Raw genomic sequence first — 72089 nt, 5'->3', positions numbered from 1 at the left:
CCCTGAATTTTTGTTAGATAGAAATAACAAGCAGTAACATGGTCCTTAGGCTCCCTCCACACCATGGGAATAGCAAACAACGTCACATTCTCTTTACCTTGCCACCACTGAATTAGTTTGCAATAACATGTAGCACAACAGAGATGTGGTGCCCATTCTTTATCTTGGTCTCCTACCTCTACTCCAAAGTAATGTTTGTATGCTTTCTTTATGACTGAAGAAATTTTCTTCCTATTTCTGGCAAAAGTGAACTTCCCAGAGATGTAACAGAAGTTGTCCGGCTTATATCGACATCCACGACGACGTGGCATTTCTGCAAATTTAAAAATACCACTTTGGTAATACCCCTGTATTAAATTAATAGTAGGGAACTAGAGGAACGTTGATGTGTAAAAAGAAGCAGTCGTTTTACCTTCAGCACCAGGCTCAATCAGTTTACACAAAGGAAATAAAAATTCAACTGTGCTCGGAAATATGACAAACAGTTACTTGTCAGCCAAAATCTTCACTGCCGAGGCAGCGACCGGCTGTCGCCGTCCGAGTTAATGAGATGTTTCAGGTGGTCTTAATGACATAGGTGTGGCGGGTGATAACCTAATGATGTCTGATTCATCCCACATGCTGTTGCACAAGAAATTATCACGTTCTATTACTACTGGATGCGGCAACATGCCCGTATTTCTCTATAACGTCTCTGTGTTTGCCATGAATTGTGAATATACATATACACATATTACATAAAAAGTATCCCTGACAACGATATTTTGTTTACATATTTGAATTTCCCACGGTAAAATGGTCTGGAAGCACATACTTTAATATCAGAAATAGAACCCATGTCGAATAGTGTTACCGGCCTTAATTTGAGGAAGAAATTTCTGAGGATGTACGTCTGGAGTACAGCATTGTATGGTAGTGAAACATGGACTGTGGGAAAACCGGAACAGAAGAGAATCGAAGCATTTGAAATGTGGTGCTATAGACGAATGTTGAAAATTAGGTGGACTGATAAGGTAAGGAATGAGGAGGTTCTACGCAGAATCGGAGAGGAAAGGAATGTGTGGAAAACACTGATAAGGAGAAGGGACAGGATGATAAGACATCTGCTAAGACATGAGGGAATGACTTCCATGGTACTAGAGGGAGCTGTAGAAGGCAAAAACTGTAGAGGAAGACAGAGATTAGAATACGTCAAGCAAATAATTGAGGACGTAGGTTGCAAGTACTACTCTGAGATGAAGAGGTTAGCGCAGGAAAGGAATTCGTGGCGGGCCGCATCAAACCAGTCAGTAGACTGATGACCAAAAGAAAAAAAAAATCGCAGGGTACCAGGGACCGAAAGTCTTCAGACGCCTGGAGCAGCCACGAGAAGTGAATTTCACGAAGCGACAAAGAAAAAAAAAAAAGTGGCCAGATGCGAGTAGGGCCCGCTCACAAAGGGTTCCGCACAAACTTATTTACATGAATAGACCGGACATTTACCATGAGAACCGAGAGAACTGCGATTTTTGCCCATTACCAACATTGATACTTGCAAGATATGGTGCCAGAGATTTCAAGATTTTCAAGAATGTTCTAATTTCAATAATAAATGTGATTTAAAGTCATGCAAGAGGCAAGCTAACTTTGTTTTAGTTTATTGGCTTTTCGACATTGCCAATTCAGTCATCTTAGTAATAATGTCAGTATGGCGATACGAATGTAAGGACAATACAGCACCCATCCTCCGAGCGGTTAAAATCTACGTACTGTCCGGGAATCGAGCCCAGTCGTCTCCGCTTTAACAACCCGCAGCGCTGACTGCGCAGCTACCGAGACAGACGACAGGCGACCGTTAATATAATAATCTGCGGCTGTACATCCACGTCTACATTGACAATCTGCACTTCACCGTAGGGTGCGTGGCGGAGTGCACCCAGTGCAATTACTATTCATTCCCTTCCCTATTCCGCTCGCAAGTGAAGTGAGGGAGAAACGACGGTCTATATGCCTCCGTATGATCCCTAATTTCTCGTATCGTATCTTTATGGTCCTTACGCGCAATATACAGGGTGCGTCAAAAAAACGTATACACACTTTGAACTGTCATAGACAATTTATTCCCCGTTCTACAAGGTTAAATATCTGTGAGAAAGTAATGTTATGTTTCTTCAGCAGGTGGCAGCAGTGTCAAGGAAGTAACTGCAATACGGCGGACGTGCGTTTGAGCTTTGAAGCGCGGAAGCAGATAATTAACTGGAACTGGAAGTTTGAGAATGCAGCTGCGGTTCGAAGACAGTGGAGAAGTGAGTTTCGTACAGAAACACCTTCAAGGTTAACAATTACACATCTACGAGACAAATTCGAAATTCATGCAACAGTGTGTGATGCGCATAAAGGTAGATCATGGCGACCTCGTACAGCTATAAGTGATGATTCCACAACTGCGGTCTTGGAACTGTTTTTTGCGTTCGCCTCAACAATCTTGAAGGCAAGCCGCACCTGAGAGTAATGTAAGTGCTAGTAATGTGCTACGCATTCTGAAGAAAGGCAAGTTTCGTGTGTACGTTCCAAGGCTGGTGCAACAGCTAAGTGACGACGATCCAGATCAAAGGTTAGAATTTTGTGAACGGGTTCAGGAGAAGGTGAGACGTGAACCGGGATTTATGGATAGCATAATTTGGTCGGATGAAGCACAATTCAAACTCAATGGAACTGTCAATGGACACAATTGTGTGTACTGGGGTGAAGATAATCCTCACATTACAGTTGAAAACGCTGTGAATTTGCCTGGTGTAAATGTGTGGTGTCGTTTGTCTGCAAGGGGACTCATTGGGCCTTTCGGCTTTGAAGGTACTGTTACTGGAGAAACGTACCTAACAGTGATTGATGACTCCATATTCCCTGCCATTCGCGCATTATACGGAAATGATGAGTTTTATTTCCAACAAGATGGCGCCCCGTTGCATTATCATAGGGACGTACGAGCATACCTGGATCACAATGTGCCAGGCCAGTGGATAGGACGCAGGGGACCAATCGAGTTTCCTGCACGCTCTCCAGACCTCACGCCGCTGGATTTCTTCTTATGGGGCACAGTAAAAGATGAGGTGTACAAACGTAAACCACGTAACCTGGACACACTTTGGAATGAGATTCAGGCAGTGTGCACAGAAATCTCATTGGACACTTTGGTAAGATGTACAGAATCATTGGTGACTCATACTCAGAAATGTATTGATGCTGAAGGCCAACATTTGCAAAGTACATTAATTTTTCCAATTGGACTTTAAGTTTTCCATTTCCAGAAATTTAACATTTTAGAACAGGAAATAAATTTTCTATGACGCTTCAAAGTGTGTATACATTTTTTTGACGCACCATATGTGTTGGAGGCAGGAGAATTGTTTTGCAATCAGCTTCAAATGTCGGTTCTCTAAATTTTCTCAATAGTATTCCTCGAAACGAATGTCATCTTCCCTCCAGGGATTCCATTTAAGTTCCATAAGGATCTCCATAAATTGCGTGTTGTTCGAACATACCACCTCCAAACTGCTTCGATGTCTTCCTTTAATCCGATCTGGTGCAGATAGCAAACACTTGAGCAGTACTCAAGAATAGGTTGTACTAGCGTCCTATGAGCGGTCTCATTTACACTTTCCTCGACATCTCCCAATAAACTGAAGTCGACCATTCGCCTTTCCTACTACACTCCTCGTCCATTTCATATTGCTTTGCAATGTTACGTCGATATTTAAACGACGTGACTGTGTCAAGCAGGACACTACTAACGCTGTATCCCAACATTACGGGGATGTTTTACCAACACATCCGCATATATATATATATATATATATATATATATATATATATATACCGTACACCACAGCGTCGTCAGCAAACAACGACACACTGCTGCACACTCTGTCCATTTGGGTATATAAGAACAACAGAGGTCCTATTTCACTTCCCTGTAGCACTACTGTCGCCCTGTAGCCCTCGTCTCTTATGAAGTGGTGCTGACTGGGTCGCAATGGTAAGCAGTGGTTGAGAAGTGAGTGAGACAGGATTGTAGCCTCTTCCCAGTCTTATCCAATCTCTACATTGTGCAAACGGTAAAGGGAACCAAAGAAAAAATAGGAGTGGGAATTAAAGTCAAAGGAGAAGAAATAAAAACTTTTGAACTTTGTCGATGACACTGCAATTCTGTTAGACAGAGCAAAGGACTTAGAGAAGTATCCAAACGGAATGGGCAATGTCTCGAAAGGTGGATATAAGATAAAGCCAGTAAAAGCAAAACAACGATAATGGAATGTAGTCGAATTAAATCGGGTGATGTAGAGGGAATTAGATTAGGAGACGAGGTACTTAAAGTAGAAGATGAGTTTTTGTTATTTGGAAAGCAAAATAACTGATGATGGTCGAAGTAGAGAGGATTTGTATGGAGTGTAGCCACGTATGTAAGTGAGGCGTGGACGATAAGCAACTTAGACAAGAGGAGACTAGAACTTTTGAAATGTGGAGCTACAGAAGAGTGATGATAATTAGATGGGTAGATCACGTGACAAACGAGGTCGTACTGAACAGAACTGGGGAGAATACAAATTTTTGGCACAAACTAGATAGAAGGAGGGATCGGGTGATAGAACACATTCTGCGTCATCAAGGGACCACCAGTTTAGTATTGGAGGGAAGTGTAGGTGGTAGAAATCGTAGAGGGAGACCAAGAGATGAATACAGTAAGCAGATTCAGAGGGATGTACGTTACAATAGTAATACGGAGATTAAGAGGCTTACACACGACAGAGTAGCATGGACAGCCGCATCCAACCAGTCTTCGGACTGAAGACCGCAACAACAGTACCTGAATCAAAATTTGAAAGGGCTTTGGAGATATTGCGACCAGATAAGGGGTTCGAATGGTTCAAATGGCTCTGAACACTATGGGACTTAACATCTGAAGTCATCAGCCCCTTAGAATTTAGAACTACTTAAACCTAACTAACCTAAGGACATCACACACATGCATGCCCAAGGCAGGATTCGAACCTGCGACCGTAGCGGTCACGCGGTTCCAGATAAGGGGGAAATTATAAATAAGATCACAACTAATGAAATCCTAGGGACAAGTGGCAAGCAAACTACTGTTCAAGTTGGTGTGCAGACCTCGAGAAATACCATCAAACGTGCGGAAAAATGCCATTCACACAAGGGTGAAAATAGAAAATGCGAGTTTTGGAGCAGAACTGGGTTCATAGCTCATACATCCAAGTTGCTGAGAAGAATGATATACAGAAGAGCAGAAAACAAAATTCAGGATCTGCTAGACGAGGATTACTTTGAATTTAGGAACGGTAAAACACGAGAGAGGAAGTTCTGTTGCTTCGCTTAATGGAAGCTACGTTTTAAAAAATTGAAGGCAAGTTCATAATACTTGGGTGCAAGACGATCGAAATTTTCAGGAAAATAGATGGATACAATACGGAAAGACGAGAGAAAATAACATGTACGAAACCGTTGAGAGAACAATAAGAACAGAAAATTAAAAGCGAAGGTATCGGATTAGGTAGGATGTAAGTCAAGTGTGACTACTACCGAACCAAGTTCAATAAGTGATGGCTAGAAAATACAGACAAGAATCATTTATAGAAGAATGGGAGGGGTGGTAGAAGTCGACATCGGGGAAGGTCGGTTTGGATGCTGATGAAACATAGTACGACGGGAAGCAATACGAACTATCGCAGAAGATTGGTTAAACTAGTATTTGTAGAATTGGATAAAGCATCTGACATTATGGACAAGAATGTTGTTGTTGTGGTCTTCAGTCCTGAGACTGGTTTGATGCAGCTCTCCATCCTACTCTATCCTGTGCAAGCTTCTTCATCTCCCAGTACCTACTGCAACCTACATCCTTCTGAATCTGCTTAGTGTATTCATCTCTTGGTCTCCCCCTACGATTTTTACCCTCCACGCTGCCCTCCAAAACTAAATTGGTGATCCCTTGATGCCTCAGAACATGTCCTACCAACCGATCCCTACTTCTGGTCAAGTTGTGCCACAAACTTCTCTTCTCACCAATCCTATTCAATACTTCCTCATTAGTTATGTGATCTACCCATCTAATCTTCAGCATTCTTCTGTAGCACCACATTTCGAAAGCTTCTATTCTCTTCCTGTCCAAACTATTTACCGTCCATGTTTCACTTCCATACATGGCTACACTCCATACAAATACTTTCAGAAATGACTTCCTGACACTTAAATCTATACTCGATGTTAACAAATTTCTCTTCTTCAGAAACGCTTTACTTGCCATTGCCAGTCTACATTTTATATCCTCTCTACTTCGACCATCATCAGTTATTTTGCTCCCCAAATAGCAAAACTCCTTTACTACTTTAAGTGCCTCATTTCCTAATCTAATTCCCTCAGCATCACCCGACTTAATTCGACTACATTCCATTATCCTCGTTTTGCTTTTGTTGATGTTCATCTTATATCCTCCTTTTAAGACACTTCCATTCCGTTCAACTGCTCTTCCAGGTCCTTTGCTGTCTCTGACAGAATTACAATGTCATCGGCAAACCTCAAGGTTTTTATTTCTTCTCCATGGATTTTAATACCTACTCCGAATTTTTCTTTTGTTTCCTTTACTGCTTGCTCAATATACAGATTGAATAACATCGGGGAGAGGCTACAACCCTGCCTTACTCTCTTCCCAACCACTGCTTCCCTTTCATGTCCCTCGACTCTTATAACTGCCATCTGGTTTCTGTACAAGTTGTAAATAGCCTTTCGCTCCCTGTATTTTACCCCTGCCACCTTTAGAATTTGAAAGAGAGTATTCCAGTCAACATTATCAAAAGCTTTCTCTAAGTCTACAAATGCTAGAAACGTAGGTTTGCCTTTCCTTAATCTTTCTTCTAAGATAAGTCGTAAGGTCAGTATTGCCTCACGTGTTCCAGTATTTCTACGGAATCCAAACTGATCTTCCCCGAGGTCGGCTTCTACTAGTTTTTCCATTCGACTGTAAAGAATTCGTGTTAGTACTTTGCAGCTGTGGCTTATTAAACTGATTGTTCGGTAATTTTCACATCTGTCAACACCTGCTTTCTTTGGGATTGGAATTATTATATTCTTCTTGAAGTCTGAGGGTATTTCGCCTGTTTCATACATCTTGCTCACCAGGTGGTAGAGTTTTGTCAGGACTGGCTCTCCCAAGGCCGTCAGTAGTTCCAATGGAATGTTGTCTACTCCGGGGGCCTTGTTTCGACTCAGGTCTTTCAGTGCTCTGTCAAACTCTTCACGCAGTATCTTATCTCCCATTTCATCTTCATCTACATCCTCTTCCATTTCCATAATATTGTCCTCAAGTGCGTCGCTCTTGTATAGACCCTCTATATACTCCTTCCACCTTTCTGCTTTCCCTTCTTTGCTTAGAACTGGGTTTCCATCTGAGCTCTTGATGTTCATACATGTGGTTCTCTTATCTCCAAAGGTCTCTTTAATTTTCCTGTAGGCAGTATCTATCTTACCCCTAGTGAGATAAGCCTCTACATCCTTACATTTGTCCTCTAGCCATCCCTGCTTAGCCATTTTGCACTTCCTGTCGATCTCATTTTTGAGACGTTTGTATTCCTTTTTGCCTGCTTCATTTACTGCATTTTTATATTTTCTCCTTTCATCAATTAAATTTAATATTTCTTCTGTTACCCAAGGATTTCTACTAACCCTCTTCTTTTTACCTACTTGATCCTCTGCTGCCTTCACTACTTCATCCCTCAGAGCTACCCATTCTTCTTCTACTGTATTTCTTTCCCCCATTCCTTTCAATTGTTCCCTTATGCTCTCCCTGAAACTCAGTACAACCTCTGGTTCTTTCAGTTTATCCAGGTCCCATCTCCTTAAATTCCCACCTTTTTGCAGTTTCTTCAGTTTTACTCTACAGGTCATAACCAATAGATTGTGGTCAGAGTCCACATCTGCCCCTGGAAATGTCTTACAATTTAAAACCTGGTTCCTAAATCTCTGTCTTACCATTATATAATCTATCTGATACCTTTTAGTATCTCCAGGGTTCTTCCATGTATACAACCTTCTATCATGATTCTTAAACCAAGTGTTAGCTATGATGAAGTTATGCTCTGTGCAAAATTCTATCAGGCGGCTTCCTCTTTCATTTCTTAGCCCCAATCCATATTCACCTACTACGTTTCCTTCTCTCCCTTTTCCTACACTCGAATTCCAGTCACCCATGACTATTAAATTTTCGTCTCCCTTCACTATCTGAATAATTTCTTTTATTTCATCATACATTTCTTCAATTTCTTCGTCATCTGCAGAGCTAGTTGGCATATAAACTTGTACTACTGTAGTAGGTGTGGGCTTCGTATCTATCTTGGCCACAATAATGCGTTCACTATGCTGTTTGTAGTAGCTTACCCGCATTCCTATTTTCCTATTCATTATTAAACCTACTCCTGCATTCCCCCTATTTGACTTTGTGTTTATAACCCTGTAGTCACCTGACCAGAAGTCTTGTTCCTCCTGCCACCGAACTTCACTAATTCCCACTATATCTAACTTTAACCTATCCATTTCCCTTTTTAAATTTTCTAACCTACCTGCCCGATTAAGGGATCTGACATTCCACGCTCCGATCCGTAGAACACCAGTTTTCTTTCTCCTGATAACGACATCCTCTTGAGTAGTCCCCGCCCGGAGATCCGAATGGGGGACTATTTTACCTCCGGAATATTTTACCCAAGAGGACGCCATCATCATTTAATCATACAGTAAAGCTGCATGCCCTCGGGAAAAATTACGGCCGTAGTTTCCCCTTGCTTTCAGCCGTTCGCAGTACCAGCACAGCAAGGCCGTTTTGGTTATTGTTACAAGGCCAGATCAGTCAATCATCCAGACTGTTGCCCTTGCAACTACTGAAAAGGCTGCTGCCCCTCTTCAGGAACCACACGTTTGTCTGGCCTCTCAACAGATACCCCTCCGTTGTGGTTGTACCTACGGTACGGCTATCTGTATCGCTGAGGCACGCAAGCCTCCCCACCAACGGCAAGGTCCATGGTTCATGGGGGGGATGGACAAGAATACACTCTGTGAAACTCTGAACCTAGAACCGGTAACATAAGTAACAGAAAAGTGATCTACAAATTGTATAGAAACCAGACTGCCATAATGGGAGAAAATAATGAGACAGGGTTGGAGCCTCTTCCCGATATTGTTGAAATTGTAAATTGAGCAAACAGAAGAAAATTAAGGACAGTAGACACCAAGCACCAAGTGTTCGGATTAGGAAAAAAAGAATGAATATTGGGTTGCACGTCCCGTGGAGGGATCGAGGTCATTGGAGCTGAAACTCGGAAAGTTTGAAGGATGGGGAAGGAAATCGTCTGGCTCTTCCACATAAACCATCGAGGGATTTGTCTGGGAAATCACGGGAAACCTGACTTTGGATGACCAGGCTCGAATTAAAACTATCTCGGTTTCGAAATGGTAAATGAGAGGGATGTAGTCTTTTATTTTGTTTTTTTTTTCCTTTATTGTATTTCGATTCCCCCCGAAGGAGGCGGGATGGCAGCAACTTATTACGCTGCTCTGAAGCCTACAGACTTTTTAAAAAGTAAGAAAGAAGATAAGAACAATAAAAGCAGGCGATAAAACGGTGACTGAAATTGTAAAACGTCGGAAAATTGTGGGAAGTTAAAACAAAAAGCAAAGGGTTGGCAAAGCTAATAAAATACACAGGTAGCAGACAGGGAACATCGTAGACAGACAATTAAAAAACATGGCGACAGTCTGGTTTCTGTTCGCAACAGATATAAAAATCACACCCAGCGACAGTATGATGGCCGTTCGCAACACTTCGGAGAAGAAACACAACACTGAACACTCAATGTAAAGACTGTACTAGAATGTCGGCAGAAAGATAACACAGCATAGCCGAGGGCAGATGGGGGTGGGGGGACCTGGGCAGATGGGGGGGGGGGGAGGGGAAACAAGGAGGGAGGAGAGGAAAAACGAAAGGGGGGAACCAAAGGAGGGAGAGGACTCAAAAGGGGGGAGGGGCAGTGCAGACGCGAGAGGGGATGAGAAAAAGCAGAGGAGGGAAATGCAAAAGGGGGAGAGGAGGGGGCAGAGAGAGGGTAGGTGGGGAATAAGAGGATGGAAGGGGGGGGAGAGGGAGCCCAGGAAAAGGACGGTGGAAAGGAGGGGGGGGTGAGGATCAGAGTTGATAGGAGGGATAAATGGAGGGAGACAGGGCATCATCTGGGAGGGGTAGTTGATGGTAGCCACCTTGGGAAAGGAGATGAAGGGTGTAGAGATGGAGGGTAGGGGGACACAACAGTGAAGGCGTAGCAGGGGGCGGGGATGGGAGAGGAGCAACCAGGGGCTGAGTGGGACCAAGGCGGCGGGAGGTGTGGAGTACGCGGATATGTTCGAGGAACAGGAGCAGATGGGGGGGAAGGAATCAGGTCATAGAGGATCCGCGTGGGGGACGGGAGGCGTATACGGAAGGCGAGGCGGAGTGCATGACGCTCAAGGATCTGGAGGGACTTACAGAATTTGGGGGAGTGGGGGGGGGGGCAGATATCCAGGCGGGACTGGCATAACAGAGGATCAGAGGATGAGAAGGATTAAGGATTTGTAGTCTTTTACCTCTAGTGTTCAATTTATACATCGAAGAATCAATGTCGCAAATAGCAGGAGGATCAGGAGCAGGATAAACTTTTAATGTGAAAAGTTATCAGTGATAATTTTTAATGTGAAAAGTTGCCAGTGACGATATTCTTTGATGACTTTAGTGAGAGTTGTGCGGCAGTGGTAGGGTGCGCCCTGCTCAGCAGGTGGCACCAGGCCTGCCGGCAGCTCCCTCGCCGCGAGAGGGCGCTGGGACCTTCAGATGCCGCCGCAGCTGCAGCTGCCGCCACCTGCGTGAGAGATCCGGCAGCCCGTGAGCGCGCCCAAGTGTCGCCAGCCTGGCCACTTTGTGGCTAGGTCTAGCCTTCCTGATGTGGCAGCTGTGTACTGTTTTTGAAAAATGTCTGGTTCTGGAATAACTAGTCATCATTGTGATGTGATCTAGCCACTTTTATCATTCGATAATTTTCGCAATAACAACTAAAAAAAGATACAACCTTCCATTTTATTATGAATTTAAAGGTATTTTTTGACATTGTTTTTCCTCCGTGATACAACAGCTATTAAAAGCATGGGTGGCGTGTTAGTACTTGACACTGAATGCGCATTCTAGTGGAATGACATCATAATATGCACTAATATGGAACTAAGAAAGATAAAATAAACCTAAATTGCTTGGGATTTGCTGATGACCTAGCATTACTAGCTAATAATATTCAGGAAGCCACGAAACAAATAACATGCTTACAAAATATAGCACAAAAATTAGGACTCCAGATATCATTTGAAAAGACTGAAATAATGGTAACGGATCCACTTGTAAAGGATCACATCACAGTGAACAATAGGGAAATTAAAATAGTGAAACAATTTAAATACCTGGGTGAAATTATAACACATAAATTGGACGAGAAACCTGCATGGCGAGCAAGAACTAATAAAATGATAAAAGCTCAAAAACTAACATGGTCTACGTACAATAAAAAATGTCTATCAATTAAAACAAAATTAAAACACTACAAGACGGTGGTTCAACCAGAGGTTACATACGGAAGTGAAACTCTTTTTAAAGTCACCCAGAAAAACAGAATTGACAAAATTTTAAAAGTAGAGAGAAGACTTGCTAGAACATGCATAAATAAGAAATATCAAAAAGCTGGGCAATGGCGGATAGTTCCAAATGAAGTGGTATACAGAGAACTGGAGCCCATCACCGATACTATACGAAAGAGAAGGATCTCTTTTTGTGGTCACATTCTGAGGACACCAGAAACCAGATTATCAAGGAAAATTATTGAGAAACTCTGGAATTTGAAACAACAAGGAGGATGGCTTAAGGAAATAAGAGAGGACATGGAAGAACTGGAAATAACTCTGGATGATTTGCAGAACAAAACGCCAAATTTAAAGAAGTTGAGGGACACAGAAATAAGATTTAAACCAAAAACTGACAAACGACATACAATGAAAAGGGTATTTACAGATGAGGAACGACGAAAAGCATCGGAACGAATGAAGAGATACTGGGCCACTCGGAAGGGGAAAATACCAAAGAAGAGGACCAGAAATGATTGACTGAAGTGGTCCAATGAGGCCGTAAAAGCAGAAGAAGAAGAAGAAGAAGATGCACCGTTTTTATGTACTCGGTTGTTTCCCTGCCTGCAAAATCCCAGACACCAGAACTAAGTGCCTTGATTCCAGTAAGGCAGTTGCACTTGCTTGGAAACGCAATACAAGTTACAACAACACTGTTGTGTCAAGTTTCTCGTTTACACTGCGTGTCAGCAATGAGTGTTGCAGGTATATAGTGTACTTCATAATTGTGATTGTCAGTTATCTCATCATGCCGAAACCACACTACGTACAGACTTACAGAAAGGAGTGGGAGAGTTTGTTGGACTTTAAGAAATGGATTCAGCCAGTCGTAACAGATGCAGTAGCATATACATTTAAGGCATTTTATGGGTTTGCGAAGCAGAAATAAGGACAAAATGATACGATTTAGAACATAATTTATGTTGTGTTGGCAGAAGAGCCAACACCGTGTTACTAGTGGAGGCCGAAATGCACGCGTTTTAGCTCACGCAGGCTGGTGTGAGGAGGGAAGAACAATACTGACGTGAGGTCTGGAACATGACAAGGAATTAGAATTCAGAAAGCTAACGTATTTAGCTTGATACTTAACTTTAATCCATTAATGATGAACGTCGCTCTTGACGGTACATGATTCACAATATTATCTGTTCAGCATACATTATAGAAACTGAATATGGCGCCTTGCTAGGTCGTAGCAAATGACGTAGCTGAAGGCTATGCTAACCTGTCCTCTCTGCAAATGAGAGCGTATGTACTCAGTGAACCATCGCTGTACAACTGGGGCGAGTGCTAGGGAGTCTCTCTAGACTAGACCTGCCGTGTGGCGGCGCTCGATCTGCAATCACTGATAGTGGCGACACGCGAGTCCGACGTATACTAACGGACCGCGGCCGACTTAAAGGCTACCACCCAGCAAGTGTGGTGTCTGGCGGTGACACCACAATTTAAGCTGTAAAATCACATTCCATTTTAGCAGTAAATGTCAAATTAAAATAACCCTTAAAAAGTTGATGCAATTAAGGGTAGCAAAACGGCTGAAGCTAGATTAGGATTGTAAATTGCAACACATTCCGCATGACGATAACTGATCATTTGTCACAGCTACGCAGTATCACACTCTCTTTTACTGTTCCTCCTCGTCTGCACACCTGGTTCAGGAGGTTGAAAATAAGCTTACAGATAATTTGTGAGCAGTCCACCAAAAGTGTCAAAGGAAGATTGAAAACAGTGAAACGGCCTATTACTGGTTTGGTGTTAGCTATGGATTTTGAACAACATAAAACTCACAGTGAATTAGCCAAATCAGGCACTGAATTACAAGCTGAAGTCAGCCAATCGAGAAATGAGATAACTAAAACACGTTTTGACTTGCAAACAAAGATGGATAGAATTCAAGGTCAAATGAAAAGTTACCATGAAGAAATGAAAACTGAGGGTGCGAAAGCGCAAAAACGACAGCAAGAAGCACAAATAGTAGCGCAAAGTGCAAAGCAAATTGCACAAGAAACTAGGATGCAGACACGCACGACTGCCAAACCAGGCAAAAGGGTATTCAACAGAATACATACACGTATCAGGAAGTTAGATGAGGAAAAGACACAATTCTCGCAATTGTTTGCCGAAAATCAACAAGCAAAGTATAAAGAAATAGAAAGAAGTTGTACCTTGTACGGGAAGCAGGGAAACAACCGAAATAAATAGCCAATGATGCAGTCAGTTTCCAACTGCATACCACGGCGACGTTATGACAGAGGAAGGAAATGCGCTCCATCCTCGAAGTTTCCTGGAGCAGTTCGCGGAAGCAGTACCACCGTATTGGCCGAAACGAAAAACAATGGATTTCGTGTGCAGAGACGATGAGAAAGGCGACACAGTCATGCAAAACGTACGATTAATTCCGTAATGCTTTCTTGAAGAGGTACTGGTTGAGAGTATCAAATTACAAGATCAAACAAGAAGTAATGATGCATAGAGACATGGAAGGGTCAGTCTTTAAGAGCGCAATAAAATTCTTTGACCAAATGGTTAAGAAAAATAACTATTTGCAATGACAGTGAAATAGTCCGACTGTGTTTTATGAAACTGCCGCCAGGGTACCAACATGTCCTTGTAGGAAAATGTGGGGATGACATTGAGGATTTTCGAGCGATACTACGAGAAGTAGCATTTCTGATAACGCAAAAAAAAAAAAAACAAAGACCGAGCTTAAACACAAAGAGAACAGAGGGCGAGCAGGCGCAAAGTAACAATCAGTCGAATAGTAGAAACGATAATCTGGTAAATAATCGGAACCGGGGGCGAAATAATTGGCGAGGTAATTATAATCGACAACAGTATAATGGGCAAATGTTCAATAGACAAAATGGCAAATGGAACGGTAACCGTAGGGATAATAACCAGTACCGGAATAATATATTTAACAGCCAAAATGAACAGGTCAGAAATTGGAGCGGTAACCATGCACACGGGAACCAATTCCAGAACAATTACGTACCGCACCAACCACAAGAGGATGAATAGGTTATTGAGATACGCCCGCCACACCCAGGGCGAGTGCAACAACCGCACAGCACGCATAATTGACAAAGACCGAAAGCAGATGTGACTACCCCTCCTTCCGGATACCAAACCGGTAACAGTCACACTCGCCGGCCAGTGTGGCCGAGCGGTTCTAGGCGCTTCAATCTGGAACTGCGTGACCGCTACGGTCGCAGGTTCGAATCCTGTCTCGGGCATGGATGTGTGTAATGTCCTTAGGTTAGTTAGGTATAAGTAGTCGTAAGTTCTAGGGGACTGAAGATCTCAGATGCTAAGTCCTATAGTGCTCAGAGCCATTGAACGCGTTAGAATGCTAAATTATGATGATGTAGGGGACCTACTGATGGAAGAAGCGGAAATCAAACAAAAACATGATTTATATCCCGTAGTAGATATAATAATTATGGACGATACAGTCAAAGTGATTCTGTATAGTAGGAGTCAGCTAACCGCTATCTCAGAGGAGCTATATAAGTCATGTGGCACACATGCAAATGCACCAATAACAAAAATTCAGAGGACGAGAATTCGGGGGGCGATCTTGGGCAGAAGCACGGAAATAACGTGTCTGATAAGATTAGAGTTCATGTGCCAGGGTATCCCTCTCGTGGCAAATCTTTTTGTCATGCCCAACTTGACTACAGGCGTCCTTCTAGGAATGGATTTTCTTACAGAATAGAAGGCAGTAATGGACATGGGTCGAGGAACCATTGTATTAGGAAAACGTGGGGATATCTATATCCGGTTTGACGGCGAAGTCGCAGAAGGTCAAATTCCGTACCACTGTTTAAGACTGGAGAATCAGGATAATGAACAAATTGACAAACGTTCACGCTACAATCGAGGGCTAAGTAACAATACCCAGGTTGATACATCAATGTGTGAAGTCCACCATGAAAAATTAAATAAATTAAATGAAATGGGCGAGAGAGATAGGGCAAAATTAGAGGAAATACTCAGGCGCAACGCCGAGATATTTCTACCGAAACCTAGGTCCTTCAAAGGATTTCAGTACTGGTGCCAGGTAAAAGAACACCAACCATTTCGGGTACCGCCTACGCTATTCCTCTGGCGTATCGAGAAAAAGTACAGCTGGAATTGTAGAAAATGATAGACGATGGTATAGTAGAATATACAACAACAACATATAATAGCCCGGTGCGGTTCGTGGATAAGCGAGATGGGAGTATCCGCTAGCCCGGTGCGGTTCGTGGATAAGCGAGATGGGAGTATCCCCCTTGCCCTCGACTCACGCCAGATAAACACATTCGTTGTAGAGGAAACTGACCGGACAGAGAAATTGGAGGAGCTACAACAGCGTTTCCATGGCGTTTCAGTATTCACATTCATTTATCTTCGGTCCAGTTTTTGACTGACTGAGTTGACGCTGGAGTGTCGGAAGTACACAGCCTTCATTGCGTTCGGCCTAAATGTGTCCTCTGCAGCGTTTATTCGCTTTCTGGGAACGATTTTGGACCATAATCTTCGTGAACGGATAACATGCTATGTGGATGACATTTTCATAGGAGAACGCAATTGTAGTAGGGACAACGAAGTACTTGGTGCACTGCTAGACAAGATGAGAGCACGTGGGGTGAGTGTTAATGTTACAAAGTCCAGTATAGGGGCCAATCAGGTACTTTTCTTGGGGCATATAATTTCAGGTGATGGAATATCACCAGACCCAGAAAAGTAGGTGGCGATAGCCTAATTCAGCATACCCCAGACTAGAAACAGTTCCGTGGATTTTTGGGAGTGGTCAATTTTTATAAAAAGTTAATTTATGTAGAACAATTTGCCACCCCAAAACTGTGTTCCATGACTGGCAAGAAAATGCCATTTGTGTGGGATGAGATCACGGACAGCGAATTTCACAGTTTAAAGGCAGGTTTGGTCGCAACCCCGATCTTGTCACACCCGAACCTGTCGGAAAACTTCTGCAGGGTCACAGACAGATCATAAACAGGTTTCGGTGTTGTCATCTCTCAGAAATACATGGAGGATGGGAGGATGACACACAAAAACATCGCCTTCGGAAGCAGAGAGCTCTCGAAGTACGAAGTAAAGTATTCTGTAAAAGAACTGGAAGATCTGGCGGCGGTCCGGGAATTCCAGAAATATAGATATTTATTATTTGGGCAAAAGACACAGACCACAAGCCAAAGCTGACGACAGGCAGACTGAGATGGTGGATTTCCATATTCCAGGAGTATGACTTCACATCGAACTACGTCTCGGGCCCCACAAACATCATCGCCGACGCACTGTTCGGTCTCCCGTCGGAGCCAAGAATCGGAAGGGCAGAGATGCTGAGGACGAACCCTTCTCGATTTAGTGTATCAAAAAGGTGGCATTCGAAAACTTTGTAATAGAGAATCAATGAGGAATATACAGGCGGAACAAGATAAGCACCCACACCTCCCCACTGTGAAAGGACACAGACGCAGCTCAGGCATCATTACCTTCTCAGGAAGGGAGTGCTTTTCTACAGGCACAAGGTTAATAGGACCGTCTGGGTAGTGTGTGTGCCCGATGACATTGTAAACAAAGTGATCTGGTATAGGCACCTCAGCAGTGCTCACTTTGTTCCGAAAAAGTGCTTCTTAAAGATGAAGAAACTGTGTCATTTTCGAAAGATGGATAGGAGAATACGCAAAGTACTGGGCGTTTGCAAGCACTGTCAAAGTGTCAAAACACTTACGGTACGCAGGCAGTCACCAATGTAACCGATTGTTCACTCTAAATTGCGGGAAACAGCAGCGACAGATTTCATGGGTTCCCTGCCTAGAGCATCACGAGGGTATACATACATTATGGTTGTAATTGAGTTGACGTCTAAGTCTGTGACGCTGACATCTCTAAAAAAGGCAACAGGTACGTCCATCAGCAACGCATTGCAGTGGGGCCCGTCGAACGAATGCTATCAGATAACGTTCCACAATACCGTTCACACAAGTGGCAGGACATATTGCAACAGTATAACATCAGACTGACATACATCAGCAATTACATCCTCGTTCCAATCCAAGAGAGCGCGTTGTGAAGGACCTGGGGGCCCTGTGCAGAGTGTATTGCGCTAAGGAACACGCGACCTGAAACGTACAGTTGTGAAACTTCCAAGACGCAATCAATGAGTTGCCACACGGCACGACAGTGCTAAACAACAAGCACCCTCCGGAATTAATACGCGACATTGTAGACTTTCCACCAAGACCCAGACTTAGGCACAAGGAAATCGTTCGTCAGGTGCTCCAACATAGAAAGATAGCAGGACAGAGACGCAAACAACAAACAGACAAAAAGGTAACAGTAAGGGAATTTCTGATAGGCCGGAAAGTCCTCGTGAAATCCCACCGTCTCCTCACTGGCAGAAATGGCTGTGTCATAAATTCTTTCCGGCCTACTATGGACCTGTACGTGTACGCAGGATGGCCAATGCGAATTCTGTTGAGCTCGAAAGTCTGAAGTCAGGAAAATATCTTGGTGTATAACATGTCACCCACTTAAAGACATACGTAGAATAACAAGAATAAATGTGTAGTAATTAATAAGTTAGTTATTTTGGCTTTCAGTTGTAAGGTACATGTAATTTTAAGTGTAAATCTGTAATGTAAAATGTACAACTGTGCAAGTCAGGAATATGTTTGAGTAAACACGTCAGGGAAGAAATTTTGTTAAATATCATCGTTGTTAAGGTAAACTGTGTACTAAATAATTTTGTTTTGAAGAATAAATTCATAATTTGGTTGTGTTTGGGGACACTGGGCTACTTAGGTGTGTTTTTTGAGCAGAGGAAGCAGTGGGGATAGCTATTCTGACCAATGGCGTAGCTGCACATTAGACAGCAAGAGTGTTATGAAAGGAAGTTTTAATTTTCCATAGAACAGGACTAACTAGTAGTTTGTGTGCATGACTTGCATGGTATATAACACTAACACATTGACATGTATGTATGAATGCGGCAGAATGGAGTATCCACACCTTGTGTTTTTTTATACTTTTACTAAGTATACTTTCTTAATCAGTAAGATCATATGTAATACTTGGACGATGTAAGATTTGTTTGTAGCAAAATCTATTTTCAAGACTTTTTTATAAATTAAATCAGTTTAGTTTTTAACTTAGAGATTCTCAAGTCATTTTTGTAGTTTTGTCATTTTCACGTAATTCAACCCCTTCACATACGTGAATGTATTGGAGCTGAACACTTAGACGGCTGTGGTAGCGTAGCTGAAAGAACAGTGGAGGCCTCGAGGATTCCCCTCGACCTGGTATAGGCGGCCGCGTTGAAAGCGAGAGCTCTCACTTGGCGCACAGCTGAGCTGGGCGGCCCAGGTCTTCGGCGGAGCCGAACAATTGGCACAGGGTGGCGGCTCACCTCACGGTGTTTTACATGGATAATAGAGGCTGTGGCACGGTCACCACGCACACCCACTACAGGCGATACTAGCCCCGCCCCCTGAATGGCTAAAAGACCTCAACAGTGAGCACCTTTCATAACGAAACAATTCTCTTCCGACTTCGTAGGACCAAATGTCAGTCCAGTAAACGATTACCTGCAAACTTATCAGTCAAGCTTCCATAAAGTTTGGGCGCAAGCTGTCAGTGCAGAATTTCATTATTAATTTTGATGTTTTGGGGTCATTTTTGTATTTAAGTTTACAATTTAATTATATATTTGTACAAGTTTGTTTTGTTTTGGGCACTAATTGCCATTACCCCATTATAAAGTTTGGGTACATGTTGCCATTGCAGAATTTCACTATTACTTTTGATGTTTTGGGGTAGTTTTTGTATTTAAGTTTACCACTCTAACTATATGTTCCACAAGTTTGTTTTGGGTCGGGCAATAGTTACCTTTACCCTGTTATAAAGTTTGGGCACATGCTGCCATCGCTGAATTTCACTATTAATTTTGACGTTTTGTCTGGTTATTTCCAGATATGTTACCATAATGTTTTTATGCACGTTTTTGGACAAGATTCATTTACGTTCGGAAAGACCAATTCTAGAAAAGATTCTTTTTTAGGTACAAGTTGCCATTTAATTTTTTTTTTTTCAGAATTGATTTAAGCCTTAATTTGTACGATTTTATTCACGTTTCCACACAAGTTGGTATTTGTAATGTCTTCTCAAACATATTTTGTTTTACACGGTAATATTTTCACATAACTTCTTAATGTCTCATCACAGACGCTTTTTCTTTTTTGTTTTTTTGTTTTACATGTTACCATTTTCATAAAAATTCAAATGTAGCACAACATGTTGTCTGTACTTTAATGTTTCCTTATACTTTTGTTTTATGTTCTGTTCAGTTCATGTAAACTATTTTTTATTTTTATGTTGATACAGCCGCGCAGGATTAGCCGAGCGGTCTAAAGCTCTGCAGTTATAGACTGTGCGGCTGGTTCCGTCGGAGATTCGAGTCCTCCTTCGGGCATGGGTGTATGTGTTTGTCCTTAGGATAATTTAGGTTAAGTAGTGTGTAAGCTTAGGGACTGATGACCTTAGCAGTTAAGTCCCATAAGATTTCACACACATTTGATCATGTTTTTATGTTGATACAGATGTTAAAGTTAGATGTTGTAGTAGTCCATATTCCTGGCGGATACAACTTGTAGCGCGAGTATGCTCTGTTTTTATGATGTTTGCTGGTGATACTGCTTCAATCCACCTTGCACCATTTCCATCATTCAGTAAATGTAAAAGCACATCACGTAAGAAAATTCCATGTAAAGTAGTTAAAGTTGACCAGTTTGTGATGTTGCTTGTTTGACGGTTTAATACCGCTCCAAAAAAAGTATGTAGATCACCGTAGAATCATTGCTTTAAGTTAACTGAAGTGATACTACTAATTGGTTCTAAAGTTTCATGTTTTTGAAGTTAACAGTAAATGTTCTGGTCACAAGAACTCAACATAGAGATAAGTCATAATACCGCTGGTCCTCTCGCTTTGTCATTGTGTTCATATCATAATAATCTTGGACAGAAAGAGCAGATAACGAAACTGTAATATTAGAGAACGGTCATGTTTCATCTTTTCATTTTATTTAAGACTAATAATTTTCCATATTTAAATTTTGAGTCACATTCCACATCAAAATAAGAAATTTAAGGGTGGATGGCCACAGGTAATAAGTAGTCATGCATAATAAAGTTTCTGGGTTAAGGATAACTGGAGTATGTGAGGGGCGAATGAGTGTGGTAGGTGTTATGTATGAGGTACGTCTGAGACCTCAAATAACTAGGTGGGGGACTAACATTGCAGTACAAACAGACAGCTACACTGTTTACTATTAGTCTGATCTGTTTGAAATATTTTTGATACTTTATTGCTCACTGAGTCATCTGGTTAGACATGTATCCACAGAACAAAAAGTTCTATCAATAGGTGACCAGCAGACAAGTAACTGATGACCACAGTTTAAATTTGTGAATGTAGAATCATTCTGAGGTAGTCTCCATGCAAATCTGGATGATTTGCATGGAGCTCCGCCATTACACCACTGATACAAGTGAAGTTGCAAGGTGATGAAATCGTAAGTGTCCAACTGTCATACATAAGCCTTTCACGCTATTTCCGGAACGCACTACTGACGTAAAACTATCTGCATCCAGTGCAGGCTGTGATGTCATACATAGTCAACCACAAGGGAAAAAACCAGCAGAAGACATCACTGACATCGATTTCTGGCCATCCACTGCTCTCCTCCCCCCCCCCCCTCTCCAATGCCACACCAGCCACTACAGTAACAAACAATGGGCAAAGATTTCTAGGTTAGTCTAGTTTAAGACGGTTCATTTTTAAGTAACATTTCTCTGTATGTATGTATTTTTAAACGCCTGAAGATTAACAGAACAATGTTCGAAACGCGTTGTATTATGTTAATTAATCATAAAACAAAAAATAAAGAAGTGACTTGTAGTAGAAATTAGAAATAAATAATTATCCCACACAGTCACGGTTCACAAACTTAGCCATTATGGCCGACAGTAATTAAAAGTGAAGGAACTTTTCTACTTTGGGAACCAAATAAAAGAGGCGGACGAAGCAAAGAGAACAAGAAAAGGAGAGTAGCACAGGCAAGGAGGATACTGCTGGCGTAAACGAGTTTACTTGTAAAAAATATCGGCCTTAATTTAGGAAGACGTTTCCGAGAACATAGTTTGGAGCACGGCATTGTATACAAGTGAACTGCAGATTGTGGGAAAACCAGAAAACAAAAGAATCGAAGCGTCTGAGATGTGCTGCTATGCAAGGGTGTCGTAAGTTAGATGGGCTTACAACACTGTTCTACAAGGTACATGTTTCTTCGTGCTTTCGGTTTTAGAACTCATTTTACAATATGCAGTGTATCGGTCGCTGAATGTAAGTAAGAACTCCATTTCTCTCCATCTATTCTAATCCTGTAGATTAAAAAAAAAATGACGAAATGCGCAGTTTCAGCTCCATTTTGTGCAGCTACGTATAAATCACACATACAAGGACTGATTCCGTTACATTCGCCCCTATTCTCAGTCCAGTTGGTTCCAGGATAATCCACCAGTAATTTGAATAAACTTCAGTGGTGAAGTTCAGATTAGTTTATGATTTCTTGCCGTACAGCGAATTTCGCCTCGCGTGAAATTTGTGTTTAGTATAGACTCGTTACAAAGTTAACCTACAACGCACTGTGTTAGAGACCATTGTATTTTTGTTGGTGAATAAAAATAGATTGAATTCGAGCGTAAGTTGCGTAAATCATTTCGACCTGCTTTGCTACACACGCAGAGAATACGTAACTACAGAAAACACAAAAAACTTTTAGTGACTTAGTAAAAAGTTTCGAGGTTTCAATGTTAGGCTTGGTAATTAAGGTAAAGCCTGGGCACCTCGTCATTTCTGTAAAACGTGTACAGCTCATGTATGACAACGGACTACCGGGAGAAGAAAAAGTTAAAATTCGACGTATCGATGATTTGGGTTATTTGGACTTTGCGGGTGCCAATCGCGTTTCACCAGCTAGCACATCTCTACGGGGACGAGTGTTCTTCCTCTAATGCTAAAGAAGAGTACAGTGATTACGAGAGTATGTCATCAATTACTCAACGTTTCAGCCAGGGTAGGTTAAATGAACTTACCAGAGATTTCAACCCGTCGAGAGAAGCTTCTGAATTACAGGTTTCAGAATTGGGCGAAAAAAAAAGTACCTGAACAAGGAACCAGTATTACTTTTTACTGTAGATCAGCGAAGTGTCTGCTATCCTTCTCCTCTCAAGAAGACACTCTTGTGTTTTGTCACGAAGTTAGAGGACATCTGAACAAATGGGTCTCCCTGAATACTTTCCAAATGACTGGCTCCCATCTGTCGACACATCTACATCTCTACATCTACAGCTACATCCATACTCCGCAAGCCACCTGACGGTGTGTGGCGGAGGGTGCTTTGAGTACCTCTATCGGTTCTCCCTTCTATTCCAGTCTCGTATTGTTCGTGGAAAGAAGGATTGTCGGTATGCTTCTGTGTGGGCTCTAATCTCTCTGATTTTATCCTCATGGTCTCTTCGCGAGATATACTGCTTGACTCCTGGTTGAAGGTATGTTCTCGAAACTTCAACAAAAGCCCGTACCGAGCTACTGAGCGTCTCTCCTGCAGAGTCTTCCAATGGAGTTCATATATCATCTCCGTAACGCTTTCGCTATTAGTAAATGATACTATAACGCAGCGCGCTGCTCTCCGTTGGATCTTCTCTATGTCTTGTATCAACCCTATCTGGTACGGATCCCACACTGCTGAGCAGTATTCAAGCAGTGAGCGAACACGTGTACTGTAACCTACTTCCTTTGCTTTCGGATTGCATTTCCTTAGGATTCTTCCAATGAATCTCAGTCTGGCATCTGCTTTACCGACGATCAACTTTATATGATCATTCCATTTTAAATCACTCCTAATGCCTACTCCCAGATAATTTATGGAATTAACTGCTTCCACTTGCTGACCTGCTATATTGTAGCTAAAGGACAAAGGATCTATCTTTCTATGTATTCGCAGCACATTACACTTGTCTACATTGAGATTCAATTACCATTCCCTGCACCATGCGTCAGTTCGTTGCAGATCCTCCTGCATTTCAGTACTATTTTCCATTGATACAACCTCTCGATATACTACAGCATCAGCCGCAAAAAGCCACAGTGAACTTCCGATGTTATCCACAAGGTCATTTATGCATATTGTGAATAGCAAAGGTCCTACGACACTCCCCTGCGGCACGCCTGAAATCACTCTTACTTCAGAAGACTTCTCTCCATTGAGAATGACATGCTGCGTTCTGTTATCTAGGAACTCTTCAATCCAATCACACAATTGGTCTGATAGTCCATATGTCCTTAGTTTCTTCATTAAACTAGTGTGGGGAACTGTATCGAACGCCTAGCGGAAGTCAAGAAACACAGCATCTACCTGGGAACCCGTGTCTATGGTCCTCTGAGTCTCGTGGACGAATAGCGCGAGCTGGGTTTCTAACGATCGTCTTTTTCGAAATCCATGCTGATTGCTACAGAGTAGATTTCTAGTCACCAGAAAAGTGATTATACTCGAACATAATACGTGTTCCAAAATTCCACAACTGATCGACGTTAGAGACATAGGTCTATAGTTCTGCACATCTGTTCGACGTCCCTTCTTGATAACGGAGATGACCTGTGCCCTTTTCCAATCCTTTGGAACGCTACACTTTTCTAGAGAAAAGCTGTGCCTGCTGACACAATATGCCAATGCTTTTGATTAACACCGGGAAAAACCCGGCCGTACCTCGCCAGTTACCTGTCACAGCACGCAGTCATACACCATTACTGCTGTGTCGTACAGAAATATTCCTCTATATTGCAGCCAAGTAGCACCAATTGTCAGCAACACTACTTAGACAACACGTTGCTGTAAAATACGGCCGATGTCAATGCGCCTTTTATGATGACAGGTTGTCAGAGCGAGCAAGCCTGTGGACGAGATAAACCCTCCGCGCCCCCCCCCCCCCCCCCCCTTTCCAAATCGCGGCGCCGCCGGGCTCTGCGAATAGACGCCGGCCACGTCACACCCACCTCCCGGCCGGGAACAGCTGCCGCTACCGCTGACGTCACCGCTGAGGAATTTTTCAATCACGGCCTGTGCTAATTCCCGCCGCTCTGTCCAGCAGCCGTTATTTCTGCTCGGCGGGCGCCGCCCGCCTTACGTAACACTCGCCTTCTTTCATGAATGCCCCCGTCGCTGCACAACGGCTTCTGTGCCGTACCTCTTTGTTTTAAAGGCTGCTATTTAACTATGTGGTGATTCAGACTCAGAACTTCGGTGCCAAATGAGACTCCGTGGACGGAAAAATGTCGTCATTTGTCCAAGTTGCCTGACCTGGACGTCCAAGCGCATTTGTTGTGCTCTGGACCTGCGGAAGTCGTGTAATAGTGTCTTATTTTTTGTGTTGGACATTTTCTTTGTGTTACACAAACCCTTTTTTCTATTGCTCAAAAAATTTGTTCTGTGTAATTTGAGTTAAAACAAGAGAAACGGAAGGGGTGCACCTAGGGTCCAAAAATTGCGAAAACTAAAAAATTGTTACAAAAATCTTATAAATTTTTTATCCAAAATATTGTTCATATAATATAATATAAGTATTGTTGCATAAAGAATAACTTGTTTACTTTCGACTTAAATTGTTAATTTTGGTGTATTGGCTTCGCTAATACAATCTATGAAGCTACTGTTTACAACGTTTGTGGGGCAAATATGGTGAGGAAATCATAATTTCCGTCTGTGATGAATCCTCTTTTGTGTTCCGGGAACATATGAGGATACTCAGAAGCCACCTGAAGCAAACTCTGCTTCTGTTTCCACTATTTTGAAAAAAAAAAAAACTGTTTTAGTTCTCCATTAGCTTCAAACCTCTCACTCTCACGTCATTTTACGACTTTCTGTTTCATGACTAGGTGTCCTGCATTGACGTATTCTTCATTTCCATACCACTCTGGGGATCCTTTCTAAAAGACATCAGTGCAATGAAAACTCTTATTTTATGTAAAAAATATTTAGAGCTGTTATTCTTATTGTCTTAGATGCTTGTTTCTTATTTGAAATCATTTGATATTTTAGTCTAATGGTTCTGCCTCATGCCTCAGTGGACTGGAAGGTTTCATCCTTTTATTCAGAGCATTGATTACGATCGAATATGGTGAAGATAACAGAACGGGCAGTGTGAACCATAAATTCAGTTTTTTAAAGCGGCATGAATGAACTTGACAATTGATAAGTTCATATTTACTAATTTTTGAATAAATACAGGAACTCAGATACGGTAATTTGTCTTCAAAAGGGGCACACAATCATGTTTTCACATAATTAGCAATAACGGATAGTAAAATCATCACGTACTAGTTTTTCTTCTTGTAGTGATTATTTAAATTCATCATGGAACTGAAACATTATCAAGCAATTAATAGCTTTTTCCAATGTACAGCATGATGGATAATCTGTGCTTAGCGGAAAAAAGTTCCACAAAATTGTGTTTCGACAACAGATGTCACAGTTAGTTTTAAAACTTCAATGTCTGTATGAATTTCCTCCTCCTTTCAACCAAACTTGGTACACTCTCTGGAAAGAATCACTGTGGTGGTAAGAAGCAGCCGCATATCATAGGGGTGAGGATGCAGTGTAAACTACAATGCAAGAATACCCATGTTTTATTCATCCAGTATTTGAGAATGAGAACACTTAAATAAGAGATTTACTATAAACGTTACACATACTTTAAAAACTTTGCCAAACTTATTTTCGCCGACGACACCCACAAAATGATGAAGGGAAGAAAGTTTATCGCTTACTACATTTTCATTGTTCGTGCAGTAAATCTGCTACATGAAGCATGACGTTTAAATTTATTACTTCTTTACTAATCACTATATTCGTGACACATTTTACAGACGGTATTCACATACACCACTAAATGTACCAGAAAAATTACATCACTGTACAACACATAGTTCAGGACATATGACGTAATAAATACTAAATGCGAGGAAAACTACCGCATGTTGCAAGACTTTTAAATTTATTACTTCGTTGATAGTAGCTCTGTTCGCAACTCTTTTTGCAAACAGTATCGACATTTTCCGCTGAATGGAACTACAAAGATATGTCATCGTACGACACATAGTTCAGAAGATATGACGTCAAATACTGAGGCACGAGAAAAAACTGCCGCATCGTGTGTTCTCAATCAGAAATTCTTCTCTGTTTCTCAGATATCAAGTGATCAATTCCTTTCATAAACTTCTGCCTTCCTTCCAGTCGCTGATTATCATCTTCGAAGTCAGTCATAGTGTCTATGCACCCAAGATTTCATAAAAGTCTCCAACGATCTTCCAACATATTTCTTTCGTTTTCTTCATTACTTATACTAATCGTTGAATTATGGTTCAGTTTTTCAGCTCTTCTGGCAGAATTCGTGAATTTTCCTAATAAATCTCCACTCTCCGCACAGTAAATGTGGCACTTGATGCACAGTTTCCACAAACTGTTAAAGAAACTCCTTACCGTTAGTTCGGCGGATGGGAATTTACTTCTGACTATTGTATAAGAGTACTGCCAGAACAAATACACTGATCAGCCGAAACATACTTACCACCTGCTTAGCAGCGTGCTGGTGCACATTTTAAACACAGTAAAGTAGCGATTCTGCGTGGCACGGATTCGACAAGTCAACGGTGGGTTTCAGGAGGTGTGCCGCAAAAGACACACTTCACACAATATCTGTAAATTACTCGTCGGTGGTTTGTGAGCTTGGAGCTGATCGTCGACAGCGTTCCATCGGCTCCAAATCAGGCGGATTTGGTGGTCAAGACATCAACGTTCAATCGTGTTCCTGAAACGACTCTAGCATGATGGCCTTTCGACCCGACCCACTCCTCAACACATGCCTGGATGTGCTCGACATTGCATTCCTGAAGAGCCCTGGGCAATTCACGACTACCACGACGAGAAACGTGTTGTCATCTACATCTACACTACATATATGCTCCGCTAGCCGCCAAGCGGTATGTGGCGGAGGGCACAATTCGTGCCAAAGTCATATTTCCCACCCACTGTTCCACTCGCGGATCGCGCGAGGGAAAAACGACTGTCTGAACGCCTCAGTACCAGCTCTAATTTCCCTTATCTATGAAAAGTGATCATTGCGATATTCGAAAGTTGGTGGTAATAATATATGCTGTACATCCTCGGAATTTGATCAGCAGCCCCTTCCGCTTAGCGAGCTGTCTATCTGCAAGTGTGCCCCACTTCAAACTTTCTGTGAGATTTGTAACGCTCTCGCGATGGCTAAATGTACCAGTCACGAATCTTGCCGCTCTTCTTTTGACCTTCTCAATTTCTTGAATGAGACCCGACTGGTAAGGATCCCATACAGACGAACAATACTCTAACTATTGTAAGCAATTTCCTTTGCTGAAGGACTGCATCGCTTTAGGATTCTACCAATAAACCGCAATCTAGGGTCCGTCTTGCCCTTTTACTTGTGTAATCTTATTATTCCATTTGAGATTATTCCTAATAGTCACACCCAGATACTTGACGCATGTTACCGCTTCCAAAGACATGGCATTTATTTTGTACTCGTACATTAATTGGGATTTTTGCCTTGTTATACGAAGTAGGTTACACTTAAAAAAATATTGAGAGATAACTGCCAGTCATTACACCGCTCATTTATTTTCTGCAAATCCTCATTGGTTTGGCCAGCCTCGGTGGCCAAGCGGTTCTAGGCGCCTCAGTTTGGAACCGCGCGACTGCTATGGTCGCAGGTTCGAATCCTGTCTTGGGCATGGGTGTGTGTGATGTCCTTAGGTTGGTTAGGTTTAAGTAGTTCTAAGTTCTAGGGGACTTATGACCTAAGATGTTGAGTCCCATAGTGCTCAGAGCCATTTGAACCATTTGAACCAATATCACCAACCAGATCGTGACTACGTTTAAAACGACTGTGCAAAATTCTCTGCTTTCTCAGCAACTTCCTAATAAGTTTGTTGTACCAAGGTGGATCCTTTCCTTCCCCCATATTTTTGCTAGGCACATACTTCTCTAGCAAGTGGTGGACAATACCTTTAAATTCCGACCAAAGATGCTCAATATCCTTGTGTCCCATGGTGAATGCTTGAAGCTGACTATGAAGATATTCATTAATAACACATTTATTTGCTTTCCGAAACAAGAAAACTCTACGGTGTTTTTTTGGTATTTTTGAACTTCCACTGACATAGAAGCCACAACGACATTATGGTCGCTAATACCTTCTTCTAGATTAACTTCCTCAAAATATCAGGTCTGTTTGTCGCCAAGATATCTGTTCCCATCTAGAGTTGGTTTTATAACCAATTGCTCTAGGTTGTATGTTGAGAGCGCTCCTAGAATAACTTCACACGAGTCTTTGCTTCTGCTGGGCGGAAGAGCGCGACCTGCTAGAAGACGCTCCTAACACTGAAGAAGGGGGGCTGACGCAGCACTGGCCTTTCTCAGCAGATGCAGCCAATCCGAGACGGCCACTACGGCCGCGAGACTTCTGACGCCAACTACCGCCCCACATACTGGAGGCGATCACAGCGAGGAACCGGCTGTTCCGTGAATGACAGCTCACCCGCCCACGAGACAAGAAACGCCGTGTTAACCACATGAGGCAAGAGATTAAGGCGGCCATCGAGGAGTACAGGAACCAGAACTGGGCACACGGTATTCACGCTTAACCATTGCTACGGCATCAGCTTGCCTCCCTCCCTCTCGGAGGTGTTGGCTAATGCAAAACGTTACTCATAGAGTGAGTACCAGACGAACAGTTTCGATTTCGGACCAGCCACTCCACCACTGACCAGCTGCTACGTCTGGCAGAACCGCCGGTCGATGGATGCGCTGGAAACAAGGGAGTACCTCGGGGCGGTACTTCTCGACGTGTCCAGGACCTTCGACTTCGTCTGGCACGATGGCCTCATGTACAAACTCTTTTTGCTTGGGATACTGACATCTTACGGGGCCCTACTTCGGTCCCACCTTGCTAAGAGGAACCCACACGGTGGACCATCCACTGAGCGGCAGATACGTGCAGGGGTGTTCCTTCCTGTACTCCTTGTGTACTGCCTGTTCACCACTTGTAGAACCAGTAGAGTTGACGCTTTACGTCGACGATGCAGCACTGTTTACCCAAAACATGAATGTCCAGGCGATGAGACGCTACCTCCAGATGGGGTGCGACTGACTGGGTTTGGGGTCAACGAAGTGGCGCTCGAAATTCAACACCGCCAAGAGCCAGGCAGTAGTCATCATCTGAAGGATGCTGCCGCCAGATCTGCATCCTGTCGACATCCTGGGAGGCCCTATTCCCTGAACCAAGACTGGGAAATTCCCAGGGGTGACCCTCGATCAGAGGCTCACACGGGCACCGCATATACGTGATGCCAGAAATCGAATAGTAAGGTGGCTCTACGCCTTGTATCCTTTGCTTAACTGTCGGTCATCGCTGCCTCCACAGCACAGTATTACACTATATCTAACCCTTGTCACACCAGTATTCGATTATGCTAGTATGGGGTGTGGTAAAGTGGCCGAACTCACATAGTAGAGGTGCAAAAGGTGCAGAATTTCGCTCTGTCTTCCCAGGCTATATTGAACTCATCTGCACGAAGAGATGGCTATCACACTGCTCGTGCGTTCTAGGGAAGGTAGATCATTCCCGCAGTTGTCTCAAGCTGGAGCTGTACCTCTAACAACACGTCAGGCAGACAACACGGCATCCGCATCTGCCGCGAGAATAATTTTCTCCGCAGCAGTTCGAGTACAACTTACCCTCACATCACCTGAGGCAAATAGCGCTTTGAGAATTTTCCTCCGTAGCAGTTGGAGGACACAAGCGTCTTCACATCACCTGAAATCAATCGAGCAAGTTAGTCATCATAGCACCACCTCAAAATTTTTGGCAGGAATAACATTTTAATGTTTAGCTTGCAGACACGCCGAACAAAGAACGCTCGCCAGATAAGCAACTAAATGCAGCACGATTCTGATTTTGTAAGACGGGCAGTTGGAAATTGCCATCACCGTCGAGGAAGACAACAAGCGTGAAGAGATGAAGGTGCTCTGCAATAATATTCACTTAAAATTTTTTGACAATAGTTCTTGAAAATAACAGTGGTTGTAAAATACTGTTACAATTTTTCATATGATAAAAACAGTATAGACTGGATACAATAATTTTATTTTAAGGAAGGTGACCAGTTTAGATGAATTCTGGATGGTCTTCAGAACGTTACTCCGTGCTGACTGCTGGAGATTGTGGCAGGGAGCTTAAACCGTTCTAGTATGGTGTGGAGAACGACTGCCATCGTAGAGCTATTCATACTGCTATTCCGTAATGTTCTGAAGATCATCCAACACTGATCGAAAACGGTGAGGTTCTTTAAAATAACGTTATTGTATGTGGGCTACACTGTTTTTTATTACACAATTTTTTAAAAATAATATTCACTTAGTCGGCAACTGTCATGCTGCCTTCGATTGCCACCACAGTTCTGAATGAAGTCCGGATGAATGTTCCTGTAGCATAATATTGCTCCCAGCGGCTTGTGTCCGTGGGACGGTGCACGTTTCAGGCAGCCGTTTCTCTGGATGACGGCGTGTCCCTGCACAACCAGCTACTTTATGTAAGAAGAGACGTGACCCGTCCGACCAGGAGACTAATTTCCATTGATGCACGGTCCAGTCTCGATGGTTCTGTACCAATTGCAATAGTAACTGACGATTCGACCGGGCAACCTGGGATCACGTGCGCATCTTCTGCTACAGAGACCCATGTTAAACAATGTCTGCAGAAAAGTGTGCTGTGGAACAATTTACTGTAAGCTGTAGACTTCCCTGCTTCACAGAAAGGGTAAATCTCCGTCCTCGGCGTTCTTTAATGAAACGTGGACTCCAACATCGTTCAGTCACCGTCCATAGGTATTCACGACAGTAGCATAGAACAACGGACGAGCTTCACTGTTCCTGAGTTGCTCGTGCCAGACGCAGGGCCACAACGATCTGCCCTTATGTACACTCCTTGCCTTACTTGCCTTGCTACCACGTGCTTGCAACGCCTCTAGGAGGCATTCTGTCTCGCGGTGAGCATCGGCGTATTTATCGACCATAAACGATCTGAAGACGAAGATATTGTGCGTGCTGTGACCTTAACGTTCCCTTTTCTCCGTCAGCGAACTGAAGACCAAGGCATTGTACTTTCTACGAGTGCCACCTTCCCTTGCCATTTAATGCTAGTGGGGTGGGCATGTTGAATTGTAAAAAGTTTCTCTTCGTGTTTTGTAGTCACTAACAAGTCAAATCACAAACGCGTTCACCTTAGATGACCGATTTGAACAACCATGAATTGATCATGCAGGAAAACTACTTTACGAAACTGATGATTTTACCTTTTTTTTGGTTTTCCGATTATAGAACCCCAGGGGTATTCTCTTTTCTTACCCTACACAACCCAAATTACACACAGCTCGTTCTAAGATGCAATAGAATCACATTCAGAGGTAGCGCAAGCAAAATGATAAGTGAACGCAAAAAGTTCCCCACAATGTCCATTCTAAACTAAATCAGGACTCCGCAAGCGAACATACCATTTGACGGAGGGTAAGCAGTGTTGTTTTATTCGTGAATTTCATGCAGGAGGAGTGACAGTCGGCACCTATCTATAATACACCCACGTTTCTCTAGTAATGACCCTGACATACACGACTTAACCAAAATACTATTACCACTGACAACCGCGAGATTAATGGCTGACTGCACCACCTTCAGTCAATAAGCAAGTTAACCAATCACGGTTAGAGGTAAACTGCGTTTAAAATGTCTCTGCACCAACGATAACCGCCCGTTAGCAAACGGTTGTCAACCAGCCGTGTGTTTGACTGAAGTTAACTCCGTGTACTGCTATGGAAGGTCCCCTGGATATGAAAAGATGTTAACAGAGATATGAATTTGCACATGCCTCTGTGCCTCTGTATGTGTGAACGCAACGGCCTCGCCACATCGGATACACCGGTTCCCATCTGATCACCGACGTTAAGCGCTGTCGGGCGTGGCTGGCACTTGGATGGGTGACCATTCCGGCCGCCATGCCCTGCTGCCATTCTTCGCGGTGCACTCAGCCTCGTGATGCCAGTTGAGGAGCTACTCGTTCGAATAGTAGCGGCTCCGGTAAAAGAAAACCATCATAACGACCGGGAGAGCAGTGTGCTGACCACAAGCCCCTCCTTTCGAGATTCCCAGCCGAGTATGACACGGCGGTCGGATGGCCCCGATGGGCCACTTGTAGCCTGAAGACGGAGTGCTGCTGCTGCTGCTGCTGTGTATATATGAGGGCTATTCAGAAAGTAAGGTCTGAACGGTCACGAAATAGAAACCACAGTGAAAATCAAAATGTTTTATTTGCGACATTTTGCTATATTTTCCAGCTGCTTCTCTACGTAGTTGCTCTCCGACTTCGACATCTGTTGTAGAGTCGTACCAACTTTCAAACACCCACGAGAAATTTGGGCTGTGTGGTGGGGGATCAAACACTTAATACTGAAAACGCTGCTGAGGCGTCCTCTTTGTCCCTGCAGTGTGCGGCCGAAAATTGTCATGAAGAAGGAAATTCATGACAGGTGCGTTATGTGAAGTTGCACGAAATCAAGCGAACTCTCTTAGCAGGCATTCATACTTGGCAGGAGACACTGTTGTTGTAGGTGTCGTTATATGCTCACTGTGTGCGCAAAACTGAAAAGAGCGACTTGACGCCATCGACACGCATGCTGGAGGCCTTGTCCTACACGTATGTACAAATCTCCACCGGATTTTCATTGCCGTTTCGATTTCGCGACCTATCAGACTTTATTTTCCAAAAAGCCCTCGCACATAAATTTTCTAGACAATCGCTGTGAAATCACGTCTTTGTCACAAACTACCACTTTCAACAAGCGTGTTTATACTACGCTACTAGTTTGTTCGTTTCTACTTGGCGAAACAGAAAACGAAAGAACGCCAAATATTTCGAAGTAGAGAGATGGATATACATCTAGAACTGATCGGTGCGAATGCATTGGTTCTTGAAAATAAAAGAAATGACGACTGCAACACAAAAGAAGAGACGAACAGTCTCTCATTTCGGTCACTATTTTTTCGTTTTTCCCATTCAATTAGAATACCAACGTCATTAAATTTGAAATTTATTAATTATGTGGTAATTATTATTTGTTAAGCTCTTTATGAAAAATGCATGCCTTGTCATTTCTAACTAGCCTACGCAGGGTGTAACAAGTATAAGTGCAGGTATTTCTACTGATGACTGAGGACAGTGTACTGGACAACTTTACGTCAGTATTTATGTCATAAAGACTGATAATTGTAACTATTATCAATCGCATGTTTTTAGGTTGGTTACTGCCTCTAGATACATGTGTCAACAGCAAGTCATTAACGCTCATATTGAACACACTTTGACATCGTGATCGCATTGCATATGCCTGTGTTTTTGCAGGATGGATGGTTTCAAGAGTTTTATGCTGACATCATCCGGCTTTATGGAACTTCTTATAAAATTGCTATGTTAGATTAAATGAAGTAAATGGGTAAAAGGGACACCCAACATACGCATGTATGTGGCAAGGCATTCTATTCTTCCATCAGCTTGTTTGACAAGTGCTGGATGACCCGGAATAAATTCTTTGCATGGGAATATGTTGGTATCAGCTGTATTAGGTGTATATGTACTATCTATTGGTCACATACGAAAATTTGTGCCGGGCTGGGGCTCGAACCGAGATATCCCGTTTCTGGCGAGCGCTCGTCTTAACCACTTCGGTTCTCTGTGTACCCCTTCCGGACCGACCCAAACTTCCAAATGTAACACTGTCTACATCCCTATACTATAGTCCCCTACGCTATTACCAGACAAAACAACAATCGGCGAGCCATAGTTGTTGGTTCTTCGATTGCTCTGAGAGATGGCTCATCGAACTGGAACATATGAAATATTAGTTCACTTTAGTACGTGAATGATAAAAAAATTTACTTAACTTGATACAACCCTCTGCCACAGGTGTGTCTGATAATTTAGAACTGTTGTTGACTATTAAAGCATCTCTTGATGCGTATAATCACAAACTCTCCTCCTTATGTGCACTGCTGAACGTTTGCAAAAGTACATGTCCATCTGATACTTGACTAATACTGGTCCTACTGGATGATGTACATTGCATCATGCCACGAGCTGGGGCCGACTCTACATTCACCTACGTGCGTGGGCTCTGCTTAGCATCTCCCATTCGTCGTTGCTGACTGTAGCGGGACATCGCTTTGTCTGCGGTGGCGAAGTGCTGCGTTCCCGACTTTGGTGGGGCGCCGCTATCTTTGAACGATACCGTGCCCTTCATTCGTCACTTAATGCCCGTAGCTATACAGGGTGTTACAAAAAGGTACGGCCAAACTTTCAGGAAACATTCCTCACACACAAAGAAAAAAAAATATGTTATGTGGACATGTATCCGGAAACGCTTACTTTCCATGTTAGAGCTCATTTTATTACTTCTCTTCAAATCACATTAATCATGGAATGTAAGAGCGTGACTTCAAACACTTTGTTACAGGAAATGTTCAAAATGTCCTCCGTTAGCGAGGATACATGCATCCACCCTCCGTCGCATGGAATCCCTGATGCGCTGATGCAGCCCTGGAGAATGGCGTATTGTATCACAGCCGTCCACAATACGAGCACGAAGAGTCTCTACATTTGGTACCGGGGTTGCGCAGACAAGAGCTTTCAGATGCCCCCATAAATGAAAGTCAAGAGGGTTGAGGTCAGGAGAGCGTGGAGGCCACGGAATTGGTCCGCCTGTACCAATACATCGCTCACCGAATCTGTTGTTGAGAAGCGTACGAACACTTCGACTGAAATGTGCAGGAGCTCCATCGTGCATGAACCACATGTTGTGTCGTACTGGTAAAGGCACATGTTGTAGCAGCACAGGTAGAGTATCCCGTATTAAATCATGATAATGTGCTCCATTGAGCGTAGGTGGAAGAACATGGGGCCGAATCAAGACATCACCAACAATGCCTGACCAAACGTTCACAGAAAATCTGTGTTGATGACGTGATTGCACAATTGCGTGCGGATTCTCGTCAGCCCACACATGTTGATTGTGAAAATTTACAATTTGATCACGTTGGAATGGAGCCTCATCCGTAAAGAGAACATTTGGACTGAAATGAGGATTGACACATTGTTGGATGAACCATTCGCAGAAGTGTACCCGTGGAGAACATTCAGCTGCTGATAGTGCCTGCACACGCCGTACATGGTACGGAAACAACTGGTTCTCCCGTAGCACTCTCCATACAGTGACGTGGTCAACGTTGCCTTGTACAGCAGCAACTTCTCTGACCTTGACATTAGGGTTATCGTCAACTGCACGAAGAATAGCCTCGTCCATTGCAGGTGTCCTCGTCGTTCTAGGTCTTCCCCAGTCGCGAATCATAGGCTGGAATGTTCCGTGCTCCCTAAGACGCCGATCAATTGCTTCGAACGTCTTCCTGTCGGGACACCTTCGTTCTGGAAATCTGTCTCGATACAAACGTACCGCGCCACGGCTATTGCCCCGTGCTAATCCATACATCAAATGGGCATCTGCCAACTCCGCATTTGTAAACATTGCACTGACTGCAAAACCACGTTCGTGATGAACACTAACCTGTAGATGCTACGTACTGATGTGCTTGATGCTAGTACTGTAGAGCAATGAGTCGCATGTCAACAGAAGCACCGAAGTCAACATTACCTTCCTTCAATTGGGCCAACTGGCGGTGAATCGAGCAAGTACAGTACATACTGATGAAACTAAAATGAGCTCTAACATGGAAATTAAGCGTTTACGGACACACGTCCATATAACATCTTTTCTTTATTTGTGTGTGAGGAATGTTTCCTGAAAGTTTGGCCGTACCTTTTTGTAACACCCTGTATATATTTCCGTACACCACAGCGTCGTCAGCAAACAACTACGCACTGCTGCACACTCTGACCGCTTGGGTATATAAGAACAACAGAGGTCCTATTTCACTTCCCTGTAGCACTACTGTAGATGCCCTCGTCTCTTATGAAGCGATGCTGACTGGGTCACAATGGTAAGCAGTGGTTGAGAAAGAACTGAGACAGGATTGGAGCCTCTCCCCGATCTTATTCAATCTGACCGACGATAACATCGTCACGCAGCGGGAACCGGTAGCTGTGGGCGGACGGAGCGCCGTCACCCCTCCTGCCTCCTCCACCCCCCCCACCCCCCCTGCGCGAGTAAGGCGGCCAGCGGTGTGCCGGTTACCGCATAGCGGGCCCCTGAGTCGGCGGCCGTTTGTCTGTCGCCGGTCTTAATTGGCGGCCCCAGCTACGTATTCCCGGCGGGCAGCGACGCACAGGTGGGGCCGCGGAACGCGGAATAGGAGTGCCGGGGCTGGTCCGGGCTGGCGGCTCCTAACGCGGGGCAGAGGAGAGACCGCCTGCCGAGAAATCCGATTTCACGGTCGGCGCCGCGCCAGCGGGCAGGTGCGCCCCTGGGCACGCGCTGCGCCTCTCGCCACCACTACCGGGATCCCACTAGGCATGAGCTTAAAACCTGCGAAGACCCCGACACATAGTCTCCGCCAACCCCACTTAAGCTCCACCCCTGATCAGCAAGCTGCTCCGCCCAACCGGAGCAAAATGATACACATCGTCGCAGATATGTTACTCCTAGAACGAGAACTAGAAAATGAACAATTTCCAACGTATAATGCACAGACTTTAAGTTTCAGGTATTAATGTAAACGTTTACAGACACGACTACGATTATAACTGTATGTTATTGATGAAGTAGAAGTGTCTATACCTTAAAATGGATTTCCGGTACCTAATGGTATTTACAACAAGCGGAACAAAAAATCAAGAATGATTTAAAATAATAAATGAAAGCGAAGTACAAACGTGCTGTCTGTTAATTATAATGTGAGCCAATTATCATCAAATTAATCGCTTAATATGACATGATCTTTCGGGAAAACTACACTTCGCAAATAATGTGGTTGGAAATGTTACGTGTGTCGGTAATAAAAGCTTACGATGCCGCAGATGGCAACAGAGTTTATTTCTTTTATTCATCCAAAAAAATCTTTTCAGTTTATAAGACACAGAATAAACACAAACCAAAACAGCACAGTAAAAATACTGTGTTATGTCAGTAGAGAGATAAATGTAAGCTTTATCCACAAACAGCTTGCACTATTTGCATTAGCTTCACTATCTTGTTTCTAGTCTCTGTTTATAAAATGTAGCTTGACTCATTAGACCTAAAGAAATGAAGAATATAAAAATCATACTGATAACAAAAACGTTATGAAGACAGTCGTATTTTCCATACGCAAATGCAGGTACTGTTTCCGGTCTTCCGTTGTGAGGGAACTATAGTGGGTGGGGTGAGGTCCCGTTCGTGAGCGAGGTATGGGGGTGGGCGAGCTGAGTGCGGGGTGAGTGTCGCAGGGAGGTAGAGTGGGGGGGGGGGGGAGGATCCTCGCTGGGATCTTCGCAGGTTTTAACGTTTGTTTCCCACTAGACGTGTGTAGAGTTGAGCTACGTGAGCAACGCTCGACGCTCCGTGTTACACGAGAAAAGCTGCGAGTTAAGGCGCGCATCCAAAAAAGTGGCGGGGGTTCGGGGGCAGGAATGAGAGTTGGCCTCTTCCCCCAAATGTCAGTACCCGAATTCCACACGAGGAAACTTAAAATGGCACGACTACTGCTGGCCTCAAAAACCGCAACGAATTATAAGACTTAGAAGCAAAGCTCAGCGTGCAATACTTTGCAACTGCTTGCGTGAGGACCTGCCCAAGTAGACAGTCTTTCGACCTGGCTCGTAACATTGCATCCACAGACTGACCTACTTGCGGTGGACAACAAACGCAACACGGTTCAACAGAACACAGGCAGAACCGGAACACAAAGGGAGGCTGAGCAGTGGAACACACAAACGAAAAGCCCCTCCACTAGGGGAAGTAAACTGTCTTCGCAAACCGAAAGAAACAGCGTTCTCCTAACTGCTATTCTCGTGCAGCCAAAGTTAGCAGACCAGCACAACAGACCAGTGTTCAAAATGGTAGTCTTTAGTGAAACACTACACTCTCAAAATAGTTAGGGGAACATGACTTTGGGCGCCTGCTATACTCCATTGAACATTGGCTGTGTTGCCAAATTACCGCACTTTGCGGTGCTGCGGACTATAAGACGAAACTTATTTTTAAGCATTTTTTTTAAAATGACATTTTTACCATTTTTATTATTCGATTAAAAAGTGACACTAAAAAAATTTCTTAGCTTATAAGACCTGAATGACCTTTAAAAATACCTGAAATTCTTCCATGTGAATTTTCTTCTTCTTCTTCTTCTTCTTCCTCTTCGTCGTCATCGTTGTCCTCTTCATATATAAAACGGTCTTCATTGCCAGTGAGAGCATTACTCATGCCGTACTTCTTGAAGGATTTAACAATAATGTCTTGTCTCTCTCTAGACAACCACTGTTTTATCGGTGCGCGGGGTAGCCATGCGGTCTAAGGGCGTCTTGCCACGGTTCGCGTGGCTCCCCTCCCCCCCGGTCAAGTCCTCCCTCGGGGGCATGCGTGTGTGTGTTGTCCTTAGCGTAAGTTTGGTCCCATAAAACGTAGCACAAATTTACTGTTCTATCCACTGACGCACTTGTTTGATTGTAGGGCGCTTTGAAGGTCCCTTCGACGTGAATTCATGTTGGGTTTCATCCATCATGCATTTGTTCCATTCCTCTGTCACATACCCTTTAAATGGGTTACTTAGCGGCGCGGAGTGGCCAAGTGGTTTGAGGCGCTGTCACGAACTGCGCGGCCCTCGTGCCGGAGGTGTAATTCTAGGGACCGAAGACCACAGCAGTTTCGTCCCTTAGGAATTCACACGCATTTGAACATTTACGATGCGTTACTTATCAAGCCACCAAGACGCTGCAATTGTGAAGTAAGTCCTCCCAGAACAACTGTCCATGTCTCATTTATTCTTTCACAGAATTTTTCAGCTGACTACTAAATTGATCAGTCTCAATAAGCGAACTCTTCTTCAATAAAACTACTTTCCATCTTTCCCAACCTCTGTTAATCCGTAATTCCATACCAGCTTCGTCTTTCCAACCCTTATCATGTACATGAACAACAACACATGGGGGCATTTTAGAAGGTTTTGGTATTGTTTTGCGCTTGAAAGTGATCCCTGGATTAACTTTAGTAACGTCAGCACAACATAAAAGGACAACAGTTCAGTGCATTTTTTCCATGTCCACTTTTTTATGGTTACAGTTTTAGCAGCTTTCATGGCGACAGTACTGTTACGCTGCACATCAAATGTCAGAGGAGTTTCGTCCATATTTACCATTTGGCCTAGTTCCACACTGTTTTTCTTTCGATGATGAACAATAAAGCGACGGAAAGATAATAAACTGGTACAACTGCATAACATCATGTAGAATCCTGCGAGCGCGCAGAAGTGCCGCAATGGTCTGGACTAATGTCTGAAGTAGTGTTGGCAATTGACGCCATGATTCCTGCAGGGCTGTCCATAAATTCGAAAGAGTACGAGAAGTTTGAGATCTCTTCTGAACAGGGCGTTGCAAGGCATTCCAGATATGCTCAGTAATGTTCATGTTTGGTTTACTATCAAAAACAGTCTTGATCACAATTTATTTATCATGGTGACCGGTTTCGACCACTACTGTGGTCATCTTCAGACCAATGAATGAGGACATCCTTCTGCCGGTGACTGTCCAGCAGGAGGTTCTTATTCATTGGTCTGAAAATGGCCACAGTAGTTGTCGAAACCGGTCACCGTAATAAATAAATTGTGATCAAGACTGTTTTTGATAGTAAGTAATTGTAATACATAGATCAGTGTCAATCCCATAATGCATTCAAAAGTAATTCATGTTTGGTGGCCAGCGGAAGTGTTTAAACTCATAAGACTGTTCCTGGAACCACTCTGCAGCAATTATGGACATGTGGGGTGTCACATTGTCCTGCTGGAACTGCCCATGTCTGTCGCAATGCACAATGGACATGAATGGAAGCAGGTGATCAGACACGATGCTTACATACGTGTCATCTGTCAGACTCGTATTTAGACGTATCAGGGATCCCATATCACTCCAACTGCACACATCCTATACCATTACAGAGCCTCCACCAGCTTGAACACTCCCCTGGTGACATGCAAGGTCCGTGGATTCATGAGTTTGTCCCCATATCCGTACATGTCCATCCGCTCGATGGAATTTGAAACGAGACTCGTCCGATCAGGCAACATGTTTCCAGTCATCAACAGTAGGCGTAGAGCTTTGTGTCATGCAGTCGTCAAGGGTACACGAGTGGGCCTTCGGCTCCGAAAGTCCATATTGATGATGTTTCGTTGAATTGTTCTTACGCTGACACTTGTTGATGGCCCAACACTGAAATCTGCGGCAGTTTGCCGAAGGGTTGCACTTCTGTCACGTTGAACGATTCTCTTCAGTCGTCGTTGGTCCCATTCTTGCAGGGTCTTTTTCCGACCGCAGTGATGTCGAAGATTTGATTTTTTTACCGGCTTTCCGATATTCACGGTACACTCGTGAAATGGTCGTACGGGGAAATCTCCACTTCATCGCTACCTCGGAAATACTGTGTCGCATCGTACTCGCGCCGACTATAACACCACGTTCAAACTCACTTAAAACTTGATAACTTCACATTGTAGCAGCAGTAACCGATCTGACAACTTCGCCAGACAATTGTTGTCTTATATACGTCTTGCCGACCGCAGCGCCGACTCTGGCTATTTACATCTCTCTGTATTTGAATAGCATGCGTATACCATTTTCTTGCCGCTTCAGTGTATTTTCTCTTCATACCCTTGTGGCATTTTCTGAGGTGTTTGGTTTACTTCATAAACCTGTAGCACCAAACAACTCCACCCTAGAAGTCAGTTAAGTTCCTCTGTAGTGCTAGCTTACGAGCGTGTGTTTGAATCCAAATTCCAATGTCATTAGACGGACGGTGTGGCCGTGCGGTTCTAGGCGCTTCAGTCTGGAACCGCGTGACCGCTGCGGTCGCAGGTTCGAATCCTGCCTCGGGCATGGATGTATGTGATGTTCTTAGGTTAGTTAGGTTTAAGTATTTCTAAGTTCTAGGGGACTGATGACCACAGATGTTAAGTCTCATAGTGCTCAGAGCCATTTTCCAATGTCATTTTGAAGATGTCCTTGATCACTTGCAATACGTCATCTTCTAGTTTTGAGCATTTTGCGTTGTCCTCTATTTTCTCGTTTAATCTTACTCATTTTTTTCTCTACTATCCAGCAAATTGCGAACGGTTTTTTTCTGTTGGTGGAAGGCCGAAATGCCACTCAGTAGCTCTTTTTCCATGTTCTTCTGCATATGCTATTACTTTCAATTTATAGTCTGTATCGTACGAATACGATTTTTTCCTTTGCGAAACCAGCTACTAACAAAAATATTGTTTTGTTACCGGTAACACAAATAACTTTCAATTAAAGTTGACTGGTACCGTAGAATTCAATGACGCATCATACGCTAGACAGTGTTCTGGGTTTGTGATGGCAGGGCGGGAAGGATGGAGCAAGCTTTTGAACCCACGCATCGGTGCACTGCTGCTGCCAGTTGAATCCAATGTTCCCAGATAGAGAGAGGTTTCCCGCGGCATCGCAAATATGGCTCTTTTTTAAGACTGTGGCGAATTTTAAATCAAACACTGGAAGTTTTTATATTAATTTCGAGCTAAGACGCACCTGAATTTTGGAGGCAATTTTTCGAACAAAAAAGTGCGTCTTAGGCCTGTTTCAGACTGGGACACTGGTGACGGTCGCCAATGGCGACCACCGGACACTGTGGTGAACGCTTCTGGATCACCAGTGTGCGACACCGCAGGTATTGCCAGTTAGTGAAGTGGACTCGAGCGAGGAGGAACTTTTGTTGGTACTTCTAAGGAGGAGGAGGAGGAGAATGAAGACAAAACGTCCAATACACGTACATCCACTGCTACATGATCGGCTGGAGAAACGATTGTTTTATACTCTTTATGTCGTTTGAGGATACGTTAACTATTTAGGGATTACAGGACATGTCACCTCGTTTTGTCCGTGGAGGGAATATTGCGAACAGATGACTTTGCAAACTACTTCGTTAGCCCTGAAGGTGAAGCGGCTTGGCAGCAGCAAAAAGTGTAATTGCTAGAAATGTCACGTGAACGTTAATGTGGTTAGGCCTCATTGTTCACCTGGCATCGTATTTGTGATGTACATTGTGCAGTTATTACTATGTTGACTGTAAGAAGTCACATTACTGTATTCAGTGAACTGATTGGAACTTACAGTTAAAATTATAGTGTGTCAGGAACTTGTACGTCAATAATATTATAATAAATAAATAAAATTCATTTTTGTAGTAGCCACGTATGCGTAAATAATTGTAATTAAGTATAATATTTTAACTCTATTTTTTGGACCATAAGGCGGAACGCCTGAAGACGCAGAAGAGAAGGGGCGAGGGAAGCAAATGTGCTCCTAGCTACCACTTTGTTGCTGGAGACTTCCACAATTTCCCCGCATTTCGTTGTATATTCGGTCAATTTATACCTATTCGCTCGTCATTTTTCGAAATTCTATCGATTGTAGGTCAGATCTATCAATGCGATCGTGACATTACATCTCGTTCTGTGTTTCAATTTCATTGTAAATGAAGCACAGTACTGTGATAGCAAAGGGAGGAGTATGTCTAGTTGTAAGGAAGGTACAGATTTCCATTTCCAGAGCCAGAGCCTTCGGTAGGGTGTATTTCCGACACTTCGCTCATTGTCGAATGACGTTCAATTGAGATCGCGATCGTAAGATGAGCGGCATTCTTGATCAAGCTGAATTTCCACAAGATTGTATAGGGAGATGCGTTTGCGTTGGACCGTTATTCGCTGCCATGTATGGTGTTCAGTCGAGTGCTTCTGAACATTTCGCGTCTTTATTTAGTTGAGAGAAGAACAATTGTGGTATGTGCATCTGGCATGTGGAAGAATCGTTTGCCTGTTCTCTAGACATGGGAAAGACCATAGTTGGCTTGTAAAGTATATGTAAGATTTAGAGCATGTTAGATCAGCGACATCCGTATTTGCGGTTGGAAATATGATTTTTCATGTGTTTGTTTCTAGTTAGTCAGTGGTCTAGAGCACGCTCCACATAGCTAACGTTTCTTGTTTGAAGAGAAATAATTTACAGTCTATATCTCGGGAATTATGTTGTGTTAGCGATCAGTAGGATGCTGCCTAGTGCTTGATATGGAGAAGTATCGCGAAAATGGTATAATATTATGGCGGAAATATGTGTGTTCTTGTAATCCCAGAGTCTGGAGATGTGCATAGAAAAGCAAGCATGCAAGGAAGCCGAGACAGTAATGCGTTGTGTCGACGGGAAGCGATCCCGAATTTATAGAACAGTTCTGAGAGCGACTTCGGTCCGCTGATGTAAAAGGGTTAATTTTGTACGGTGGAGGATATGAACTGTATGTTTACTAGATCGACACGGTACTCTGTGATATATTGCTGGCATGGTGATCGGTTTCACGCTCCAATGTTCTTGCAAGTCTCGCGTGTAATCGATGATCTATAGACAACTTTGTGAAGTTTAGTTGTTGGTGCAAAATGGTGATCGGTGTAAAGTAGTTTATTATGGCTGAATGTTGCACCTGTAGAAAGAAAGGAAAGGCTGACAGTGCTTCCCTAGGACTGGGGAGCATCGTAACATATAGCCGGTGTGGGTGTAGGCATATGATAGTTTTTTTGGGTGCTGTACAGATATAAAAGATAAGTGCACTGTTTGTGTAAAATGTGTATATATTGTATTGTAAAGTTAGTTTGGCTTGCATGGTGTAAAATGTGTATATTTTGCATCGTAAAGTTACTATGGTTTATGCTATGGCATGACTAGAGAGGATGACTTTGTAGTCCATCGTGAGAGATGTACAGATTCAGCACATCCTTACCAACGAGTGTATGAGAGAGAGTTTTTATGTGGAAAATTTTATGCGCTATAGATGCTGAAGCACAGTTGTCAAGAGGAGACATTACCTGTATATTGATTCGTGTCAGACTTTAGCAGCAAATGTAATATTTAATTGTAGTTATAGTGGTAAATATCTTCCTGGCTTGCAATATTCTTGTGAATATTGAATGTATTTGATAATGTGGAGACAATTTTGTGGGTTTAACTGTCAATGCAATTTAGGGATCTGTGTAACATAACCGCTGAAAGCCCCAGAAAGAATAGGTGGATGGTGCTTCGATACCGGCGCCATAAGTAACTCGGCGTGCAAATTCGATAAGAGCCAATCAGAATGCTTGATTCATTGACATCGTTTATGCTGGGATATACGAGTCTCTACATAATGGAGGGAACGTTTGCGTATGTTGAAATCTGGAAGGGTAAGACGTTAGGAGCGCTGGGATGAGTGCTGTCGATGTTATTTTCGTAAACAGGTTCTGTTAGAGTAGGAATTTCCGTGCATGCAAGCCGAGACATCTAGAAAGCGAGTGTTAACTATTTCTCGGACACTATACAATTCCCGAGAGGTCGAAGCCATGGGACGTAAGAATAACGTTGGGAACGTTGTAAGATGGCGAGCCGCCATGCAGACGTTTGACTGGGAGACGCAGCGTGTGCCATGCTGGGGCGTGTACACACGGCCGAACACGTCACACATGTTCTGTTAGATGGAAGCAGCCTGTGCTATTCTGCCATCAGCGGTAAAGACACCATGCTGGCCTGAGGTGCCTCAGGCATTGTGACTGCGCCTTGTGGCGTCGGTGGAGCCGGCCGGAGTGGGCGAGCGGTTCTCGGCGCTACAGTCTGGAGCCGCGCGACCGCTACGGTCGCAGGTTCGAATCCTGCCTCGGGCATGGATGTGTGTGATGTCCTTAGGTTACTTAGGTTCAAGTAGTTCTAAGTCCTAGGGGACTGATGACCTCAGAAGTTAAGTCCCATAGTGCTCAGAGCCATTTGAACCAAGTTTGAACGTCGGTATAAGGTAAACTGTATAGACGCAACTTTTACGTGCGTCGGCCGCATCGACCGGACGGGTGCGCGGCACAGCTTTAAGTGTCTGCACTCTGTATGTAAGTCTTCGCTCCCACCCGATCGCGTCATCATCGGCGTCTAGGTGAACACGTATTTGGAGGGAATTTCTCTAGTGTCAGGTATGAAAATGGATATATCCGCGTCATGCCAGTGGGCAGCTGTGTGTGGTTTGACAGCTGACGGCCACGTCACTTTATGGGGCTGTTGGTAGCCTCCAATGAGCTCTAGTGTGCAGGGGGCGGAGTATGCGTACATTGGTTGCATGTCTGTTGCATTATTTTGTGAGCAGCTCTGTAGGCCGTGCTATGCATTATTGGATAGTTTACAGATCTGTGGGCTGTGTGGTGTGACCCCAAGCATGTGTTTTGTATCAGTGTGATAAATATATTCAATAGGTAATTAAAATTTTCGAGAATGTATAGAGTGCACTCCTTTCCCCAGCAGCCCAGTGCAGCCTGAGTCATTTTCGCACCATTTTCATCCCTACAGACCACGATCTGGGATTAGGTCGTAGGGGGGATGATAGAAACCTCTGGTGGCAGTAATGTGTACAAGGTGAGTTGGACAGTAAAGCTCGTGGTGGAGACACTGCCTACAAATATAAAGACTTCACCCCACCATCTTGGAAGAGGTCATGCACTGTTCACGTTAGTACAGGTTAGTGCACGTTAGTACACATTAGCCCACCAACATGTGTCGGTAAGGGGATTTGGCGGTAGGTTGAGGATCGTGGTGGAGCGTTTAACTATTTTCTTCCAAGTCCAGGTGGGTTTGTCATTCGCAAATATTCATTTCAAGTCCACAGTAGCGCTCTCTGCTGGTGTCAATATGGACTAGGCCTCGTGATGATCACATTGTATGCCACCATATTGAATAATGGTACTTGCGTCATGACCTGTTGCCACAAAAGCGCCCTCTGGTGATGGCGATATGTACTACATTAATTGGAGTCTGGAGCTCTTGGTGAATACACTGGGTGTCGCCATCATGGATTAAGTCACAGGTGAAAGTGCCCTCTGGTGATGGCGATGTGTACTAAGTCATTTGGAGTCCTGACCTTGTAGTGAACACATCTGCATGGAATTGTTTGAATAAAGATTTATGTCCAAGTCCTTTTCCCACGAATCCTTAGGAGGAGCTGGCAGTCTGGCGACTGAGGTTAGTGCAAGTGTCTTTTCTGTCGTGCTATTTTCTTAGTTTAGTAGATAAATTGAATTTTGCTTACCGCCAAATTTAAAGGTGGTGCCAGTTCGTAGGAACAGGTGGCGGTCGGGTGACTTAGGTTAGTGGAGGTAGGCCAAGTGTGCTATTTTCCCGCGATTTTCTTTTCTTAGTAGAGATGACAGTGTTGTGATACATTATCCAGTTGGAATTCAAACTTGGCGCCAGTTCGTACGAGGAGGTGGCAGTCAGATGACTTAGGTTAATACAAGTGACCTATCTTCACGCAATTTTCTTAGGTTGGTAGCGAAATCCCAAGTGACCTTTGTTTACTGCAAAAATTCAAACTTGTCGCCAGTTCGTAGGAGGAACTGGTGGTCGGGTGACTTAGGTTAGTGGAGGTAGTCCAAGTGGCTTATCTTCCCACGAAGTTCTTTGGTTAGTAGAGATAACCGAGGTGTGGTGCATCATCCTGTTGAAATTTCCACTTCACACCATTTTTCTGGGGTAGGGGGTGTGTCACTTCCCTGCCAAAATTCAAACTTCCCACCACCTTAAATGTCGTCATGACAGCCATCTTGGATGACGTCATGCGGTATTGCCATCTTGGATACATCTGCCAACAATGCAGAGTGGCCTGATACACAGGTTGTCCAAATGCTCACCACATACCACACATGAGAATCAACCACCATACCCTCGATTTTTCGATCCACTCCCTTGCATTAATCTTCAGACAACCATCGAAACTCCCAAATCGGCAGTGACTCTTGCTTGACATGTCTATATATGTTATTGACATCCAGTTACATGATGCCTATAGACACAGTAATTAAGTCCCCCACAGATCCTTCACTCAAAGAAAAGAAACATTCAGCAACAGACGATAGTGTAATGTTGCCTTTCCTTTTCTTAAGCATAGCGTCTAAAGACAACCCAAGTTCTGTGTAATAAAAGGAGGGATCCAGATAATATGTGCTCGGCAATAGGCTCCAGAATTTCTACAAAAAACGCACGTCTGTGCCCATGTAAGGCTGTGCTTACTCTCCTAAAGTTTAGATGTTGAATTCCCGCCAGACATTCACAGCATGCTCATACTCTGCATCAATCGCCTGTAAAGTTGCTGGAGAATGCAGTTATGTTGGGTAGCCTAGTTTTATTGAGTTTAGCTGTACTATCCAGATACTCATACTGAAAAAAGCCCTTCCTGGTCACAAGTTGAAATTTTCCCTCGTCGGGAAATACAACACAAGTGATATGTATATCTTCCCTATGTAGAGTTTCAGCAAGTTTCTGGAGCAGTGCCTGCATAAAACAGAACAAGTCAAGGAAGCAGAGGTTAATTCTTGGCGTCATTCGTTTGGAGACTGATATGTATTTCTCAACACTCTCAGGTAGGACGCTAACGTGATTTTTCTCCCACCTGAAATCAACTAAGTGCTCAACAAGAAAGTGAGAGTCATATTCGCTTGAGTTATGAAAGAGAACTGGTATGTGCCATGCTAACTGATACTTCAACCTGCATGTATTATGAGCTGCCCATCGAACTTCGTCGTAAGATTACAATGATCCCTAAGAGGAGTTTCCGCTAATGGCAGTCCACAAATAAGACAATCACCCGCGTTATTGCACAAATCTTCATTCTTCTTGGATTTGGTCATTTGAACGTTGCCGCTGTAGAGATTATCAATCACGCACGAAAGTTTTTCGAGCTCACTGAGCAGCCAAACTGCAGGATTATCCTCGTCATAAGATTTGTAGCCGGTAAAACTTGAGTCACAGGACGATACATCTTCACAGTGGGTCACAGAGCGAGGAGGCATTGAAAGTCGGTTTACACCACAAACGGGTATCGCTCCTGATGGTGAACATTCTCAAACGTTATGAATTTATTTCCTCAGTAGGCATAATAACACGTATCGGGGCCTTGGAAGCACGATCTTTCTAGATGCTTTTTTAACAAAAAGTATCCGGACACCTGGCTGAAAACGACTTACAAATTCGTAGCGCCCTCCATCGGTAATGCTGGAATTCAATATGGTGTTGGCCCACCCTTAGCCTTGATGACATCTTCCACTCTCGCAAGCATACGTTCAGTCAAATGCTGGAAGACTTTTTGGGGAATGGTAGCCCATTCTTCACGGAGTAATTGCACAGTGTAATTGAACCAAACATCGCACAATAAAAATGAGACCAATCGGTGTTCGTGATAATAGACTTCTCGATACAGTACACAATCGTATTAAAATGTTAGTTGCGCACAGACAGCTATTTAATGTAGGTGATTTAGTATGTATTTCAAAACACAGGACAGCATTTGAGAAGTCATACATGCCAAACTGGTCAACCGAGAGATTCACAGTTTCAAAAGTGCAGAACAAGAACCCTAGAACCTACCTCTTAAAGGACAGCAGTGGTACTCAAATTGCAGTATGCTTTTGCACACTAAAGTTACAGAAGAGCTCGTAACCAGATATGTATCTCGTAGAGGGGTCATACGGCGTCGAGGGAATAGAGCATATGCTTTTTATACTTGTGGTTACTCAGCTGGGAGGAAAGGAGTCGAATATGTCGCTGATCCAGCAGTAACTATAATTGTCTTTCTCTTCATTTTTCTCATCTTGGGATAGTAGCGTGTTTACATGCATCTTACTGTCACCGGCAAATTTTGAGAAATGGAGGAGTCCGGTGACAATATCCTCATTCTGTACATCTGATTTGCGTTTCTCCAGACTGTAAACGTGAACAGATATTCTAGTATTCTGCGACTCAAATATAGGTATGAACTGGATCTTAATGGGTAACTCGATACCATCGAAGTTATAACACTTATGAATATCAAAGAATGAGCACTCTGGGTTCTGTTTAATATTTCTTTTGCAAGCCAGCATGCCAAACAAGGCTGGTCTGCTTCTTATCAGCTGTATCCTTAGGAAACTTGATACAACAGGACCTTTCATTTACTGTATCATAGACATGCTTATGGTTGTCAAGGTGTTGTATTCGTCTGAGTGCTTCAGCTAAACCGCTAACTTCCATCTCGAAAAACGAGTCCAGCATATGACAGTTGATGTGTTCCGTGTTATCCAGCAATTTCCCCCCCCCCCCCCCCCCCAATGATAGTGAAGGCTTCAATGCCAGAGGCCTGTTTGATGGGTGCAGCACAGCCCTGGATTTAATGTCAGGGTACTGTGGATCATTATCTCCGTTTCCAGAAAAGTAAGGCACATTTTAAGAAATGCTACAGGATCTCGGTACTGTTCTGCAGGATTCTCGATCCTAGTGAACGAGATTCGTTCATCGAAGGTATTCACAATCACCAAGTTGCAATATGGTATGTTCTTCACAAAACAGAACTGGCGCTAGCTGTAGGGTTACTACTGCTATTACTATAGCTGCAAATGGTAGTGGACAACGATGCTGCTGCTGGTTGCATGGAGGAGGTGCACATACCTCCTGGTTCAGGTGAGAATTCAGGGGAGGAGGGGATTGTGTGTTGTCCCAGTGTGAGCAGCCAGGGCTGCAGCCGTGGAGATGTCTGTTGCCACATCTCTGAACCAGCTTCCTGAGGGAGGGTGGCCTGTGGACGCTAGAGTGGAGCTGATACAGAGCGGGGGCAGCAGTGGCTGCGGCTGCCGCAGTTTGCACGGCGGCGGCCTGCCATGCAGTGACGAGGTCCTTCGTACGACGCAGTGTGTGCTGCACTGGACCGTGTCTTGTTCGTGATTTCTTCATTGTTCCCAGTACCGGCATCACTGCATCCCGCATCCTGCATCATGGATGGTGGTGCTGTAGAGACCGAATAATGGGAAATAAATACATCATTACAGACATCGCTTGCAGCTTCAATGAAAAAAAGAACACTGGTTATTTGTAAGCAGAGTGAATACATGTATGAACTATCTATATCGCTATGGCTGCGTGACATTTCCCTCAGGCTATCCGACATCTCCTCATGATGATGCAGCTTCCCCTCCATCTACTCTCTACACTGTCGATCAGTAGATCGAGGTCTCTGAAATCACCTATACCAGCAGCCAACTGATTTAATAAATATACGTACATACACAAAAACTAAGAAAAAATTTGATGAACATATGTGTACTTACATGATAGCTGTGATGCGGATGGCATCAGAACCTCTGTTTATTTGCTGCTTCTTCTACTCGAAATGATCTACAACAACAACAACAAAGAAATTTATATATATGATGAAATTTTTGTCTAACAGCAACATATTTCGTATACTTAGTACTATGAAGAATACTACTTCCAATGCTGCTGCTGCTGGTGTTGCTGGCTTTCAGCAGCCAGGTGATAAATTGTCCGATGGGCATACACTGAAACAATAAGATTAATGTATTCAATACTACGAAATTCTTAATAAAAAAAAGTTACTGTTACGTCTGCCACAGACGGCTCCTGCCAAGCAGACTACACTCAAGACACCCCTGTGGACCATATAACATACACAAGCACTTGCAGGCGCAACCAAGAGGAACACAATTCTTCGAAACAAACAGAACTTGCTAGAGACTAATGCGAACCTTTTTCTGCAGAGGTCGCCTCACAGAACAGGGAAAGTTGGAGTACTCCGCCGTCCTCCGCCGGCTTTATAAGGCCAGTGCAGCAGCAGTACAGCCAGTTCCTCGCCGAGTAGGACTAGCTCCGACGGACCTCACCGACGTTCTTGATGAATGGTCGTATACAAGTCATTTGTTTTTCTGTGTATATAGTGATTGTTCGAGAAGTGTAGTTCAGTTCCAATAAACGAAATTATACTGAGTGTTCTACAATACTGAGTATTTCCCAGTGGCGACGAGAATAGTGGAACGAACCGACGAACGTCATGGTTACGACAGCAGCACCTATGGAATGGCAACAATTCTATCAAGGACTTCTGCACCAGTTTTTGGAAACTCAGTCACAACTGATGGCCGAAATCCGAAGCCTCCACCGCCCCGTGACGCCACCGCCGTTCCAAGCATTCAACGATGAAGTTTAAGATACGAACGACGTATCCGGCAACACTTCACGATTCATCAAGTCACCCAAAAAGACAGGCAGCGCGCTTTTTTCTTGTCATGGAACCAATCGAAGATGTACGTCCTGCTCACGAAACTACAGCCATTGGACCCCGACTCTCTCACCTTCACCGCCATCTGTGCGACGTTAAATGCCTGCTACAAACGCTAATATCATGTACTCGCAGCCAGCGTCGAGTTCTACCGATGCCGGAAGAAAGCCGAGCAGACGTATCGCCAGTGGGCCGCCGAGCTGCAAGGTCTCGGCAGGAAATGTAAGTTTCACCGACATCTTTCCAAGGAATCGTACGCTGATGACACGGTGCATGACCACTTGATACAGGCAGCGCCAGACGCAGCCTTCCGCCACGACGCCCTCAAGTTAGAGGACCCGTCCCTCGAGCAGGTCACAGAACTGGCCTATAAGTTCGAAATTTCTACAGCCGCCGATCGTCGACTCGAATCCTGGGCAGACGTAGCAGCAATCCGTGACGACGCCGCGACGGACACCGAAGACGTCGCAGCAATCCAGGGCTCAACGCCGCGCTCCTACCGCCGCCGCGGTCGGAGACCGCCTCCACAACGAGACGCCGAGTCGCACCATCCCGGCCGGAGCCAGGAGCCGCTGCAGCAACGACACAACCGGAAACGTCGTCGTGGGGACCGTCTCCGCCTGCCCTGCTGCCCCCCCCCCCCCTGCTATTCCACACATGTTAGAGAAGACTTCCCAGACCGTTGGGCGCAATGCATGCACTGCGGCAGGGAAGGCCATTTAGCGTCCGTTTGTCGCGCAAAAACCACCACCTCCAGCAACCGCCAGACCAGGCCCTATCCAGTCGGCTTGAACAACACCCCAATGGACATCAACCAGGTAGACAACTCCTCGACATAAAATTTTTTTATAGAAGTCACTATCAATGACATGCCTCTGCGTCTGCAAGTGGACACAGCAGCAGTATTCTTAGTTAATTACACTTCATATGCCAACATTGATTCACCACCACTCTATCCAGCCCCTAAGAGCCTACTGGCGTACAATAAGCAAGAGATAGCTCTCCTAGGACAATTCACGGCTCAAGTACAAATCGGTTCACCGTCCAGTCACGTTCCTGGTTTTCAACAATTCCTCCACAGCAGACTTACTCGGACTGGACGCCTTCCGCTTATTCGGATTTCCCATTGTGGACGATGTTCACCTAGTGTCTCAGCACGTTCCTTTTCCTGAATTAGATGCACTCTGTAATGAATTCCAGGACCTGTTTTCATCGGGCATAGGCTGCGCCAAGGACTTTGAGGCCTCTCTCCAACTCCGCCCCTCCCCCCGGCCCCACTACTTCCCGGCACGCCAGGTACCAGTGGCACTACAACACCCGCTAAAAGAAGAACTCTAACGTCTTCAAGATGAAGGGGTTCACCAGCCCGTGCGGTTTAGCTTGTGGTCCACGCCTTTAATCATCGTGCATAAGCCAGGCCGCCGCCTTCGCCTCTGCGGTGACTTTAGGTCTTCAGTCAACCCTCAGCTTTTCGTTGAAGACTATCCCCTTCCACGACCGGAAGATCTTTTTCGCAAATTGGCAGGGGGCTCCTACTTTACCAAAATCGACCTAGCATAAGCATATCTCCAAGTTCCTCTTGATCTTTCCTCCCGACAATACACATAAATACTCCTTTCGCCCTCTTCCAACTAAACCGACTCTTGTTCGGTTTAGCCAGTGCTCCTGCAATCTTTCAAAGGTACCTTGAACAACTTCTCACTGATATCCCGGGCTGTATAAATTACTTAGACGACATAGTCGTCACGGGGTCCTCCTCCGAAGAGCACATATCCAACCTCCACCTCCTCTTCCTCCGACTTCGAACTGCAGGTCTGAAATGTAATATTTTTAAATGTTCATTTTTCCAACAATTTATTTCCTATCTGGGTCACATCATTTCCCAGAATGGAATTTTTCCATCTTTCTCTCATATCGACGCCATTAACAACCTGCCCCGTCCCCGGGACCTTCATCAGTTGAAATCCTTCTTGGGCAAAATTTCGTATTACAGGAAATTCGTTCCTTCTGCAGCTCAAGTGGCAGCACCCCTGTACCACCTCTGCCGCAAAAATGTCCCATTCGGTTCGACCCCAGTCTGCGAGACCGCCTTTCATACCCACAAACAGCAGCTCCAATCTGCTGCATATCTCATGCCTTATGATCCAAATCTTCCTTTGATACTTGCTACAGACGCCTCTGCGTATGGTGTGGGAGCTGCCCTGCCTCACACATTGCCGGATGGCACAGAGTGCCCCGTAGCATACATCTCAAAAGCTCTCTCCGCAGCACAGATCAAATATTCCCAAATCGAGAAAGAAGCACTTGCCATGGTTTTTGCCTGTTCCAAGTTCTATCCCTTTCTCTATGCCAAGTCCTTTCACATTATTACTGATCACAAACCGCTCCTCTCTTTATTTGCGCCTTCCGCGCGATTACCGACCAAAAACATCTCTACGTCTCCAGCGTTGGGCGTTGTTCCTGTCCCAGCTTCGCTACACCATGCATTTCCGTACCACATCCCACGCCAACGCCGGCGCCTTTTCATGTCTACCACAAGATCCGGACCCTGCTTTTGACCAGTTGGACCTCCTCGTTTTTCAGATTGATGATAAGTCCAAGAGGCTCTGAAGGCATTTCCCGTTACAGCTGTCAAAGTAGCTGCAGCCACAGCAGAAGATTCCCTCCTCCAAGTCGTCCGACACCGCGTTCTGCATGGTTTGCCATCCTCACCGCCTCCTCAGGATCAGCGGCACCTCCGGTTGTACTATTCCATCCGACACCAGCTTTCGGTGGTGGATGGATATTTTTTTTTTTTTTTTTGTGGTTTTAGGGCGCACAACAACTGTAGTCATTAGCGCCCAGACTAAATTATGAATGCACTGCGAGGCACAATGTTAAATCAGCAACTAAAAAGGACAACACTATAAAAGGCACATTAACAGGCAAGGGCTGTTATCAATCAAATGTCCTTAGACAGGTTTGTCAAGTGGATAAAACGAAGAAAGCGAGCAGCTGCTCCTGGGTCATCCACTAAAATTTCATCCAGAATACATGGTAGCCCAATATCAATGAGCAGTGTGGTAAAATTCGGACAAGACGTTAAAATGTGGCGTACCGACAGCAATTGCCCACATGAGCGGCACCGGCGCAGTCGTCAGCAGATGTCGGTGGTTGAACCGGCAGTGTCCAATCCGTAACCGGGCCAAAACGACCTCCTCCCGCTGAGAAGGGCGTGAAGAGGTCGTCCGAGCCGTGCGGAGAGGTTTCAAGGCCCAAAGTTTGTTTTCAGTAAATGTAGACCAATCGACATGCCACAGCGATAAAATGCGCTGACAAATGACCCTGCTAAAATCAGATGAAGGCACACAACAAGAAGCTGTCCGAGGCTGGAGGACCGCAGCTTTGGCCGCGGCATCTGCAGCTTAGTTCCCAGGGATACCGACATGGCCAGGAACCCACATAAAAGTAACCGTAGAACCGTCGTCCGCCAGCTGCTGAAGAGAGCGTTGGATCCGGTGCACGAAAGGGTGAACCGGATACGGATCACTGAGGCTCTGGATGGCGCTCAGGGAATCAGAGCAGATGACATAAGCAGAATGTCGGTGGCGGTGGATGTAAAGAACAGCCTGATAGAGGGCAAATATCTCAGCTGTGAAGACCGAACAATGGCCATGGAGCCAGTATTTGAAACTGTGTGCCCCGACAATAAAAGAACACCTGACACCGTCATTGGTTCAAATGGCTCTGAGCACTATGGGACTTAACATCTGTGGTCATCAGTCCCCTAGAACTTAGAACTACTTAAACCTAACTAACCTAAGGACAGCACACACATCCATGCCCGAGGCAGGATGAGAACCTGCGACCGTAGCGGTCACGCGGTTCCAGACTGAAGCGCTTAGAACCGCTCGGCAACACCGGCCGGCTTACCGTCATTGGTCTTAGAGCCATCTGCATAAATGAAGATCGTATTAATTAACTTCGAACCAAGTTCGACAAACCGCGAGCGGTATACCGAAGCTGGGGTAACCTCCTTTGGGAGCGATCAGAGGTCAAGGTGAACGCGAACCTGAGCCTGGAGCCAAGGTGGCGTTTGGCTCTCGCCCACTCTAAAGGTTGCAGGGAGTGGAACATCAAGTTGCTGAAGGAGGCGACGAAAGCGAACTCCAGGGGGTAGCAGGGCAGAGACATACAACCCGTACTGAAGAACGATAAGACCGGTGGTCGGGCATTGACAGTAGCCGACAGGCATACCGACAAAGCAGTATATCGCGCCGGTAGGTTAGGAGCAATTCACCGGCTTCAGCATGAAGACTCTCGACGGGACTAGTATAGAACGCTCCGATCGCAAGACGTAACCCCCGATGTTGTATAGAGTTGAGGCGGCGTAAGATAGACGGACTATACAAAGCTCCAATTATCCAGCTTTGAGCAGACGATTGACCGATATAGGCGAAATAGGACGGTTCGATCCGCTCCCAACGACGTACCGCTGAGAACACGGAGGACATTTAGGGAATGGGTACAACTGGCAGCCAAATATGACACATGTGGAGACCAGATAAGTTTCCTGTCAAATGTAAGACCTAAATTTTTTTGTCTCCGCGAGTGGGAGAGCAACGGGACCGAGATGTAAAGACGGTGGGAGAGACTCTTTGTAGCGTCAGAAATTAATACAGACCGTCTTCTCGGCAGAAAAACGGAAGCCATTGGCGACACTCCAGGAGAAAAGACGGTCAAGGCAACGCTGAAGACAGCGCTCCAGGAAAGATGTACGCTGCACGCTGCAGTAGATGGTAAAATCGTCCATGAAAAGGGAGCCTGATACATCAGGTGGGTGGCAATCCATTACTGAATTGATCCCTATGGCGAAGAGAGGGACGCTCAAAACTGAACCCTGTGGCACCCCATTCTCCTGGCGTAAGGCGTCGGACAGGACAGAAGACACACGTACTCTGAACTGTCGATCCATTAAAAAGGCACGAATAAAAAGAGGGAGGCGACCGCGAAGGCCCCATGTATGCATGGGGCGGAGAATGCTCGCCCTCCAACAGGTGTCGTAAGCCTTCTCCAAATCAAAGAACACAGCCACTGTCTGGGGCTTCCGCAAGAAGTTATTCATAACGAAGGTCGACAAGGTAACCAGATTGTCAACAGCAGAGCAGCGCCAGCGAAATCCACATTGTACATTGGTAAGTAGGCGCCGAGATTCGAGCAGCCAAACCAAACGAGAGTTAACCATTCGTTCCATCACCTTACAGACACAGCTGGTAAGGGAAATGGGTCGATAACTGGAAGGCAAGTGCTTGCTTGTCCTTCCCCGGCTTAGGAATCGGGACAGCAATAGATTCACGCCAGCATGTGGGAACATGACCCTCAATCCAGATTCGATTATAAGTACGAAGAATAGGAGAAAGGTTCTTCAGCATCTGAATTTGAGTAGAATCAGGCCCCGCAGCGGAGGAACGTGACCGGGCAAGTGTACTTTCGAGTTCCCGCATGGTGAATGAGGCATTATAACTTTCACGATTCGAGGAGCGGAAGTTAGGTGGCCTTGCCTCCTCGGTCTGTTCTCGGGGGAAGAAGGCAGGGTGGTAATGAGCGGAGCTTGAAACCTTTGCGAAAAATCGACCGAAGGCATTGTAGACATCCTCAGGGGCCACAAGGACGTCATTCGCTACCATCAAGCCAGAAACTGGTGAGTGGACCTTAGTGCCAGATAGCCGGAGCAGGCTACCCCAGACAACAGGAGGAGTAAAACTGTTGAAGGTGCTTGTGAAAGCAGCCCAGCTGGCCTTCTTGCTTTCTTTAATAATACGACGACACTGCGCACGTAATCGTTTATAATTAATACAATTCGCCACTGTAGGGTGGTGTTTAAAGGTGCGTAAAGCACGTCGACGAGCACGTATAGCGTCTCTACATGCTGCGGTCCACCAGGGGACCGGTATGCGACGTGGAGAAGAAGTAGTGTGAGGGATGGAATATTCAGCAGCAGTGAGAATGACTTCCGTGAGGTGTGCGACCTGACTATCGCAGCTTGCGAAGTTTTGATCCTGAAATGTCGCCCGGGAAGAGAAGAGCCCCCAGTCTGCTTTGGAGATGTTCCAACTAGTTGAGCACGGAGATGGGGTATGATGCAGGAGATGGATAACACAAGGCAAGTGGTCGCTCGAATACGTATCAGAAAGAGCGTACCACTCAAACCGACGTGCAAGTTGGATAGTACATATAGAGAGGTCTAAATGGGAATAGGTGTGCGTTGTGTCCGAAGAAAAGTAGGGGCGCCAGTATTGAGGCAGACAAGATTGAGGTGGTTGAAAAGGTTTGCTAACAGGGAGCCTCTCGGGTAGGATGCTGGAGAGCCCCAAAGGGGATAGTGGACATTGAAGTCTCCAGTCAACAAAAATGGTGCAGGCAGCTGAGCAATAATTTGCATCATGTCTGCCCTAGTAACGGCAGACGACGATGGAGTGTAAACAGTAGAAATGGAAAATGTGAAAGTGGGGAGGGTAATTCCGACGGCAACTGCCTGCATATCGGTGTGCAATGTGATGGGATCGTAGTAGATATCATCCCGGACCAGCAACATAACCCCTCCATGAGCCGGAATACCTGCCACAGGGGGTAGGTCAAAACGCACAGAGGTATAGTGTGCCAAGTCAATACGATCACATGGGCGTAGCTTCGTTTCCTGGAGAGCTACTACGAGCGGACAGTGCAAGCGTAGCAGCAACTTTAAGTCCTCTAGGTTGGAGCGAATGCCGTAATTATTCCAATGAAGAAGTGCCATCGTGAGAAGAAGAAGAAAAAGTAGAAGCAAGAAGGGGTCACCTCGAAGGCCGCTGAGGGCCTGGCTTCGAGCGAGCACTGCTGCCGCTATTAATAGGCGGAGAGTTATCGTCCATTTTTTTCAATAGGTTCGTCGGCCACCATGTGAAGATGGCCGGGAGTGGGAGCTTCCTCCGCCGGTGAACGGCCAGATGTTCGGCTACTAGCGGTGCGGCCAGGCGAAACGGATGACGGCCTGGGGCGGAAAAGGCAGGGTGGCGCAGGAGAAGAAACGCGCCGTGGCGGAGAAGGAGAACGTTTCTTCCTATGAGCCTTCTTGGAAGGTCGTTTAGTCGAAGTACTGGTCGATGGCTGAGAGTTCGGGGTACGTCAGAAGTCTTCACGGGACGGTTCCTTCTTGAAGGCCCGTGCATCTGACTTCTGGGTCTTAGTCTTGGAAGAAGCTGATGAAGGTGCTTGTGTCTTAGGGGTGACGGGTGGAAGAGGAGACGTCGACCGGGCGATCTTAGCACTGGCCGAACGGACGACCGTAGCGCTAAAGGTCAGATTGCATGTCTGCGGCGACACCTCCCTGGTAGGCCGAGGAGAGGCGAGGACGGTATTGTATTTCCCCGCAGGGAGCAGCGTGGGCTTCCTACTAGCAAAAAGCTTGCGAGCAGACGAGGTGAACACTTTCTCTTTGACCCGAGTTTCCTGTATACAGCGTTCATCCTTGTAGATGGGACAGTCGCGAGAGGACGCTGCATGGTCACCCTCACAGTTCACGCAACGAGGAGACGGAGGTGGACAGTCACCCTCATGGGTGTCCCTGCCACAAGTGACGCATTTAGCCGCATTAGAACAAGACTGGCGGGTGTGGTTAAAACGCTGACACTGGTAGCAGCGCGTAGGTGTCGGGACATAGGGGCGAACAGAAATAACCTCATAGCCCACTTTGATGCGCGACGGCAGCTGAACGCTATCAAAGGTCAAGAAAAGTGTCCGGGTCGGTACAAGGTCATTGTCGACCTTTTTCATGAGCCTACTGACGGCCGTCACGCCCTGCTCAGTGATGAAAGACTGAATCTCCTCGTCAGTCAAACCGTCGAGTGATCGAGTATATACAACACCACGAGACGAATTCAAAGTGCGGTGAGCCTCCACTCGGACAGGGAACGTGTACAGGACTGTGGCCTGAAGGAGTTTTTGTGCCTGAAAGGGGCTCTCAGTTTGTAACAACAAGGTACCGTTACGCATCCTGGTACAAGACTTGACAGATCTGGCTATGGCATCTACGCCCTTCTGAATAATGAAAGGGTTGACAGATGAAAAATCCTTTCCGTCCTCATATCTAAAAACTACGAGGAACTTTGGGACAGGCGGTAGTACGGGTCAAGTTTCCGTTTTTGGGCAGAAGTCGAGAGAGAAGAAGAAGAGAAATCCATTGCGGAGGAGTCCCCCATGATTGCCAGCGTCTCCGATGGTTCGCTCCTTCCTCGTGGGGACCCTCTCAGAGGGCACTCCCACCTTAGGTGAATGTTTACACCTCAGGTCACACCTCCCGAGAAACGGACGGAGGGACCAATCGACATGCTCGGAAGATGTCAGCTCGGGAAACCACCCCTCCCCGGGCCTGGCCTTTACCAGGGGGTATGCACGGGGCCTACTTGTCTACCCAGGGCGGGGAATTACGCGTTACCCCGTCACCGGCTATGCGTGAGAACGCGTGGGTCGGCCTTCAGGCACGCACAGGGAGGAAAGAAGAATAGGAAAAAAAGGGAGAGAGGGAGAGAAAGGACAGACTGTCTCAAACGCCAAGGCGGAGACCGTAGGTCGGACAAGAAGGCAAGGTGAAGAAGGCAAGGAGAAGAAGGCAAGGTAAAAAGTAATGAAGACAGTGAGAGAGGGAGAAAGAAAAAGAAAGGAAACAAACAAAGGAAGAAATAAACCAGGATAAGCGAAAAACCAAAATGACCACAAATGTGAGTCGTTGAACCGTCCGTCTCCAGACGCAGGCGCAAACTACCCCCTTGAGGGGGAGGGACTCCATTTAGTTGCCTCTTACGATAGGCAAGAATACCTCGGGCCTATTATTACCCGAAGGGGGGTGGGGGTGGGGGTGGAAGGAGTCCTCCTTCGCTTAGATTCAGCAGAACCTGCAGCAGACACACAGATACAGTGAAAGTTGGAGTACTCCGCCGGCCTCCGCCGGCTTTATAAGGCCAGTGCAGCAGCAGTACAGCCAGTTCCTCGCCGAGTGGGACCAGCTCCGACGGACCTCACCGACGCTCTTGATGAATGGTCGTATACAAGTTGATTGTTTTTGTGTGTGTATAGTGATTGTTCGAGAAGTGTAGTTCAGTTTCAATAAACGACATTATACTGAGTATTCTACAATACTGAGTATTCCCCAGTTACAGTTACCGATTTTGTTCCTGGGAATAATGTACAACCGCAAAATCTCACTGGTCACTAAATGACAGCACCATATTGCTGATAAAAGAAGAATATATATACTCCTTATGATGTTGGTGCTACTGCTGCTCCTAAGTCTCCACCTCCAACTCACCCACGATTTGGTTGATGTATGCTGAACTAACAAGAAAAAAGTTAGCACTCTCATGTTATGAAACCTAAACCTGACAAAAAGCTATGATACCGAAATCTGAACACAGTGTGATTTGATGCTAGGAAATATTTTTTACAAAATTATAAACATCGAAATTCGATCTCGCGCTATTAAGTTAAATACGTGCTTCTCTGATTGTTCTCCTTGTCTCAGGCGTTTGGCACTGTCACTGGTGCCACTTGAAAAGCGCTCATCTTGCAAGCAAATTAACACTGGAACAGGCGAACTTACGATGAAACTAACGCAACAGTGGACCATAGCAGAATTAGGATAACAGTAGGTGGGTGTAGGTTTTACATACCTTCATTGATCCAGCAGTAACCGACAGTAACGCAGTATTCTGAAGAAGCATGAAAACCTCCATCTGCGTGGTTGGACACGTTGGTCCACACACAAACAGAAAGTAGCCACTTGAAAGAGAGAGCGGAGATGGTTTCCCAGGTATCAGATATGAAAGGGTTGCTGCCACCTTAAGCTTTTGTTCGGAAGACTAGTGCAACTTCCTGTCTGATCACCACATGGGTCAGCAATGTGACCTGAGCGTGTGGGAATACATGAGGTGGTTGGTGCAGTTGTGTCTCCTAGCACATATGCTATGTGGTCAGTGTGAAGTCATTATTGGAAGTTGTTTATCAGTGTAATTACATGGAGTGATTTATGCTGATGTAGGTTTCTCAACAGTATTCCTGGGTGGTCAGAAAAAAGCAATCTTTTTATGCATGTTATTACTTCTTTTCAATGTATTTTACAAGACCTGCATTTTGCAAAACAGCAGAGAGTGATGAGCTTTCCCCGCCAAATAAAGAGATCCAACCTCTGCAAATTGAACTTTATAAATAAAGAATATATTATTACACCCTCTGCACTGTAGTTGAATTTCCTGTCGTGGGATCCTTCCAGTCCACCAGCTCAGTCAATTTTTTCTCTCGGAGGCATAAGGGAAAGGGGTGAGTGGTGGGGGCAGGATGTCTTCTGGTGGTGGCACTGTGCACTAGTCGATCCCTGCACGTCAAGGAGAGCTCAGAAAGGAAGATTTTTCAACAAGGCAACATCTCCAATGTGTAGTAGTGTAATTACTCAATTAGATCATGTAGTTGCTGCACAGTCCAACAGCTCAGCACAGGCTGAGCATTTCCCACCGTTTTTCCCGGTGGAGAGGAACAGATGGAGGGAAGGGCTGAGCTTTTCCTGCCAATATCCAGCAAGGTGGCACCCAGAATAAAGAAAATCAACTAACCTATGTCCTTCCTCTCCAGCACAGACTGGGTCTTTATCCCACCAATTTCCAGATGGGTTGGGTAGGGATGGAGTAAGGGAAGGAAAGGCTGGAGGATTCTGCAGAGGAAGGGGTTAATTAATTTATCTATTTAATTAATTAGCCAAGTAATTTGATACCAAAAAGTGCTTGTATCAGCGAGGGGGAGAGGGGAAGGGTTGGGGATTTCCAAGAGTGTTGGCTGAGGAGGACAAGTAGGGGGATGGGTTTGGGGGTTCCTCAGACGTGTACATTATCCACAGGGAGTCATAAAACAATTAGCATAACAATAGGTTAATAGAAGGGGGAGGGATGGGGCACGACTGATTAGATTATCTACAGGGGGTCATAAATCAGTTAATCCTGAAGGGGTAATAAGTCAATAAAGTTTGCCCCTGAATGTATGCAACCCCGAAACAAACTGCACCACAACCTGAATGTATGCAACACACACAAACGAATTGCACCACAACCCTATTGTTGATGCAATACAAAACTATAAAACTGAAAAATAAGGAAATGAAATGTGGCTTGAACAGCAGGGTACCTTACGCCCTTCTCCAAACGAGAACTGAACCATCTGGGATTTTTGCTAAATAAAACAAGTTTCTGCTGAATACTGATTCCCGTGTTAAGCAGTGGCTGACAATGTTGTTTACCAATATTCTGCAGAGTTTCTCTGTTTTTGAGGTACCATCTTTGTATTAATTTCAGTAATCCATTGGAATACTGGCCATGGCCCATATCTGTAACACTTGTAGTCGTGTAAGAAGCTACATGCTGTGCCCTTGTTGCAAACGTGTCCTTATTCAGCTACTATAATACTGAATACCATTACAGAGGCAACTGCCAGACGATTGGAAATGTGCATCTAGCCACACACAGATCTCTTTAATTCGAGTCACGTACAAGATATTCTTAGCATGTTTTCTTCAAAGAACAGTGAACGTAATATAGGAAAATATCAAGTGGGCTTTATATCAGGATTTCAGCCATAGAATTGATCTTCAATCCGCAAACAGTACTAATATGAAGGATGTAAAACATATATGTTTACAGTGTAGCACTACAGTGTAGGGGAAGTCGAGACTTAAATGTTCGATGCAGGGCCTTCATGAGGGGAAGGACTTATCCGATGAGATGGTGGAAGAAGAAACAGGAGTCGATAGGGAAGAGATAGGGGATAAAGTATTAGAATCAGAAATTGGAAGATTTAAATCAAATAAGGCAGAAGGGACAAATAACAATCCATCGTAATTTATAAAATCACTGGATGCAATGGCAAGAAAACGATTATTCACGTTGGTGTGTAGAATGTATGAGACTAAGGATACCCCATCTGACTTTCGGAGAAACATCATCCAAACAATTCCCCAGATTGCAAAAGCCGACAAGCGCGAGAATTATCGCGTAATCAGGCTAGCAGCTCATCCATTCAACCTGCTGACAAGAATTATATACATAAGGATGGAAAAAATTGAGGATTTGTTCGATGACGATCAGTTTGGCGTTAGGAAAGGTAAAGGCGCCAGTGAGGCATTTTTGACCTTGCGGTTCATAACGGAAGCAAGACTGCAGAAAAATCACAACACGTGTATGGAATTTGTCGTCCTGGAGAAAGCTTTTGACAGCGTAAAGTGGTGAACGACGTTCAAAATGCTCAAAAAATAGGGTAAGCTATAGGGGAAAGACAATATGTACAAAAACTAAGAGGGAACGATAAGATTGGATGACCAATAACAAAGAGCAGCGATTACCAAGGCTGTAAGTCATGGCTATAGTCTTTCACTCCTGCTGTACAAGCTATACATCCAATGAGCAATGACAGAAATAAAATAAAAGTACAATGGTGGTATTAAAATTCAACGTAAAAGACTGTCAATGATATAATTCGCTGATGACATTGCAGTGCTCGGTGAAAGTAAAGAAGAACTATAGGCCTGCTGAAAGGAATGAATAGTCTAATGAGTACAGAATATGGACTGTGCATAAACTGAAGAAAGATGAAAGTAATGAGAACTAGCAGAAATGACAACAGCGAAAAACTTAACATCATAATTGGTAATCATGAAGTAGATGAAGTTAAGAAATTCGCTTCCCTGGGCAGCAAAGTAATCCATGATGGACAAGTCAAGGAGGACAACAAAAGCAGACTAGCACTGGCAGAAAGGGCGTGCCTGGCCAAGAGAAGTCTACCAGTATCAACACACAGGCTTTGATTTGAGGAACAAATTTCTCAGAATGCACGTCTTGGAGCATTGCGTTGTATGGTAGTAAAACATGTACTGTGGAAAAGAGAATGAAGCATCTGAGATGTGGTATTATAGAAGAATGCTGAAAAATTAGGTGGACTGATAAGACAGGGAATGAGGAGGTTCCTCACAGAATTGGCAAGGAATTATGTAAACAATAATACAAACGAATGTGCTTAAGTGATAAATCGTTGTTTCGTTACGTTTCCTTTAGAATTGTTACCTAATACCTCCACAGCAGCACGTATCATTCAGTGCCTCAAGTAGAAGTGGATGAATTAAAAACCTGAATTCAAACCGTCATTGAACAGAAGTAGTAGGGTAAGGAGGCTTCAAGCGCCTTTTGTTAGTGTGAGCTTCATACATCAGGGGTAAGTACACATTTAGGGTATTGTTATGCTAAAAGATTTATGACCCCCTGGATATAATGTGTCCCTAACCTCTCTTAAGTGGTTTTCCATATCACTCCATTCCACTTGTCCCTCACCTGAGCATATTGTTCTGTTCCATGTCACCCCACCCCACCCCTTAACCTATTTTCCCCTTAACCTATTGTTCATTTGTAAGCCACGTTTTGTCATCTCAACCCCCATCACCTATTATGCCTCTTTTTCGTCATCCCCTCTCCCTCTGAGAAACCCGACAGAATTCCTAGCTACCCTCCATCACAGAAAAAAACTGGTGCGAAAATCGCTCAGTCTGTGCGGAGCTGTCGGTGTCAAACGATATATTCTTTATTTTTGGCAATTATAACTGTCATCCTGTTAGAAAATTTTCTCGGAATTGACTGAAAAAAGCTCTCTGTGTGCTCACCTTGACATGGAAGAATCAAGTGAGCTACTGAACAATGGCACCATGAGGGCATGACCCTCCTTTCACCCTTCATACCTACACACCCTCTCTCCCCACTCCTCCCAGGAAAAACTGGTGGGAAAAGTTGCTGAGCTGGTGGAGAGGAAGGACCCCATGATAAGAAATTCAGATGCATTGAAGAGGACATAATAATAATAATACATTGTTTATTTATAAAAATTAATTTGCATACCAATTTGCACGGGTTGGATCATCTTTTATTGGGCAGGAAAAGCTCATCATTCTCTGCTGTTTATTTAGTTTTGGAACATGCAGGTCTTGTAAAATATACTGAAAAGAAGAAATTAAATATGGAAATACATTGCTTTTTCCTGATTGTGCAAGAGATGGCATCATGAAATTGATGTCAACATAAAACACTAAGAGCACATAATTATGCTGTTACAGGGCATGCTAAACATATCTGTCAAAAAGCCTCCCAATTGTGTCTTCCTGTGCGCTGCACGGCACCACAGGTGTTCGAGCCAAGACTGTGAAGGAATGTGTGATACCAGATGTCAGCTTCCTCCGAAATTTGGTAGCAGACTTACTTCCTGTTTTGTTCCCGAACACACACATTCCACACTAGGTCAGTGGAAGCAGCTGCTCAATAAGCCCACCTGACAGTGCAGATATTGACTGGTTAGTATACAATACCACCAGCAGAGACTGCTGGGAGAAGTGTCATACCCATTCCTCCTCCTTCCAATGTCCTGCCCCCTCACCCCACCGATTACTTCCTGTCAGAAAAAGCATCAGGTGGTGGCAGTGCATTGATATTGGTACTTGTGAAACTCCCATCGAAACACATGCTGTCCCTCCCTCCCCCCCTCTCTCTTTTTCACTCCCTGAGTAACTATGCGCTGTAGTAAGCTGGCGCCAGCACACCATGCAGCAAAGAGGTCGCGAGACGATAGATAGAGGCTGACAACAGTATCGCAGGAAATGCATCGCCAACGCCGCCAGTATTTAGGATCGCTGCTGCGAACCAGAGGGTGAGTCTGAGTCTGTTGCAGTCTCTCCCACTGACTGAGTTACACTGTCACCAGTCATGGCCCAGCGGGAATTGCAATAGCAGTTAGCTCCGCCGCTAACTCTTGAGACATGCAGCACTTAACAACCATATAGTAAACATGGCCGACTTTGTACTTCACCAGCAGTGAGGCTAAAGTGGAGTATACAGAAGAGCTTGTACCACAACGAAGATCTGGTGTTAAGTAAACTTTCTATTCTTATGAATAAAGAATGCAGTTATATAAGCGTTAAGTTTGTGTTATAGGAAGAGGATATCAACCACCAAACAACATCCTCTCCTACCTTCCCACGGCACAGTCATTCTCAAAAGTATCCAAACAACCTGAATTGCATTTCGCCTGATTCGCATACAACCCTCGTAACGAAGCTGTCTAGAAGATCCTCTATTCGCTCCTCGGTACAGTCGTTTGACTATTGAAAATGGTTCCAACAAGTCACCACTAGAAAACACTGCTCTGTATCGCAATAACTCAAGATGTAAAGTAATACCACGATACTACAAATATCAGGGAACACCTCATCACAGACAAGACTGTCCCTAAGGCTTGTAAGCTCACCTATATTACGATAAGTGACATACCTGAAATGTTACCACTCTCGTTCTTACGTCAGATAGTAAGTTCGTCGTATTCATGATTTCCTCTTCAAAGTAACATACCATACTTATTATTTAACACAAAATGACATTAAAAATTTACATTACTCACTAGCAGCTAGTTGAGAATATGTATGAACTTCAAATGACACGACGAACCGCCTCGTTCTGCATATGGATTCAAACCCAGATAATGCAGACTAAGATTTCTTGACTGACGTGAAATCACAGTTATTCCCGACTAGGCATACTGACAGTGATATCCCTCGATTTTAGGCAGTATCAGTTTGCAAATATCAACTTTAAGATACATAACATAAACATTTTTAACGGACGCGAATTCCTACCCAGCATATATTGTCTCTGTTAACGAACTAAGAGAGATGTTAAATATTGCTTCTTCACAAGTAACTTGCTTAAAATGCCGTGAGGTAAAGCGTTGTGTTGGACAGGGATACGAACCCAGAACCTAATCGGATTGTTATCGAAGAACAATCAAGTGTGACATGTCGGTTTTTCTCGGCAGTAAAATGGTTCAAATGGCTCTGATCACTATGGGACTCAACTTCTGAGGTCATCAGTCCCCTAAAATTTAGAATTACTTACACCTAACTAACCTAAGGACATCACACATATCCATGCCCTAGGCAGGATTCGAACCTGCGACCGTTGCGGTCTCGCGGTTCCAGACTGTAGCGCCTAGAACCGCTCGGCCACTCTTGCCGGCTTTCTCGGCAGTAGCTAGATGTTTCAACTGAAATTACGAGACGAAACATTACTTTTTTCCCTCCCAGGACGCCAACCCGAAACCTATCGCTGTTATATTCTAGGGAAAATGAACGTTAAATATGGGTTTGTTACACCAGAAGCGACATGTGAGCATGTTTGAACTAGAAATAATATCACGAAGAGTTTAGTGCTAACTGGGAATCGAACCCCACACAAATCGTTGTTGACTACACACAAAGAGACGTCAGCTACCGAATTTTTCTCCTTCAGCAGCTCGGAATAACATCCTTGAACTTACAGTGATCTCTGTGTCTCACTGGGAGTCAAAAACGTCAGATATCGTTAGTGTTGACAACGAATGAAAATGCATTAAAAATCAAAATTATTTTTCACCAACAGATAGGTGTACTCATGCTAGAGCTTGGCAATACATAATGAAAACTTTAGTGCCGGGCCAGGATTAGAACCCATTCACGCGCAATATGTGGAGATGTTGATGAATCTGCAGTTTTGAACAAACAACAAATAGTAGTCGAACTTTATTGTCACGAAGGGATCAAATTGCGCGTGAAGGGCGGTCTGAGTTGCATTCCCCGTTCTTATCGACATACATAAGCTCAAATAAAAAATGGAATAAATGCCCTGTGACCGTACATAGCGATTGTTTCGTCGCTAGAAATAAATAACTAGTATAAGAAACGTTACCGGTGGTAGAGATCCCACTTCGGTCGGTTGCCGAAAGCGCCTGCAAACCTCCACTATGTTGTTCCATTAAGTTTCGAGTGTGCAGCCGCAAGAAATCTCCTTGTTATTCTAATATTTCGGCTGTATAACGTTCAGCCATCTTCAGAGTGAGCCGCAAGACTGCCGCTCCAGTGCTCGCTTCGTCCCTTTATACTGTTGTACCGGGCGACTGCGCATGGGGCCACAGATGCAAATGCGCCAGAGACGTTGGTCTGCGGCAGAGATGTGCATAATGCGCTAGTTCGACCTATGACTCCGCAGTTGATCTGTGCTGGCATATCGATATATCATTGTGAGCTGCACTGTGACGACGTCTTTGCGAGTTAATTACAGCAAGTGCCGGATTCCATGATTTATCAAGATTGAAACCACTATCTCTATTAATTAAATTCGTCGTCAAGTGAATTTCAATTGCCTCTTTCACTATCGAGTCCCAAAAGGATGATGTAGTTGCCAAAATTTCGACGTTGTCATACAACATACTGTGACCATTATCAATACAGTGCTCTGCCACTGCCGACTTGTTAGGTTGTACAAGTCGTGTGTACCTCTGGTGTTCTATACATCTTTCTTGGACAGTACGAGTTGTTTCTCCGATGTAAGAAAGGCCACATTCACATGGAATTTTGTAAACTCCAGATTTTCGGAGCAGCAAATCATCTTTGACGGAGCCCACGAGTGCAGCTGTCTTAGGTGGAGGACGAAAAATCACTTTTAATTTGTGTCTGCCGAGAATGCGTCCTATTTTTGTTGAGAGGCTACCCACATATGGCAGGAAGGCCATCGATTTAAAGGTTTCTTCATCTTCTTCTGCTTTCTTTATTTCTTTATACAGCCGAAATATTAGAAGAAGAAGGAGATTTCTTGCGGCTGCACACCCGAAACTTAATGGAACGGTCTTTGCGCCGCCGAAACCTAAAGATTCACATCCACTGTGTTGGTCGGTCGGTCGGTCGGTTGGTACGCGTATATGGCCAGAAACATTCTCGGTGTTATGAATTCGTTCATAAAATCGTTCGGCCAACTTGAGCGTTCGATACGGCGCGTCAGCTCTGGGCTGTGACGTATTGGTGTTGTGTGGGTTAAGTCACACACGTGTGGCGCACTGTTCGCTTTTCTCTGGGCTGCTATTAGTGTGAGTAAATGCTGCATCTTCATTTTAATGAACAGATTTTTGTAAACCGTCGTGGTCGCTACTGCCGTGGAGGCCGAGTTGCCGCTGTTAACCGTTGGCCGAGTTTGTGAGTTCGTGAAACGGCATCTGATGCAGTTGCTGAGCACATGATCCGTTACAGCACACTCCTGGGGCTGGGAAATGTGGCCACAATGGTTTGGCGGAACGAACTATCACAAGTGCAATGCGTGGGTTCAGTCATTTACTCTAAAGATGCGCAAACAGATTTACTTTACCTCTGGTAACCTCAAGAGAAAGAATCCGCATTAACCATCACCTTCCTTCATTCCCAACTGGGCAGAGCCGGTTTACGTTGGGAAATGACGTAGTTGGAGGTCATGGTAAACAAAAATACTGTCGCCAGTAAACTTACTTACATTAGAAAATTTTATTTTATTTGATGAACCGATAGCCATTTAAAGGAACAGGGCTCTTATTTTACTTGTACTTGATTGAACTGAAGACGTTGAAAAATTTGGTGCTCGACTGTGATTCGAATTCGCATCTCCTCTTTCGAGGATCTGACTCTCTCAGAACAGTATAATTCAATCATTTCGTTCCTTTTTCCAAGACTGCAATCTTCTCTAGGTCTCTTCCAAAGGTCAATATGTGGGTACGATTCCTGATCCAGTACAAAAATATTCATAATTTCATTTCAAGCCCTATCACGTGCACACCGGCTTGCTAGTGAAAATTAACATGCATTTGTAATGTCTGTTGATGTGTTGCCAACAATTTCCGGTCAAACATTCACACATCTTATGTTGGTGAGTGAGCAATTCATACTTAAGCTGTATTCGTGGACGATAAAGAAGAACGATAGCAGTGCGGTTCGATTGTCGCTCAGGCACAAAAATTTGTATCCTTATTTTAGATTCAAACACCTAGTAGCTGCTAAGAAAAACCGATAAGTTACATTTGATTTTACTTAGTTAACAATCCGATTACGTGTTGGGTTCGTATCTCCGTAACAGAACTTCATATCATGTGCTTCATCTTTAAATTCGAAAGGGACCTGATAGGAGTCCCGGTTTATTACAAAAACTGTCGTCTTTTATTTTCAAGATAGGCTTGGTTACTGCTATTGGCGAAAATTTCGATAATTCATGACTCTTCACGGCTAGTCAGCAATATCATATGATTAGGTTGGATTAGATTAATACTTATTCTATAGATCATGAATACGACATTTCGTAGTGATGTGGAACGTGTCATTTTAATGAAAGATTTCTTTACATACCAGTAATCAAGTTCTTTACAACAATATTTTACCCCCTCTGTCATTCTTTATTATTTTTATCTCTCTCTCTCTCTCTCTCTCTCACACACACACACACACATACACACATTATGTTTCTATATTTGTTTGGTATGCTCGACTGTCGGCGAGACACGAAAACTTCCGTGAATGAGTTTCTTAGTTTTGAGTACAGTTACGAAAGAAATATAAAAACAACTATGAGAGTTACTGATTTATGATACTTGGTTTGCAGTCAGTTCTGAGTATTATTAGTAACTTTGCTCCAGTCCCTAAACCTAGTTACAGAAATGCGAATCATACGCATTACCTATTCCAGGACATAGCTGCTGCGTCTCTGAAACGACAGCCATGGTCACTTCCCAGCCCGCTGTAGGATCACATCGGTTCGTCGTCTTCCTGCTGGTACTGTAACTGAGATTTGGCAACGAGGCAAAGTATGTTTGGCAACTCTGTGATCGACGAATTAATTCCTGGTGTGCGCGGAATTAAGCTTCAAATTTCACTTGAATTTTCCTGTCGTTTCCATTGAATAATCTGAGTTATTATCGCTTGAGGTGTAACAGAAGA

Source organism: Schistocerca cancellata, chromosome 9 (assembly GCF_023864275.1).
Source record: "Schistocerca cancellata isolate TAMUIC-IGC-003103 chromosome 9, iqSchCanc2.1, whole genome shotgun sequence".
NCBI lineage: Eukaryota > Metazoa > Arthropoda > Insecta > Orthoptera > Acrididae > Schistocerca > Schistocerca cancellata.
Note: the sequence above shows the minus strand (reverse complement) of the source record.